The sequence below is a fragment of the Diceros bicornis genome, chromosome 32, assembly GCF_020826845.1.
Source record: "Diceros bicornis minor isolate mBicDic1 chromosome 32, mDicBic1.mat.cur, whole genome shotgun sequence".
Classification (NCBI taxonomy): domain Eukaryota; kingdom Metazoa; phylum Chordata; class Mammalia; order Perissodactyla; family Rhinocerotidae; genus Diceros; species Diceros bicornis.
Window position 1 is genome coordinate 21,525,417 of NC_080771.1, and position 72,089 is coordinate 21,597,505.

Consider the following 72,089-nt stretch of genomic DNA (forward strand, 5'->3'; position numbering starts at 1 on the left):
AATGGCTCTCCCTTCGCTATCCTCTTGTGCATCTTAATAACCTCATTTATATCCATTTTTAACTATCTTTCTCCAGTGAGCATTACTTCCAGTCTTCCCTAATAGTGGAAATCTCAGGATTTCATCATTTCAGTCTTGTCACACAGCTTTTCCATTTTACTTTCTGTAAGGTGGTTCTAAGATGGGTCCCAGAAAATTGGTATGCAAGTAAACAATTTCCTGGTCAGGAGTCCTACATTCCTGTTCTACTCTGAACCACAGGCTAGACACAGTAGCTCACATTTGTTTCACGGAAGCTCAATCATATATCTTTATGTTAACTACATTTCCTACTATGAGGTTTTCTGCATAAATCCATATGTTATTTATTTTTCCCCCAGAGTAAGCACTTCCTTTTTGTCAGGAAACCCCAATCTTATGGCAAGTGAATGTCACAAGACCTCTAATATTATTCTATAAAAATAGTATTTCTTTAATGGTAGAGTTCCTTGTGGTCTCTGCATGAATATGTGATTGCAGCACATTTTTTTTTTTTACTTTAGATCATTTATACTCCATAATAATTGTTGAACAAAATGGATTCCTTTGTTTTGTGGATTAACAATTTCTTTTTCTCCTCCATAATGTTTATTCCAGTGGTTGTCTTTTAATGTCTCATTAGAGATACACCACAACACGTCTCTACACGCTGACCTCTCAGAATCTGAGTGCTTCAGACCTGTAATACAGGAAAATAGGAATTGTGCCTTTCAATATCTCTTATGGCCATTAGCATTTGACCTAAGAGCTGGCAAAGTGCTTTGGGATTTTTGGAGAACAGACACTTCATAATAAATGCGTGGAGTCATTATTGTCATCTCTTGATCTCTGTAATGTTACCTTGAACATCAGTGCTGATTATGTCCACTGCTTTCCCCATCTGTTCTCCACGTTACCTCCTTAAACATTTGCTTGGATGGGCTACATGGGATTTGCCTTCATGACACTGTGTACTGGCTTTTATTTCTCTATCAGCCCATCTTTTTCCAGTTGGATTGTGATCTCGCCACTCGTTAAAGTCTCCAGATTCAGGTTGTTTTTACAGTTAGATTTACTAATGCTTACTGATCTGTAATATTCTTGTTTCCTTGAAGAATGAGAAACAAATTTTGCAACATTGTGCAATTAGTTAAAGACAAAGCATACGTGGTCTAGTGGGAAGGCTTTTTCGTTCTTACATGGGACAATGTATTATATGTATACATAATTTGGATACTTTTTAGAAAACATGCTGGTGACCTATTAAAAATGAAAATGAAGGATGGGGTCAGGAATAGAGGAACTTATTTTTTAGAAAACAGATTGCTGAAATTTGCTTCCGCTGCTACAGATAGGAATGTAGATACTCCTATGTAGTTCTTTCTATAGAATTCTATAAACACATTTTCTTTTGGTAGAAAAAGATTCCCACTGGCTCTCTAAGACTTTAATTGTGTTGCTATCCTATGGACGCACTTGGTATATTTTCATGAAATTTTGTGATCGAAGGATGTTATATTAACCTTTTACTATAAAACGGGATATTAGACTTTTTTTAGTTGCAAGCAACAGAAAAAACAACTTAAACTGACTTAACGCAAAAAAGGAATGTATGACTCAACTACCTGAAAAGTCTGAGTAGGCTTCAGACACAATTGGATCCAGAAGTTCAAATTGCGTCACCAAGACAGCAAACGCTCTCTGCCTCTTTGCTTTGCTTTCCTGTGTTTGTCTATTCTCAAGCAAACTCCCACCTGTGTTGGCAAGGTGTTGTCCCAGGAGCTCCAGCCTGACATGCCTTTCCCAGGGGAAAGGGAGCATCTTTATCTGGGGCTCTCCAGCAACAAATTGGAGATTAACTCCAATTAGACTTGGGTTATGTGCCCATCACTTGTTATTAGGAGGATGGAATAGGCTGATTGACAAGACGTGGATCATGTACCTGCTCCTGGATCTGGAGGTAGAGTGCATAGATATGCCAGTGCATATCCACATACATACAGGATTGAACTGGAGTGATTTCTAAAGGTAAACCTAGATGCAGGGTGCTGGGCAGGCAAAAACAGCAACTACCTACTACAAATGGTGACTTAGAAGAGTCAGGTGATTTTCCCAGAGCACAGAAAAGCTGATCTACATATAAAGGAAAGCAAAGTATAGAAGAAATACTTGATCTTTTTGTCATAGAATTGCCTTGTGGGGTAGCCAGAACTGATTCTTTAATTAACGATGTATTTTATTCTTGATAATTTAATATATTACAAATAATAGCTCTTTACATTCAAATATTTAGTTTTTGCTCCAGAATACTAAAATAAATCTAATTTATTTAGTACTCATGGAGAAATGATTAGCTACATGCCAAATCTTGAAATGTGACTTACTGCCTTAATTGTGATAGGCCACTGAATCTTTTATTTTTCAATAGAGAAGTCTCTAAGGCAGAGAACTTTACTCCCCAGACATAAATAGTTTGGGCTTCTTAGAAGCAAATTTTGTGTTTGCTGCTATTTGACTTTGAACTGAGGAAGGTGAGGCCAATCTGGGGAGGGTAAGAACTCACATTTGCAAATTGAGCTGCTGAGAGCTGAACTTAAAGTTCATCTGTGAATGCAATTTCCTCATAATGGTGTCTCAATACACCAATGTTGTTGAGATTGACTCTCTCCTGGATTTGGAGGCTGATATCATTTGGTGAGAAGGAGATAAAAGGGAGCGAAATATCATCAATTAGTACTGACCCGGGTTAGAGTCCTCCCCTCAGCACCAGGGGGAGGTTGGTTTGCTTTCTCTGGTGTTTCGTGGGCGTGGGCAAGAATCTGACTTCTTGATAGAAGGAAGCATTTCTGATCGATAGGTAGCAACTACTGTATGGCTTATGGAGGAGGAAATTTCCAGGGGCAGAGGGCTGCCAGAATGAGGAGGACAGTTCCTACCAATATAATAGAATCACGGAATCACAGAGTGTTAGAGGTGAGAGGGATTTTTGAGATCATCTGGTCCTGCCTGTCATGTCATACAAGAAGAAAATGAGATGTTTAGAGGTGATGTGACTTACGCAGGGTAGTTTTTGGTCAGTGTGAGTGGCAGGTGGCAAAATGGGGAAAGTAAGACCTTCAGAGGCAGACAGACCAGTGTATAGTGTCCATTCTTCTGCTAAGTGTGCAGACTTGAGCCAGTTACTTAACATCCAAGTGCTCTGACATTGAATTGTTTAGCAGGGCATTAACAGTGACAATGTAGGTAAAGCAGCTGCTCCAGTGCCTTGCAGAGTGTGTGCTCAGGAACTGCTAATAGGCTTTTCCCCGTGCTGGGGAATATTTAATTAAGGAATCTAAATTCTTTTAGTTGAAATTATTTCATCTCTGTCTTGAAGTGCCTTTGTGAGCCTTCACTTTATAAAACCTAGCACAACGTCATGAGTTAGTGCCCACGATGGACTCATATTTTGTTGATTTTATTTCTTTGAAACCAACCCTTCTTCCTGAAGCAGGGGGACAGGTCCGAGTTCATACTTACTTGGTAATATTAGGTGATTTGTGTATTAAACAAATCTATCCCTGTGAGCATTTCACATTCCAACATGGAAGTCAACACACATATAAATACAGACAAATATAGCCACATGTAACACAAAGAGATTCCAGAGCTTGATCTGGCCTGCCCACCTTGTAACACTGTCTACCCCTTCACCCTCATTACCAGGTTCCTGCCACAGTGGCCTTCAGGACATTCCTCCAAAAGGTCAAATTAGTTCCTGCTCTACGACCTTGGCACTGGATGTTCCCTTTGCCTGGAATACTCTTTCCCCATCTTGCTTGGCTCCATCTTGTCATTCAGATTTTCCAGAGTCCTTTGCTGATCAGCCAATCTGAGATGGCCCTAATCTTTCTCGGTCACAGCAAGCTGTTACATTTTCATTAGAGTACTTGTAATTTATTTATTTGCTCATTTATTTATTTTATATTGTCTGTTTTCTCCCACTGGATATTAACTACATAGTGACTACACAGTTAACATAGTTAACTGTTATATAAAGAACAACTTAGTGACTGCGTAGTTCTCTCTCTTGTTCCCCACTGCATAATCAGTACCTAAAGCAGTGCCCAGCACAGGTAGGCATTCAATATTCATTGGATGAATGAAGGGTAAATTTGAACAACCCATAGAGATAGCATTGTGCATTATGGAAAGATGTCTGGGCCAGTATTCTAAGCTATTTTTAGTCTAGACTATGTGATCTTGGGAGAGAATTCTACCTTTTGGATCTTGATTGCTTTTCCAATAAGATAAGGAGGTTAAACTAGATTCCATGAGCTTTCTTTCAGCTCTTCCATTCTGTGATTCTGTGTCTGTTTTCTTCCATGCTGGACAATCGATGGGGTTCAAGACACATTACCCCAAAATACGGCATCTTGGCATATTGGATATTTAAGCTGAAGGAATTTGAGAAACAGCAGGTGTGAGAAGGACTTCCTAGCCTCCTCCTTCTTCCCTGAAGCAGGTCATAGACCCTCATATGAGAGGTGCCATTCCCATACCCAGAGGAAATGAGCACCCTTATCTCTGAGGATGGAGCAGCCCAAACGAACAGGCCTTGTAAGTTTCCCCCAGCTGACTACCTTTAGCTCATAGCCTTTTGTCCTATCATGTTTTTCCATGATTTTCCACTTTTTTCAAACCTCGTATAAAAACACTCAGGCTTAATCACTTCTTCAGCTCTTCATTTCCTTTGAAGGCTCCAGTGTGATGCAAAACTTACATGAAATAAATTTGTGTGCTTTTATTCTCTGAATTTGTCTTTGTCAGTTTAATTTTCAGGCCCAGGAGGAAAAGTTTTCCTCTCCTACACAATCTAATAAGAATTTACTCTTATAAGTAAAGGAGATCTTTTAGGTGGCTTGTGTGTATCAAAGCACAAACCACATGCCGGGTAGTAGCTGATGGTTCAGATAATAGATGAGAAAGAGGTCTTATCCAAGAAGGAAAGACTAGCTTTATAAAGGGTGAAGTATTCCACTATTAGTGAAAGATATGTCCATAAATACTAAAGAATCTTTCTGATAAATGGAAGAAAGGTAATAGCAATTAAAACATAATTACCCATCCAAATTATTCCTTCCTATGTAATTTTAAGGAGAGTTATATAAAATTAACTTTTGTGATTTCCTTTATGAACAAACACTAACAATTTGGAGAATTCTTTTCCTTTATCCACACCATTTGTCTTTCAGAATAGAGAGTATTATTTAAATATTCTGTATTAGTTTCCTATTGTTGCTTTAATCGGTTGCCACAAACTTGAGAGTTTAAAATAACACAAATTTATTATCTTACAGCTCTGGATGTCAGAAGTCTGAAATGGGTCTCATTGGACTGAGATCAAGGTGTCAGCAGGGCTGTGTTCCTTCTGGAGGCTCTAAGGGAGAATTTGTTTTCTTGACTTTTCCATCTTCTAGAGTCTGCCTATATTTCTTGGCTCATAGCCCCTTCCTCCATCTTCAAAGCCAGTAATAGCTGGTTAAATCTTCCTCACATGATATCCCTTTGTTACTCACTCTTCTGCCTGCCTTTTTCACATTTGAAGACCTCTGTGATTACATTGGACCTACCTGGATAACCCAGGATAATTTCTCTATTTTAAGGTCAGTTGATTAGCAGCCTTAATTCCATCTGCAACCTTAATTTCCCTTTTCCTGGTGTGAGGGATCAGAATTGGCCACCCCAAAATGTGTCTCTGGCATGAGAATTATTTTGGGGGTTACTTTTAAAAACTGCAGACATAGGAAAAGCTCTGAAAACCAAGTAAAAGTAGAAGTTATCCTTTGTGAGAGACATTTACATTTGTAAGGGAAATCTCCATCTGTAAAGGTATCTCCCTCTCTGTACCAGGAAGAAGGGGGTTGACCTTATCTCTAGAAACTCTTATCAATGTGGAAGGCAAGGACTTAAATCTGCATGATAACCTTACTCTTGTTTACTGTGCTTTCTGGTAATCTCCCATAACTGACTCTCACTGCCGCCAACACCCTCCTTTGTCTTTAGCTGAAGATGGTATTTAAGATGAGAACCTCTGCTATTTTGGCGAGTTGCCCAATTTTTCCTGGGTCTCTCCCATGTATACATGTTATAAAGCTTTGTTTGATTTTCTCCTGTTATTCAGTCTCATCTCAATTTAATTCGTAGCCCAGAAGGACCTAGAGTGGATAGAGGAATATCACTTCCTTCCTTGCAGTGGTAATGTAATGTAGGGGAGGAAGAAATTTTCCTCTACCCCTCTAGGTCTACTGGTCTAAGAATTAAACTGACATGAGACAGATTAAGAGGAGAAAATCAAATTTAATTAATTTCATACATATGGGAACCCCACATACATGAGTGGGTCAGAGACCCCATATACATGAGAGGTTCAGAGACAGAAAGGTAAATGAGGTGTTTATGCCATCTTGAGCTAAGGAATGGGATAGAGGCCTGAGGCTTCAGAGGGGAGGAGGGTAATTCACAGGATGATAAGAAGAGCAGATGTTCGGTAATCAGAAGTTTGCCCTGCCATAGAGGTAGGTCGTAAAAAGTTATTTCTGCTAATAAGTCTTATAATGGGCAAGGCCCCCAATTTAAATTCTTTAAGAGAGAGTAAAAGTTTGAGCCTGTAGGGTCTGGATTGCCTTTAGCTCAAAATATTCCACATGCCGAAGTGGCACATCTTGGGGAGGCCTGTTCTGAACTCCTTCAGTTACATATTCACAGGTTCTGGGAAATAGGACACAGATGTCTTTGGGGGGCCATTATTCTGCCTACCACACACTAATGAGAAAGAGAGCAATCTCTAAAGAAAAATTCCAAGGCTTCTGTTGAAATGAAAACAATATATGTATTAATATCTGAGGACAACCACATTTTTGTTTTGAGTGTTTAAGAAGAAAAGTGAAAAGAGCTACTCTTTTGGTTTATTGAAAAACAGCTACCATGTCAGAAAAGCAATGTCCCCAATAGCTGGCTAGAAATACCAACAGCTGGGGATTTGCATCCCTGATTTCAGGAAACCATTGACCCTGGAACTCTTTCCTTAGTCCACTAGCACTATCTTTTATGCACTGAGTTGGTGGAAAGTTGATGGTCCCATTTACATAGATATGTTGCCCATAGAAAATGTTCACAAATATAATTTGGTTGAAACCCGTTTGCCCTGCAATGCTGGCCTCAAATGACTCATGCAAGAATCTACAAACACGAGCTACCACACAATAGAAACCTATAATATTCCCCTGTGAAACATCAAATGTAAATTTCTGCTTTGCTTACCTGGTAGCAAGATATACAGAGGAAGGAAAAGTTAACTTCTGGCCCTGATTCATCACTTTTATTGAAGTTAAATTCTTTTGTTTTAATGCACACTTGATTGAGCAAGCATTTATTGAAGCAGTTATGGTTTGTAGGAGAAAGAGACAGTTGAAGAAAGAACAAATGAATGTAATGTAAATCAAATACTTAGGCCCTTTATAGGAACTACAAAGACTTAAATGTGTGTTCTTAATGGTAATTTTTACAAAACTCCAATAGGAGTCTTTGACAGTGATTGTTTCGGTGGGGAGATGGGTTTTTCCTTTCACATGCTAATCACCTGCTCCTGGTGATATTTCTCTCCTTGACTGCAGTCACAGAATTGAATAATTTATGGAATGAATTTTGTTGTAAATTTATTGTGTCACAAGCAGGTTGTAATTTCACTAACAGTTCACTTAAGTTATTAAGTTAAAAAAAATGTGGTTGATAGGATAGTGCATTTGGAGGGTTTTTTTTTTCCTCACAGCAAGTTCACATCTTATATATTTTCAAAACAGAGTACTTGCCTAATTTTTATTCAGAATCTGATATGCGAGAAGGAAGCACGCATTAACATAAGTGGAATTGCATTTGCACACTATTGTTGAATTTTGGAAGTCGTAAACAAATGATTGAAGATTTTATAGAGACAGAAATAGCATTAAACCCCCAGTGCTGTGGCGCTGCCACCATTGTTTCCTGAATAACTGTCCCTAGCTTGCTGATGACGAATGAAGACTTGGCGGCATAAAGGTGAAGATGCTCCTGGAAGGGGAAAAAGCCATACTAATCCCTTTCAATTTTGCTTCAATTCTGAGGTTAAGATAATGGCAGATTATCACTCACCCACATCTTATCCAATCCAAATGGACTACAGGAGAATAGAAAAAAAAAATCTTTAAAAATCTCTTGCAGGGGTCTCTGATTGGCCTCCATCTGCATTCAGGTCATTCTCAGGACTTCTCTTTTAATGGCCATTCTGCTGTGATAAGAGGCAACATTTGGCCACTGCAGAAACCTCTGCTTCGTTTCTGCCTCCAATGCTTCAGCATTCAGCAAACACACATTTAAGGTCTCCTGTTATTTACATTGAAATTTTTCTATTGACCCTGCCAGTGTGAATGAATTTCAAACAAGTCGTTTCTTTCTCTGTATAGATGATTTCCCTAGGTTCCTGGTGGGGGTTACTTTTAATTCCTCTAGGAGTTCCCTCTATTCTTGTTAGCACCCTGAGGATTTGCTTTCTGTTTTCCATCCTGTCACCTGATGTGTGGCCCCCTCTCCCCACACCCTGCCCTGGGTATTCCAACCCTTGCGTGGGGGACGCTGGATAATAGCCACTATTCTTGAACAGGAATACTTTGTAGGCCTTCAGAATAGACATTTTCACCATCTGTTACATAGAATCTGGAAATGTGATGGGGAAACAGGTTGTAATTAACTAAAAAAGGGGTAAGACTCTGTGTGTCCTAATGGTTTTAGAGTTGAGGAAATAGCCTCTCAAATTTCCATGAAAAGAAATACAGCATGTACTTTTTTTTTTTTAATTAATAGGCTTTATTTTTTGGAGCAGTTTGGGGTTTACAAAAAATTGAGGGGAAAGTACAGAGAGTTCCCGTATGCTCCCTCCTCCCCACTGCCCTTCCCTCTTGCCCAGTTTCCCCTGTTAATATCTTGCCTTAGTGTGGTACATTTATTACAATTGATGAGCCAATGTTGCTACATCATTATTAACTTTAGTCCATCATTTACATTAGGGTTCACTCTTGCTGTTGTATATTCTGTGGATTTTGACAAATGTATAATGACATGTATCCCCTATTGCAGTATATCATGTTGAAGAGTTTCACTGCCCTCTGCTCCATCTTTTCATCCCTACCCACTTCCTCCACCCCCAAACCCCTGGCAATCACTGATCTTTTTACTATCTCCATAGTTTGGCCTTTTCCAGAATGTCATATAGTTGGAATCATACAGTAGGTATCCTTTTCAGATTGGCGTCTTTCACTTAGGAATATGCATTTAAGATTCGTCCATGTCTTTTTGTGGCTTGATAGTTCATTTCTTTTTAATTGCTGAATAATCAGCTTGTACTTTTTATTGGATAACATTGAGTAGGAACTCAGATTTTCTGATATGGAAGAAAAGGTAAAGAGACTCACCTTTTGTTCTCTTGGGTCCAGCCTGGAGTCTTGTATTTTCTTTTCTACCATTGATAACCTCATAGAGTTAAGTCACTAGTGTAATGTATGGCCACAAAATAATGAGACTGATTTAACAATTCATGTGGGAAAATCAGACTCATTAATTTGATCGTTTCATATATTCCGTTTAGCGTTTTCCCTTGGTTAATTATAAGTGGCATACAATGTCTAGTCTCTTGCTCGCTAAGAAAAAGAGACTTGTTCTTAATGCTGGAGGTATGCACTTGATCTGAAACCAGCTCAGAGAAGTTATAATTCTGTGTCTATACCTGTCTAATATCAGGCACATATTCAATCCACAAATACTTTTGAACGCATGCTGGATATTAGGTACCAATCTGTATACTGGGAAAAGATTGGCGAATGAGGTGGAGTTTATAACATTCTATTGTAAACAACAGAGAGGCAATAAGCAAACACATAATTAACATAATTGAGGTCCTAAAAAGTTCTATGAAGAAAACAGGGTAGTGTGGTGGAGTGTGTATGTGAGCATGTAGTGTGTGTATAGTCTGTGCATGCATGTATGCATGTGTGTGTGTAGTGTGTGCACATGTGTGTAGTGTTGTGGTACGTGTGTGTAGTGTGTGTGTGTATGTGGATGTGTGTGTATGTGGATGTCAGGAGGCTGGTTGCAGCCACTTTTGCTAGGGTGTTTAGGGAAGGCCTCTCTGAGGAGGCAGCATTTAATTTAGTGAGCAGCAGGCAACTGTGTGAAGATCTGGGGAGGGTTGTCTGGGCAGAAGGAATAGCAAAGCAATAGTCCTGAGTTGGAACTGGGTGTGTCCCAGGAACTGAAGGAAGGCTGTTATGATTGGAGCAGATCAAGTGATGGGGAAATGGAGATGTAGGCAAGGCAGATAGGTGCCAGATTTTATCTGGCCTTGCAGGCCAGGAGTTTTTGTTCCAAACGTATTGGAAACAATTAACCTCATCCAAAAAGAGGTCTGGCTTTGCCCTGGGCTCCTGGGAGCTCCTTGGAATGCCTGCCTGGTGAGTGTCTTTGTTTACCTGGAGGTCTTGAGCCACACTGGATAGTCTAACAATGTGATTTATGGTGGTGGCTTTGGACCATGCAGTAGCAGCTCAACCTCCAGAGGGACTAGAGACTAAAGATCAGCCATGTGTAGGTGAATGAACCCCAATAAAAACTCTGAATACCAAGGCTCGGGTGAGCTTCTCTGGTTGACAGTAATCCAGGAGTACTGTCACACATTATTGGTGGGAAAAGTTAGTGCTGTACATGACTCCACTGGGAAAGGACAATGGAAGCTCTGTGCATGGAACTCTCCTGGACCCTGCCCCATGTCCTCTTCCCTTGGCTGATTTCAATATATCCTTTCTCTGTAATAAACCAGAACGATGAGTATAACGGCTTTCAGTGAGTTTAGTGAATCTTTCTAGCAAATTATTTTACCTGAGGGTGGTCTTGGGGACCCCCAAACTTGCAATTGGTGTCACAAGTGAGGGTGGTCTTGGAGACCCCTGAACTTTGTAGTTGGTGTCAGAAGTGTGAGTGATCTTAAGGGCTCCCTAAATCGGCAGAAGCCATTGGAGTTTAACCAAGGGAGCGTCAGGGTTTGATTTCTACTTTAGGAAGATGACTTTGCTCTGTTAGGAGGCTATTACTATAGTCTGGAAAGAGATGATGGAGGCTTAAGCAAGATGACAGGTTAAGATGAGTGGAGATGGTGAGAAGTGGTTAGATAAGGCACGTGTTTTGTCAATAAAGCTGACAGTACTTATTGATGAATTGACTATCATATTTTCTGTCGCAGACAAGTGTCTGTGACTGGCAGGTAACTCCACTGTTAAATACCAACAGTTATGCATAACAGGAAGACTTGCTGAGAAATCTAGAAAACACTTCTTAAGTTTTTCACGCAAGCCCTTTGGGCTCATTCTCTCTTTAGGGCTGTATCTTAAAACATGTTTAATACCATACTATTAGTGTTCACAAACCTTTCGGTAACAATTCTGTTTGTAATGCAAAGATTTATAGTGTAGGGAAATTGGAGACTACATGGGTTTTATGTATTGGGTGTGCATTTGGAAGTGGGTACATTCTTCAAGGTTGTTATGCTATTGTGTATGCCTTATGTCCCAGGGCATCCAAGAATTTCATGAAACTTTCTTTTTTTCTTTTGCATTAGATGTAAAATGAATGTTAACTTTGAAGAAATGTACTCAATGTCTAGTGCTGGGTCTGGCATATTAAAGGTACTAGATAGGAATTGGCAGAATAAAGGATTGAATGAATGGCAACTGAGCCTTGACCATCATCCTAATAACAAACACACGGAGGATTCACAGATCTTCAAGTGTTTAGGTTTGGGGGCAAACAGGTGTCCTCACTACTATAGTCTATCCTCTGGGTAAGAGTCTGAAGTTTGGCTCAATTGAAAAGGATATTACGTAAATAACACCAACTCTACTATTAGTCCAAATCCATTGCCTTTTTTAGATGAAAACATTATTTTGCTTGCTCACTATGTCTTCATTGAATTCCTACTGGGTACCAAGCAGTAGGCTGGCCCTGGGGATTATAAAAGCAATCAAGACATCATCCTTACCCTCAGTGATTTCATGTTCTCAGTGAGCAACACTTCCTTACGGGGTAGGAACATGGAGAGAATGGGAATCATTTTCTGTAGGACAAGACATTTCCTTGGGTGTTGAGGCCCAGAAGGCATGCTTTGAGGACAAAACAGAAAAGAAAACAGGAGGCAAATATGCTGGGTTACCTTTCATCTCTTACGTGACTCATTTCTACATTGGGTAGATAAGCAGGATTAAACATTGAAGGGAACAGGCTGTTGAAGTTCTTTTCTAGTAAAAGACATAAATTTCCTACCATTTCTTCTGAGCAGCTAAAAACTCTTCGTGAACATTCTCTGTGAATCTTTGTTTTTCTGCTCCATCTTGCTCTGGGAAGTTGATGTTTCAGAACTCCATCATCCAGACCCCTTTGCTCAAATTCTGTAGGGGCTTTAACAAGGAATAAAACAATGAACCTACTCTCACATAGTTTTTTAATTTGTAGGGAGACAAAGCAAATTCTTAAAGAAATATATGAGGAGGAGAATAATGCAAGTTAAATACAAAGTGCTCTAAGGGGAGAGGAGGTTCCAGGGGGGCCCAAATCATATCTGCTTGGTGGGAGACAGAGCTGGGACCCAGCAGATATGGAGAGGGGAGGGTTAGGAAAGGTGACATACTTATGTTGCCTCTCTGCAAGCTATTGTTACATTTTCAGGAATTTTGTCTGCTGGTTGATATCACCTTAATAGCGTGAAATCAGCCACAATGCTCTGGAGTATTTACACCACAGAAATTGGCAAACACTACAACTCAGGGCTCCCTCCACCCAGAGCTGATTGTTAAATACTTACAAGCACCCCACTGGATGTGAGGACACCATGGATCTGAGATGAATCTGGGTTGCAACAGTGAAAACTCTGTAGGTAGAGGACCTAGCTCAAGTTTAGGCAGGGAGGTAAGAAGGGATAGGTTGTGTGTGTGTGTGTGTGTGTGTGTAGAACAATGCAGAGGTCAGCATGATTGAGGGGTAGGAGAACCATGTGGGAGCATTAAGAATGAGGCTGGAAAGTAGGTTAAAGTCTTGAATATCACAATATTCAGCTATAGGATTTTGTACTTCATTTGATAGACAGTAGAGATCCATGGAAGGTTTTGGATCGTGAGAGTGAGGTGATCAGAGATGATGTTGTAGAAGTTGTTTAATCTGTCATACAAGATCAGGGTCACAGAATCCTCTGAAACTCCTTATCTCAGGTTCTCCATGTGCAGTCGGTTTCTAAATCTTATAGCTCCTACTCACAATTTCTGTTCGTTCCATCCCCTCATTTCTATTGCCAATGGGAAGCTGGGGAGATGACCTTGGAGTGTAGGAAAGAAGTTTCTGTCTTTGGAAGGACTTTTCCATATCAAAATGACATTTTTGGCATTGGTAGAGGTGTGAGGCAAGAGATCTAATTTAATTGCCCCCTCAGAGGGTCAGCTAGTTGTTCCAGTTTATTGGCTAGTTCATCCTTTCCTCACAGATTTTAAAGACTAGGCTACACACAGATGATAAAGTTTAGGATCCAAACTGATGTCATCAGACTGGTGCTTTTCCCAACAAGTTCTAATTATACTCACATCCGTGTGATCTAAAACCCTTTCCTTTACTGTGGGGTTTTCTAAGATGTCATCTCAATTGGCTTTTTTTTTTTTTTTTTTTTTTTGTGAGGAGGTCAGCCCTGTGCTAACATCTGCCAATCCTCCTCTTTTTTTTGCTGAGGAAGACTGGCCCTGGGCTAACATCCGTGCCTATCTTCCTCTACTTTATATGGGACGCTGCCACAGCATGGCTTACCAAGCAGTGCGTCAGTGCGCACCCGGGATCCAAACCGGCAAACCCCGGGCCAAGGCAACGGAGCACTGCGCACTTAACTGCTTGCGCCACCAGGCCGGCCCCTCAATTGGCTTGTTTTAATTTGGGTTCCCCCAGAAGCAGACTCTGAGGCAGAGGAGGGCATTGGGGAAGTGAAACAGAGAGGGGAAGGTGGTCAATAAACGTGCCTTTATGATGCATGTTACCATCGTGGGCAATCAGTTTTGGTCTTAATCTGTGTAATGAAAACTGTAATAACTAACACTTACATAGTACTTATGGTGTACTAAGCACTGTCCTAAATCCTTTACAAATCTTACTGAAACTGGCAGTTAGCCATTGATGATTAAGTAGCTAGTAACTAAAGTTTTTTCCCTTTTGCAATTACTGATTATAACTTTTAGTTGTTTACCCACCCATTGTTAACTGTGCTGTTTAGGCAATATGCTATCTGACTCCCACTAGGTTCCTAGAGATGACATCTCCCTGGAGCCTGGGTCACCATAGTATTGGGTGTTTGAGCTGTTTTTCAGGAATTAGAAGCCCTTGTCCACATCAGGCAGGTTGAGACCACCAACCCATCAACTGGGCCCGCGCAGATGTCTGATAAGCAACCTTTTGACATCAAGAGGCTAAAAACTCCACCCTCAGGTCCTGCTAACGCCACCATTTTGTGAACATGCGTCCTATGAAGAGGTATGAAGTCTGACTACGCTTGCGCAGATCATCAATTACCTCACCTCTCCTCACCTCCAATCATCTATCTCCACACTTCAGACCACCCTGCCCCCCTATGCCATAAATATCCCTGAGTCCCCATTATTGGGGAGGTGGATTTCAGACTCGTTCTCCCATTTTCCTCACTTGGCTGCCTTGTGATTAAACCTTCTCTCTGCTGTAATCTCGTTGTCTCGGTGTTGGGCTTTCCAGGCGATGGGCAAAAACGAACCTAGTTTGGTAACATTAACTCATTTATTTCTTATAACAACTTCATACTTTCTCCATTTTACAGATGAGGATATAGGCAGGGAGAGATGGAGTCTGTGTCCAAGGTCACATAGTTTGTAAGTGGCAGACCCAGGAATCTGCAGGACTTTCATAGACGACAGGACTGATTATCCAGGGAAAATATTCTTTATAGTGAAACGGTTGAAAAGCTAGGGCTTCTGAAATTACGTCCTGGTGAAAATTGGTGCGAAGTATTGCTTTTGCCCTGTAGTAGTAAAATGTTTGTGAAAACCCGGGCATGGCCCTTAGATATGCCATTCTAATTTGAAACAGAGTAGGCAATAATTTCCCGAAGAAAGCCATTTAAAAAAATACTGATTAAAGGAGAGTGTCCACTTGAATGATATTTAAAATGGATTTATTATAAAGCTATGTGTTGAATAAGGAATGAGGGAAAACATAAAACCAAAAACCTTTTGTTTTTGCTGGCATTGGTTTATGTATCCAGCTGCTTCCTCCATCACTGTGTATCAAAAATTAAATTGGAGAAAACATTTTTACTTTTCAATTTTTTATTAAAAATATTCTTAGGACTCTAATATTGTCAGAATATGTTTAATTTTTAATTTGCATTTCATTTATCTATCCATTGATGTAATTGGTACTCTCTCACCCCGGGATACAGGTTAATAACCTCCTAACCTGAGAAAAAAGAATGATAAAAAGAATACCCCATGGCTTAGGTAACCATTTAAGTCACTGTCTCTCTTTTTAAAATAACCTATTTCTTGCCTTTTCTGCCCACGGCATTTTGTGGTTTCCAAAGCCCTCCTGGACATTAAAAACATTACTTCAAGGCGTTATTTTCAAAAGAATTATAAATAAATTACTTTAAAAATTAGACCTTGGTTTTGCACCACAATGGCAAGAAGATAAAGTATTTCTGTTTCATGTACCTATATTCAAATTAGAGTATTGTTATTTGTGATTTGAAATAAACACTAAGATATTTTTCTTAATCATATTTTAAGAGTGGTGTTAGTTAATGTGCTCCTTAAGCACAATGGTTAATTAGTCTTGTGGAAGGTTATATAAAGACAATAACAGTTTTAAGAAATATGCAAATGTTGTATGCCAAACCAATGTAGATCCCATCATTATGTGTTATAAATAAAAACATTAGTGTCACAGCTAGCATTTCTGTGTCAACAGCTCTGAGCACAGCGCTTTGTACATTGTAGCACTGAGTAAAAGCTTGTCGAAGAAACAGATGGATAGATGAATATGTGATAGTTAATTTTACGTATCAACTTAGCTAGGCCACAGTACCCAGACATTTGGTCAAACATTATTCTAGGTGTTTCTGTGAAGGTATTTTTTAGATGAGATTAGCATTTAAATCAGTGGACTGAGTAAAGCAGATTACCCTCCATAATGTGGGGGGGCCTCATCCAGTCAGTTGAAGGCTTTAATAGAAAAAAGACTGACTTCGCCTGAGAAGAGGAAATTCTGCCTTTAGACTTGAGATGAAATATCAACTTCCTTGTCACCAGACTGCTAGCCTAACCTCTAGATTTGGGATTTGCCAGCCTCCACAATCATATGAGCCAATTCCTTAAAATCTCTCTCTCTCTGTTACATTGAAATTTTTTTGAAACTAATTTGCCTCATGGTGAAATCTTTTCCTTCTTTCTTTTTTTTTCATTTCTTTACCAAAGCCTTCTCATATCCTTCCTCCTTCCTTCTTTCCCTCTCCAGACACCTTTTGGGTTTATACTGACTTGTCTCTTTAAAGGTGTCAGTTTCCATCCCCCTGTCAGAATTTGATGTGAATCTAAGGGTATAGGAATTTCTCTCAGCATTGGGCACATTCTTTTCCTGGGTTTTCCATTGAGTAGCATCAGTGACCTTGGGCAAATCATTTGACCTCTCTGTCTTGTCTGATAAATGGCAATCTCTAAACTGTTACAGCTTTAAAAGTTGACAATGCCGCTAATTTATTGAATTATCTTTAAAGACGAATCAGTAGGTGTTTGTGGAATGTAGCTTAATAGCTAATTTTCCTGTGAAAACAATGATAACAGTAATTCTTTTGGTATTTGTTACTTTGTGTTCTAGCTCTCTAGGTGAGATTATAAATTAGAGAAAATAAAACAAACTTCGTGTCCATTTTAAGGGTATCCAGGATTATAGAATAAGGGAATGTGGATGGTACAGTAACAGAACTGTGCTCACCGGAGGACAGAAACACAGAGCAGTCATACGGGAATTGTAGAACAACATTCGGGAGAGGCCACTTCACTGTTATTTCTTGTGCCGTTGGCCCAGCCGTTGGCCCAAGCCCATTGTGAGGCCACGACAAGGATGTGGGTGCAAGTGAGGGTGAAGATTTAGGGCCAATCATTCAGTCTATACTCTATATGGTATATATTGTGCTGTACCATTTTTTGTTTTAATTTTTAAAAACTTTATGGTATATCTGGCAAATCAAAAGGAATCTTTATTTAGAGGATTTTCTTTTAGTCTAGCAAAAGTTGATCTGTAGAGATTAGCATTCCTTTGGATGAATAATTAATAAAGATATTAATTAAAGGATTGGGTGAAAAGCTCCTTTTCCACATAAGCTACTGTGATTTCTGATGCCTAATTTGATTAAATGTTTCATGGCGGTGAAACCTTCCCATTGGGAGTTACACACATTACCTTAATTCTTTGAGCCAGTTGTTTCTTCTGATGTAAACATCTTTACAGTGTTCTTGCCGTTGAGGGAGTATTGATCAGTTTGCCAGCATTATAGATTTTCATTAAGCAACAGTGCTCCTGAAACCAGTGCAGCATTGTCTCTAAGAGAAACTCCTGTCCCATAAAAATTTTAAGAACTGGAGCAATGACTATCTGTTTTGATTATTTTAAGTGTAGCCCTTTTTGGCAGTCTGGTACAGGAGATGACCTTTTTGAATCCTTTTCAGTAGTGTGATTTTAAGATTCTTTGCCGGAAAAACTAACTGAATCTCTTGCAGAAATAGATCAACAAGGGACTCATAAGTGTTCATTGTTTTACGTTTGAGAGTATTTTGCTGCTCTGAGGATAAAGATTGGCTCATCGCTGGGGATTAAAGGGTTTCAAGGCAGGCCAAATGATAACCAGCTGGCCTAAAGTAAAGTTTATATTCTAAGCCTTTCTTTTATATCCCCTGAAGATTTTATGTTTACAAAAGAATTCAGAATGAATTTGCCATTAGTGCGTATTGGTATCCTCTAAGTCTAATCATAGAGGAAACCGGAGAGGAAGTTTAGGAAGACAAAGGAAGGAGGTATTACAGCAAATGTGAGTGAGAACCAAAGGAATTTTACAGGCCTGAGAAACAGCTGTAGTCCTAATGATGTTTTTGGAAACGCTGAAGGCTAGACTGGTGAAAATTCTATATTTTCACCAACTTAAACAAAAATCCAGAATTAGGAAAACGGACCTTGAAAGTGTGACTCTCCTATACTCTTTTTTTTTTCCGGTAGTAATTCTTTAATAAAAATGATGGGCTTCAGAGGGAGAAACATAACCTGAACAAGAGGGCTCATGCACAGTCCTTTAGACAAGGTGTTCTGTGACTTTAGCTGAGGATTAACATTGCCACAGTCGAGAAACCACCAATGACTCTCTCTTTCTAGCCAAAGGCAAGATGTTGGTATTTTTTAGGAGGGATATATCCACTAAGATACAAGGTCAATCCCATTTTCAGGAGGAAGTTTCACTTTGATCTTTACTTTCTGCCCCATCAGGCTTCTGAACAACAGCGTGCCTGGGCAAACCTTGCTTCGTTGTGAACGTTTCGCTGTAGTCTTCTCTGCAGCAAACATGAATACATGAAATAGACAGTGGGGCTTTGAGGCAGGGGCAGATCCAGGATTTGTGGGGCCTAAAACTTCAACAATTTTAGAGCCTTCTTTAAGAAAACACAAAATGATGGGTACAAAATTAAGTATGAAAGTAAATATTTAGATTGAAAAAAGAGAACAAAATTATAAAGCTTAAAAAGCAATTACAACAAAAACCACATGATCCAGGAAAATGATATAATATTTTTATTAAGTAATTGTCCAACACACCTCAATGATACTTTTTTCCTTACAGTTTTTGGCTGCATAGTCTTGACAATGATTTTTAAATTATATTTTAATTTTTTGCCAGCTTTATTGAGATATAATTGATATATAACTTTGTATAAGTTTAAAGTGTACAATGTGATGATTTGATACATGAATTTGACAATGATTTTTTAATTTTGCTTTCTATTGAGAGGATGGAAAGATAATTCAATCTTTTTTCTAGCATGGTTGATTGGCATTTATTTTTTTTATTGTTGATACTTAGAAAAATTTATTTTAGTGTCCTGACTCCTTATTGGTAATGCTATGTAAATTTTTAAGATTGTTTAGGATTCAAATTTAGGAAAATTGCCCCCAAGTTTCTTTTCTGTAGGGACTATGAGATTTCAAGGCATTTCAAGTTTTCTCAGACTTGAATTGTCTTGGTCTTTGAATTGACAACACTTGTTGTTGTCAACGTCCTTGTACATTGTAAGTTTTATGTTATTTTCATCAATATCAGAACTCCCTGTCAGATCGGGCAGAAATTTTTTTTCCAATGTGTTTATTTGAGTTCCTCCTCTTTATTAATTTAGTGATCAAACAATCCATGAGTGTATTCATTATGCTAGTCAACATTTATCTCTTCCTTTAATGAATTACTGCTTTGGTATGATTTAAACGTTTTTGATACAATCCTTTTCTTGATGTCAGAGTAATTTCTATGGATTTCAACTCTCATCTTTATCTCTTTTGTTACATATTTCATTATTTTTTATCTGAACTTTCAGTTCTTTAATAAATAAATTTAAAGAAGCCAAAAGAAGATACCCTTTATATGCATCCAAATCAGGAGTCTGTAATTTCTTCCTTATTTTATTAAAACCCTATGACATCTTTCTAAATTATGGTGAAAATGGTATGTTTAAACTTTCCTCTTGAAAAAGGAAAAAAGAAAATGTATGATGTGTTTCAATTGTACACACTGTAGCATTTCTGACAGGAGAGAGCTTCTATTTTGACTATGCATTGATGAGAACTGAATCCTCTGCTTGCAATTTTATACATCTGATGATTGGAAGAATTTTCTTTACAGACGCTTCTGGCTTGATACCTTTCAGACCTTGTCATATCATGATAAAACTCCTGACCCCGCTCCTTCATGTCATGTAGCTGGGTGAGTGGGCACAGTAGGAAGTAGGCAGTATTGCTGGGAGCCATTCCTCTGGGAAGACGAGCAATATTTTAACTATACGTGGAAGGGACGGCAAAACACATCACCAGAAAACCCAAATCATTGTATTCCCAACTCAACTTCCCCTTTACCAAACATCAAAAATGCCTGCAGTTACTCTAATGCCACCTGACACAAGGGGACATGTGACAGAGAAGGCAGAGTGGAAAGAGACAGTGTCTAAACTAATTATGGTTAAAAACATCTTGACTATGAAAATTTTATAAAACATGTTGCTGGGGCCTCTACAGGGCTTTGAGAGGGCTGTGCAAATGAAGGCCCTAAAGCCAAAACTTCATTAGCTTCACAGTAAGATGCCTTAGCTATAAAGATAACACACTCATTTGTGTGTTGTACTGAGGTCTTCTCTTGGTCATCAATATGAGTCTGTCTCTGGGGCATACATTTTTCCTATGTTACCTAAGTTAATTTTTGCATCTAAATGTTTTCTAGAACACTTTACTTGTTATCTCCTCTTTCTGTTTTTTTTCTCTTTCAGTTCCCTCTATCCGTATGTTTATCATGAAGGAAGCATCTCTCTGGGCATATGTAGCCTCACATATTTATGCAATTTTAACTTGAGTGTGAAGCCAAGAATTTTCCGTGTCCTTTATAGTTGTGCTTGAAAATGATTCATTTGTACCTTGGCTTTGGTTGAGTGTCAGAGGCTCCCTTAAAACTACCTTAAGCATCATATACATATTGTTTTTTGCTGATTTTCTTGTTTGGTTTAAAGATACTTCTTCAAGTTTAATTTTGCATTGAATTTTTGATTATAGCTATTAACAAGTTAGGTATATAAATGGCTTGCCCCCATTGTGTATGAGGATGTGACAACTGGGATGATGGTCCCTCATCAAAGATTTGCCATATGTCTTCCTGCACCGTGTCTAGGGGTGATATGAGGGCATCAGGAGAGGCTATAAAAGGACCAATGATAGAGACGTATGATTCTACCTAGTGAGTGAGAGCCACAAACTCCAGAGAGCCGTTGGCTGCTTATTCCTTGGCCTTTTGTTCTATAATTTTGTGAGATGAATCCACCAGCTTTAACACTTACCTAGATGGTGGCTGGGTGTTATTTCCCAGTAAAGAAAGTATTTTTTTCAATGTAGCAGAGTTACTCTTTGCAGAGATAATTTTCTCATGTCTGTTTGTCCAGGGAAATAATTTTTTCTAAAGCTAAAATAATTTTTTCTAAAGCTAAAGATTTTTAACAGATAACTCATAACCTGCAATATCTGACAATTATGATTTTTTTCAAGGTTACCTTCTTAATTGAAAAACTAAAATTCCCTTATTTTCTAGGAAGTTCCATGTAGTTCAGACGTGAGAAGCCAAGTGAACAGTATATATTTTCTCACTGTATTCCTCTAATCTCTTTCTTTAGGTCAAGGTTAAGTGGGTCTAGAAAAACAGACATCTGTGTTTGTAATGCAATAAAGTGTAATGAGTGTGGTGACTTTTTCTAATTTACCTCAGCTGGATATGCAAATGAAACAATTAAACTTATAACCCATAACTCTACGGGGTAACTGATGGGTAACGAAAGTGCGGAGTATTTACTGTAGCTAATGGGAAAGTTGTTAGATGATAGGAATGTAATATGTTCTATTTGCAAATGTACTAAAGAGGTAGTTAGCAGTGTAAATGAGGATTTGGTTACTTAGGAATAACCTTCAAATTGGCAAAATTAGTCCCAACAGCACAATTTAAATTAAAAAAAAAATCCATCATTTATTTTACGGTGTTTGCATTTGCTAACTACGGTTTGTTATGTGTATTTAGAGATCTAGTTTTAGAAATTGGAAGTTAGTAGTCTCAACATAGACATACTGCATCAATGCAGTATACTAGTTCTTTATTTTTATGTAATATTATTCTTCAAGAAACTCAAATTCTTCACAATGATCAACTAATTAATCCCACAACATACTTGTCAGGAAGACAAGGGTCAGGGTTATAATAATAACTTTATAGATATAAAAATTATAGATTCAGTCATTTGCTCCAATTCTACTATTGAAGACACTTGGAGTAAAGCTTAGATATTTGGTCTCAGGCAATATTTAGACAAAATAATGATTTTCTTCCTACAGCCAGTTATAAAGTTTTCCATTTTGTAACCTGTGTATGTACAAATTCTCCAGCCGTCGGGGTTTACCGTCCCCCTTTATGCCCAAATGACCTGCCCTGAAGTATTCTATAGGCACAGGGATAAATGAGTAAACAGTTGCAAAACAGTGTGAAAGAGGTAAATCCATCATGTTAAGGAAGGAAAGAGAAGTGACTTTTCGGACTCAGCCTGAAAGAGGATTGTGCATAAACCATTTGCGAAAACACGGACTCTTGGGATTAGAAGGGGCATTAAGGTCGATTTACTCCACCTTCCTCGTAATGCTGCCTGGATTGCTTTACTTGTGACCTCCTCCTTGACCGGGGATCATCTGACTTGAGCACTTGCAATCGCAGGAAGCTAGCAGGTATGTGGAATTGCTGATATGCAACCATTTTTGACCCATAAAATGGCAATTTCATGTGGTTCATCCTAATCATATGCCAAAATTTAACTCTCCATCCCATTGCTACGTAGGAATATTCTAAAAACTGTTCAGGAGAAGAGATTTAAACTCCATCTTTGGTACACTATTCTGACATTTCACATTTCCTCTGTTTTTTGCCCTTTGTAAGAAAGTTTTTTACCCTTTGAAAAGCAACTTGAACCTATATTATTTAAAAATTGTTTTTTAAAAATGATCTATATATCCTAAATAGAGTTGATTTTTGCTCCATTTGCTCCAGTTTTCTGTGTACTCCATTCGTCTATATACTCTATTATGCTCTATTGGAGATAAAATGAGGTAGAAGAATAGGATTCTACCATCAAACCTTTCCCTGAATTTTCCTAAATAAGAATCATGTTCCCTCAATAAAGCCTGAAAAAAAAGGAGTCATGTTCCTCCCTGTGTCTCTGTATTTCTTAAAACAGTATCTCAGAAACGATAAGACAGCACTGTAAAATAAAGAAAGCTCAATGGATATGATATGGAAAACAAGCCTCACTGCTAGAATGAAGTAGGATCTGCTGAAATCTTTCTTGAAAATGTTTTACACTCATCCCAGTTATAACTCATTTAAGAATCATCAGTGGATGCTGACACTATTAGGTGAAAGTTTGATAAGGAGCAGGATATTTACGTTGTCTTAAACTCTCACCCTACAAATTATAAAGGGAGAAAGTGTTACTTTAGAGTCAAGAAACCTGACAGACACCACCTTAACCAAGTCATCAAAGTTAATATTACCACTAATGGGACAAAATGACAGTGTGTGGCTCCTGATATAATATGATTCACTAAGGACACAGTATTGCTCCAGTGGTATTCCTGCCCAAAATGTATTCAGTATAACCTGAATCTAATCGTGAGGAAGCATCATCAAATCCAAACTGAGGGACATTTTGCAAACCAATTATTCTATCTTCAAAGATGTCAATGTCACGAAAGCAAAGATGGGTCTCCAGATTAATGGAGACTGAAGAGTCATGGCAACTACATGTAATGTATGAGGCTGGATTGCATCTCATTGTAAATGCTATACAGGATAGTATTGGGACAGTTGAAGAAATATGAATATGGACTGCTTAGTGGATAATGATATTAATATTAAATTCCTGACTTTGGTAACTGCGCTATAGTTATATAAGAGAATATCTGTGTTCTTAGGGACTATACTCTGAAGTATTTAAGTGCTAAAGGGGCATGATGCCTGCAACTTACTCTCAAATGAGTAAGAAAAAAATGTTATGGAAATTCTTTACACCAGTCTTGCAAATTTAAACTTAAAATTATTTCAGAATAAAAAGTTTTAAAATGTTCTCCATAAAACGTATCCATAGATTTGCTGGAATTTCTCCCTTTGATTTCATATAGGCCTATATAAGCATTAAAACAATCAGCATGTTAGCTGCTATAAGGAAGCACGATAGCACACGAAGAAATGGTCCCAAATGTTACCAAGGCCAGGGTACATTTTTTAATACTGGGTTTTATTGATTCTAAGGTCATATTTAAACATTTTGGAAATCAAGATGAGTCTTACAATTGATGGTGTGTACCATAGTTTAATTGTAGCATTTTTTTTTTCTTTCTTGGTGCTACATAAAATTGTGATTTGATGAATGTCAGATTTGATAAAATATGGTAGTTGTTGGTCCTGTAGGTCCTGGGTTAATTTAAAAGAAGACAATAACTTGGCAGATTTTATTTTGTTCATGAAATCCTCGGGAAGATCCTAGCCTCTGTGTGGCAACTCAGACCCCTCTAAGTTGTATATTTTGGGCCAAGAATGATATATGAAACAAAGAAGGTCCTATCTAAGCACAACAGGGTCTTCTGCCAGTTTCAGCCCCTCCAACACAGCTTCCTACATAACATGTTGGGGGGGGGGGTGACAACATTATCAGAAGAGATGAGAACAGTCAGCTTGTCACTGCACTCTTCATTTTGAAATTGGGAAGGTTTGTACATTTTCTCAGTGAGCTCCTGGCCTCTCGTGACTTACGGAACATAACCCTCAAAGATTCTAGATTTACTAAAAATTTTGATGCTTGGCTCCCTCCTGCAAGTCCAGGTTCAATAGATCAGAGACCCTACATAATCTTTTAGGCAGTGGTTCTCAAAGTGTGTTCCCAGACCGGCAGCATCACCAATACTTGGCAACTCATCAGATTTGCAAGTTCTTGAGACCTACTGAATCAAACTCTGGGGCTGGGACCGAATCATTTGTATTTTCACAAGTCCTCCTGGGGATTCTGAAGCACTCTAGATGAAGCTTGAGAACCAGTGATCTGGGGGAAATGTGAAACAATCTGTTTAAGAGAGAAGGAAATATGAACATCAGAAAGATCATAAGATTGCTTACTTCTAAGCAGCTATGACCCCAGAACCCCCATGCTTAATTGGTGGCCCAGGACGCATATGTTCTCTAGAAGGAGGGACAATCCGTGCGTGTTTGCTTGAGTTGATAGCACACTTCAGGTGCTTCCCTCAGGTGAGAAGAGTGGCAGGTGTCTCAGGAAACACTTGCCGTTGCGAGCCATCCCAGCGTGTGCTGGTCAGCAGTGTGGTGAAGCAGCTCTTCTGAGTTTTGCCCTTTTGATCTTAGCTGTCCCTTTCTTTGTGGTTTGTTCTTTTTATTAATTTTCTATGGTGTAGGGATGGTGTGCATTATATAAGGTTGGTAGATTTGATCTATTAGTAGTTTTTAGCTTTTTTTCAAAAAGAGAAAATTCTAGGCTACACAAATGAGTTGGTTGCAGGCGCTCTCATGAGAGTTTAGTCTGACTTCAGTCCCTCAGTCGTTTCTGCTGCCACACAGAGAGCATTTCTTATTGATTTTAGTTCTGGGTTAGTTGCAACTGATTGATTTTTCTCTTCGTTATGGGTCCTGTTTTCCTGCTCTTTTGCAGCATGCTTGTTAATTTTTTTTTGTTTGGATGCAGACATTGTCAATTTTGCTTTGTTGAGTACTGGATATTTTTGTATTTCTATATACTGAGGTTTTGGGAAGTTTGTTAACTGGGTTTTGGGATATAGTTAAGTTACAGGGAAATTGTTCAATGTGTGGGGTCTTGCTTTTAAGATTTGTTAGGCAGGGGGCCGGCCCTGTGGCGTAGCGGTTAAGTGCGTGTGCTCCACTGCTGGTGGCCCGGGTTTGGATCCCAGAAGGGCACTGACGCACCGCTTGTCAGGCCATGCTGTGGCAGCATCCCATATAAAGTGGAGGAAGATAGGCACAGATGTTAGCCCAGGGCCAGTCTTCCTCAACAAAAAGAGGAGGATTGGCATGGACATTAGCTCAGGGCTGATCTTCCTCACCAAAAAAAAAAAAATGTGTTAGGCAGGACCAGAGTCACATTTAGTCTAGGCCTAACTATTCTCTGCTGCCGAGGCAAGACCCTCTGAGTACTCTGTCCAAAGCCCTTGAATTATGGGTTTCCCGGCTGATGGGAACAGGCATCATTTTTGGCCCTGTGTGAGCTCCAAGTTTTGTTCCTTTTAATCCTTCAGGTGGTTCTTTCCCCAGCGATGGTATGACGGTAGTTTCCTCACACCTTTCACTGGCCAGTTCTCTACTGAAAGCTTGAGGGGGGCCCGCGGAGATCTCTGGAATTCTTTCTCTGGGCAGCTCTCTCCTTTCTAGTACTCTGCCCTGAGAAGTCGAGCCGCTTGGCTTTCCCTGATTCTCACCTCCATCTCTTCAACTCATGGAGTCACTGGGCTGTGCCTGGGTTCCCCGCTTCATGCTCTGTGGCCTGGAAACTGTCCAGGTGCCAAGTGGGGCAATTGTAGGGCTCACCTGGTTTGTTTCCCATTTCTCAGGGATCACTATCTTTTGTTGTCTGATGTCCAGTGTCTTGGACACAGTTGTTTCACACATTGTGTCCCTTTATAGTTGTTTCAGGTGGGAGGGTAAATCCCATCCCTGTTACTCTATCTTGGCTGGAAGTAGAAACATTTAGTGATTTTAAATAGAGTCATAGCAGTTAAAACAATGCATAATTTTTAAAATATGGTGTCTGTTTCTGTTTCCATTTACAAAATATCTAAAATGCTGGTTCAAGCTTAGAGGATATATGGCAGTTAAAACACTGTAAATTAGTGAGTAGTCAAACAAGTGTGTATATGTGTGTACACACACGCATAAACTTCATTGTTACAAATGCTAATACTCTGGATCGTGTACTCATTGTAGCAGAATCATCTGTGGAGACACATCCCCCCTCAGGGTTCACTTGAGCTTTTGATTTAGTGATGCTTTCTCCAGGTGATATTGGACATACAGGTGCGTCAGATTCCTAAAGATAGAGCAGAATGAGAACCACAAACCTTTCATAATTCTCTTTTCTTTGGTTGTACCATCATTCTTTATAATCAATCTTCAAATTGCAAAATTTCCCAAGAGACCACACTCCAAACTATTAGTGAGACAATCCTTGAATCTAAATGAAGGTCATGCAATGAGCTGGAAAAGTCAGATGAAGGCTTAGAAAACACCTGAGACAGGTAAAAAGTGAGAAAGAGATGAGGAGGATACAAAGAAATTTTTAGTTTAGATGGGCTGAACTCTTAAATAATAAGAATGTACAGTTTCTACTTAGAAGTGGATTTTGCTCTTCATCTTTATTTTAATTGGGAATTATGTTACTTACAAGTGAAAATAAACATGATTCAAAACACACTGTTAAGCTAGTAAAATGGTTTGTTTTTACTGAAAAATGCCTGGTGAGTTGATGGGGTGTTTCATGTATTTCTGCTATGTTCAGTTATTCATATCTGAAGTACAGCTAACCACTGAACTTATGTTACGGTAAATTGTCACTAAAATTCGCCTGCAGGCAGTTTCTTAAATACAGACATAGTGGTTGGAGAAAGTTAATTTACTTCTCGAAAGACTTGATATGAATACTAATTCAAGATGTAAATGTCACAGTTTTCGAGCTTCAAGAGTTACAGTGATTATTCCACAAGTACAATATATATTTTTTTTTTGTGAGGAAGATCAGCCCTGAGCTAACATCCATGCTAATCCTCCTCTTTTTGCTGAGGAAGACCAGCTCTGAGCTAACATCTATTGCCAATCCTCCTCCTTTTTTTTTTTTTCCCCCCAAAGCCCCAGTAGATAGTTGTATGTCATAGTTGCACATCCTTCTAGTTGCTGTATGTGGGACGCGGCCTCAGCATGGCGGGACAAGCGGTGTGTCTGTGCGCACCCGGGATGTGAACCTCGGGCCGCCAGTAGCCGAGCACACGCATGTAACCGCTAAGCCACCGGGTGGGCCCCACAAGTACAATGTTTGAATAATCATAACATTTTTTTTCATTATGGAAGAGAACACATGACCATTCAGCCAGCCATAAGTACCAGCAGCTATACTCCTATTCTCAAACATAATCTGAGTTCATTGTTTTTGTTATAATAAATATGCAATTTATAATTAGATGTTAATTACTAAATAACATGGTTTTCCAGTTTTGATCTCTGATATTTGACTACATGCATTTGCAGAGATGTGTGCTAAATGATGACTCACCTTCTTAAAATAATTCCAAAAAATAAGCCCTTGAAAATAAGAATTTTAAACTATATGCAACTTAAGACATATTGATTATTTTGTCAGTGTTTCTTATGCTAATGAAAGTTTGTCTGAATTGTCTTATAAAAGATATTAAAGTAAATCAGTTCTGTGACTTACTTAGAAAGCTCATTTTACTAGATTAAAATTGTTTACCTTAGGTGTAGATCGAAAATGATGTTTCTCAAAGTGTTGTTCTCCAGATCAGCTATATCAGTATTACCTGGGATTGCCTGTTCGAAATGCAAATTCTCCTGCCCCACCTCAGACCTACCAAATCAGAAACTCTGAGGATGGGGCCCCACCACGTGTGTTTTAACAAGCCCAAGGTGATTCTGATACGTGCTCAAGTTGGAGCACCTGTGATCTGAAAGAATGCTTCTCCGATTGCAAACAGATGCCAGAAAACCTGCCTTTCACGAGAATTTTCCCCAATGTTCATTTGCATCTCTGAAACTCCCGTCATAAATCTGGTTTTGAACTGTTAGTTGAGGCTAATTAGGATTTGAACCTATTGAGAGTGAGTAAGTACAGCCTCTTCAAACCATTTTTTCAATTTAATGCCTAGATGATCATTTCATTGCTCCGGATGAAAGTAACTAATTTGTCTTATGATATCCAAACTGTAACTAACTCAAGCTAACCAGGAGAGTTTCATCTAATGGATTAATTCTTGATGGATAAACTCACCAGAACTAATCAGAATGCCGAGATTTACTTTTTCATTTGTCTGTCTTTACCCGCAAAAGGGGGGAAAGGAACTAACTGCTGATAGTTACTGCTTTCATCTGTGCCATTTCCAGCTTGCATTCACTGTCACGAAACTCACTTCGATTTGCTTCGATGTAGATTTGCTTCCGACGTCTTTGAATAATTGTTGCAAGCTAGAGCACTGGGAGTGGGCTGTTACCTCTAGGAGAACCTAAGGTGATAGGCTATTTCAAAGACAGGAAGAGGAAAAAAACTAGGTTACCCTTGTCTGCCAGGGGAAAAGAAAGACCTTTGAAAGGTGAGTTTGAGAATTTTTTCCTTCTTGTAGGATAGAAGTTTCTCAAATTAGATGCTGTATCATCTTAAAGGGTTGATAGTATTATGAAAATTTACGGCGGTGCACAGTGATAGAAAATCATTGCTCGTGATGAGAAATTTCGCCTGTGAGTTGCAATGAAGGATATCTGCTCTCTTTGAAACCTGCAATGAGTATTGGGTATTAATATTATGAAATTTAATCTGACATTTAGGCAGTTGTCAAGTTCTTTAATTTATTCTTATTTGGATGGGCTCATGAGATTCATGCTCTGAAAAGCAGTGAAAGTTAGTGGTGACTAAATCTTAGCATGAATTTCAGCAATATCCACGATTCTTACTTGTACTCAGATGTAGCTGATGTGTGCAGGTAACTTCTGAAAAATAAGTTAATTTTGATAGTCCTGTGCCTTCTGGATTTAACATCCCAAAGCCACTGTAAAGCAACAAGGTTGGGAACGCAAATCCCTGGGAGATACATAGGGGAAAATGGTTAGGTAATTTTTTTTTCCTGATTTTGTGTGTGATCATCACTGGATGCTTTGCTTTTATTTTTGCAATTAAATGCTAATGAAGTCATCAGTTATGGCTTCTAGTAGGATTCCCAATGTCTAATGAATACAGATTTAGTATATAATGAATACAGATTTAGGATTATAAATTTGTACAGCTATGTAGCTCTCCATTCCTCAATTCCACCTCTCAAAAGCAGCTGCTGCCAAGTCTTTGAGCTATTTTATTCAGGATTTCTCTCCTAAATGATCTTTGTTACTACTTGTACATTGTACATTGTTACTACATTGTGACATTGTTACTACTTGTTTTTCTCCCCCTACTATTAGACATTATCCTTGACTTATTAGTAGGAAGATGAGGAATTTTTAGCCTTTTTACACTACTTGCCTCCCCATCCCATACCCACACACTTCCCTTTTCTTTATTCTCCAAATATAGTTTATGACATAAATTTTGGTCAGGTTAAATTCTAATGTTTCTGTTATGTTGACTATGTATATATTGTTCTTAACTGAGCCGTATAAATTGTTCTACAATTTGATTTCTTTTCTGGGACCACAGTTTTATTTTTCCTAGAGATAATAATTGTCCTTTTTTGTTTGTTTGCTTAGTTTTCTGGGTATGTCATTAAATATTTCCTTAAAGTTTCTGTTTCAGTCACCTGTTTTGATCACCTTGTTTTCTTTTTTTTTAAAGAAAAACAGCTTTATTGAGATATAGTTCACATACCATACAATTCACACATTTAAAGTGCACAATTCAATGATTTTTAGTATATTCACAGATATGTGAATCACAGATATGTGATCACAGTTGATTTGAAAACGTTTTTATCACCTCAAAAAGAAACTCCAGAGCCAGCCCTGATGACCTAGTGGTTAAAGTTCAGCGTGCTCTGCTTTGGCAGCCCGAGTTCGGTTCCTGGGCGCCACTTGTCTGTCAGTAGCCATGCTGTGGTGGCAGCTCACATAGAAGAACCAGAAGGACTTACAACTAGAATATACAACTGTGTACTGGGGCTTTGGGGAGGAAAAAGAAAAAGAGAGGAAGATTGGGAACAGATGTTAGCTCAGGGTGACTATTTCCTGGCAAAAAAAAAAAAGAAAGAAACTCGGTACTGTTTAGCTGTTACCTCCCTGCCATTCCCCCATCTTCCTACCACTCCAGCCATAAGCGACTACTACTTTCTGTCTCTTTAGATTTGCCTATTCTGGATATTGCATATAAATGGAATCATGCAATATGTGGTCTTTTGCGATTGGCTTCTTTCACTTAGCATGTTTTCGAGATTTATTCATGTTGTAGCATGTATCCGTATTTTATTCGTTTCTATGGCTGGGTAATATTCCACTGTATGAATATACACATTTCATTTATCCATTCGGAGTTGATAGACATTTGTGTTGTTTCCACTTTTTGGCTATTATGAAAATGCTACTGTGAATATTTCCGTCCATGTTTTTGTGTAGACATATGTTTTCAGTTCTCTTGGGTATATACCTAGGAGTGGAATTGCTGGGTCATCTGGTAACTCTTTGTTTAACCTTCTGAGGAACTGCAGACTGTTTTCCACAACAGATGCACCTTTTTACATTCCCACCAGCAGTGTAGAAAGGTTCTGATTTCTCTGCAACTGCGCCAACACTTATTATCTGACTTTTTGATCTTAGCTAACCTAGTGAGTATGAAGTGGCATCTCATTGGGTCACCCTGTTGTCTAGATCCTGTCTCTCCCTCCATCTTGGTTTACTTTCTAGTTTTGTTGGAAAGTAACCTCCAGTAGCTTTCTGAGCAATAGTGAACAGGAGGGCTTGTTAAACAGCAGAGCTGGGTCTCACCCTTGGAGTTTCTGACTCAGCAGGTTTGAGGTGGAGCCTGAGAACTACATTTCAAACAAGTTCCTAGGTGATGCTGATGCGGTGGCGTGGGAATCCCACCTGGAGAACCGCCGCTCTAGCCTCTCGCCCAACCTACTGCTGCAGGTATTCGTTTTCTAAAAGAAATCTGCTTGTGTCAATGTCCCGTATAAGCATTTCAGTGATCCCAGGTCATAGTTGGGATGACATCCAAACTCCTTGGCATGTCCTGGGTGGTCATATAATTAGAACAATCAATTTAGCTTTGGTTGGCTCAGACCTCTTCTCTGCATCCTGGGTGGGGGTGCTCGGGGGGGTGGGGTGGTAGCCAGACTTCTCTGTTTTCCTTTGCCTCAGGGGAGGTTGGGGTTGTGCGCAGAAAGCAAAAGTTATACATGCTAATAATTTCCTTCCTGGTTTTGTTTTCCTGAAATGGTTGTACTAGAGGAATGTGCCAGGGGAAGAGAGAGGAGGAGGAAAAGGGAGAAAGACTCCCTGTAGCCTGGGAAGATGCTGGATGGAGGCAGAACCTAGGCTTAGGGACCTTACCAGAGGTTTCCAAATGTTCACTATGGCTCAGAAACAGCCTGAGGAGATGTTGGATGGAGGCTCATCCTTTAGTCTGATGACCATTAAGCTTATTTTGACGCTGGTTGAAAGATGCATTGTAATTAGAAGAACATGCAATGTGAAACAATAGGCAGTTCAGAGTCAAATATAGTGTTTACTAGTATTTTTGGCTGTCTTACTATTTCCAGGGACTGGGGTAAGGGCTTTCTATGTATTAACTCCTAATGGATTCTCTCTGCTTCTCAGAAGAGAAAACAGGAGCACAGAGAGGCCTCACGGCCAAAGTTACACATTGATATGATTCCTTTCACCCTTGTCACGAAACCTTCCTGAAAGAGTCCTACCCCCTTCTCCCTGCACGTTGAGCAGCTTTTCCTCTTTGCTCTTAAAGCAGCCCATGCCTATATCCCTCCCCATTTCCCTTAGGAAAATTCTAGTATATGAGTTATACTTCTGTATCACTCTTGGCAACTGTGAGAATTTTACTTCCAGTATATGTGAACTGTGAGTCATTCCTGTGACTGGCATTTGAAACAGTGGAAACTGGGGGTTGGGGATAGAACTTGGTGCAATAAAATTTAGAAGACATAAGAGAAGCTGACAAGAGAATTCCCTGGGTCTTAGGGCAGCATCCGTGATGCTGTGAGAGGAGGGACGGGGGGTTAGCCTGGGCCCACAATACCTGAGGGCTGGGGAGGGATGTTCACACATTCTTACTCAGCCATGCTGAGTAGGTTACATAAGCGTTACCCAAACTGGTGGTTGTCACTGCTGCTGCTGCTGCTGTTGTTACTGTTTCTTATTCTTCTTCCTCTCCTCCTTCTCATATCTATTGCTACTTCCCTTCATATTCTTAATCCAGTTACTCTGCAACTCAGTTATTTTGTGGGGACTGGGAAGAAAGGATTTATTCTGAGTTATAAAATCAGAAGGGGATTGAGCATTTGGATGAATGACTGACACAATACAGTTCCTCTTAGTTTATGCATCTGCAGCAAAGCAGAATGAATTTAAAAGTATAGATTTTTCTGTAGAAATTGTGGGTAGTCATTAAGAATATGGGCTCTGTAGTTGGACTACCTGAGTTTAAATTTTGACCCATTTGCTAGCTGCCTGACTTTTTATAAGTCACCAACCTCTCTGGGCTCAGTTTCCTTATCAGTAAAATGGGGTGTTGGGAGGAATAAAGGAGAATGCATGAAAGGCAATTCATATTGTTCCTGACATATAGTAGGTGCTCACTAAACATGAGCAGTTAGAAGTAGCATGCAGTATTTCTAAAGGTGCTCGTAGGTTAACTCAGTACTCGGCCACTATTTTTTCATACACTTCTATAAGGTTCCTTAAATGTCGATTCTACTGTGAAATGGGTTTTCAGGAATAGACTTCAGGGTTGGTGAAGGACTCGGTCTTCATTAGCATTCATCACATTTTTTGTTTGTGCAGCTCTTTCTCTCCACGGGCCGTGGTTCCCCAGGGCAGAGACTGGGAATAGCTGTATTATCAGTATCTAGCATGGTTTCTGGCGCGCCGCAGAGTAGACAGTAAGTGTCATTGAATAAGTGGAGTCAGCAGGAGGTATGTGGAAGCTCCAGAACTCCACTTGCTTTTGGCAAGACCCCTCCCCTCCCAACACTCACCACCTTAGTGGCTGGGGCCTCTACCTTGGGGCCATCAGGATCACTCTCAGCATCGCTCTCATTGAGCCTTTATCCCTGTTTATGATGGTCATAAAGCCTAAGCCATAGAAGGCATTTGAGTTTGTGATCCCTGACCTGAACTCCATCAAACATGAAAGCTCAGTCACATCTCTAAGCCTCCTTGTACCTTATGGTAAAAGCCATCATCATATTCCATTTGGAGAAAGGCATCTAAGATAGAGGGGTGTAAAGTGATGTGAATCTGAAACCAATCAAGAGGCACTGATAGGACCATGAGTAGAAACTAGGTTTCTGGAGCTGCTGGCCTGACTGTGGTGGTGAAGATAGATGAACTAATGCATGTGGCCAATGCAGCCGACGCCCTGTCCTGTGTCCCCATGGCTTACAGCCAAGCCCATTTGCAGGTACTGTGGCTGGTTCCTGTGCAGAGTGGCAGCCTCCACTTCCAGTCCTGTGTCTCTGCTCCTCTGCCTGGGAGGTTTCTCTGGCTCTGTGCTGGACTGTCTAGAGCTGGGGATTTAAATGTCCCAGGAGAAACCGAAAGCTCCTGAGAGATTGGAGTCAGTGAATATATTCTTCTGCTTTCCCATCCTTTGGAGGAACATTTCTGATCTACATGGCAGCTCAGAGAATTTCTATTGGGACTGAGCCCCATTTGCTTATGGCAATAGCTGCTCATTAACACAGCTTTTTTTTGTTTTTTCTCTCTCCCTGTCTCATTTTTCCTATTCCCTCAATTGTGCTTCCTGAGATCACTTCCCAAATAAACTACCTGTGCTCAACTCCTTGCCTGCTCAGGACCTGCTTCCCACACCAGGACAGTGCCTGCCAGCCATTTCCCAAAAAGCATTTAGGTCAGAAGTAAGAGTACTATATTCTTCCATATTAGAGCATTCAAAAGATTGGTTTTGCTCACAACAGAAAAATAAGGAGAGTAGCTGGCAGTATTATGGACCAATGATTTCCACAACATTTCATGGATTTCAAAAATCTCGGGAGAAATCCTGGGATGGCAGACGGGTTCATTTGTTTCTGGATCCTTATCCTGCCCATATGAAAAAATAAGCTAAAAAAATACTGCAGTGTAGCAGAGCTGAGAAATCTTTCATATTGAAAGTGACTGCTATTAAGTGTCAAGTAATGTGCCACCTACCTAGGGAGAAATCTCTGTCCTTACATTATGCCTTGAACCCAGTGGGTACTTAATATATATTTGTTGAATTATGCTCGAGGATCTTACACTCTAATTAAGGAGGCAAGACATGCACTCAGTGGTTAAGCGCTTCTTAAAGGTGTTATTTAATTAAGGACAATAGTTAACAGAATACGTAATAAGTGCTTAGAGTCATTCCTCTGGGGTCTGGAGTGAGTAGAAGAAAATTATAGAACTGGTTAAAAATGATCTAGTCCCTTGATTTTACAAATGTTGAATCCAAGAACAATCTTTAGAGTCCCTTCTCTTAGTTAAACATACTTATGTGATTAAATTTAGTTAGAATCAGTATTTAGTGCTGTAGTTAGAGTATAAACCTCAGTCAAAGGGTGGGTTATTACTAGGATTAGTAGCCTAACCCTCTCTATTTTCAGCTATTGTTTTTTTTTTAGCTACTACTAATTCTTGTACTTGATGTGGGGTCCCCTAACAAGTCAGGGATATGTCAGAACTGGCTGTTAGTGTCTTAACTCTTTTCTCCTACTATTGATTCATCAGCAAAAAATAAATAAAAAATAAAAAGGCATCTTTCCCCTCCTATGCTCTTATTCCAACAAGATAGTAAGCCTGAATGTCCTGAAATGTCCAAGCATTTCAGGGGCAAAGAAGGAAAGAAATTAGGGAAAAAACCCTGGAATTTGGAAATGTTTGTGAGTTGTTTAGAGGGCAGTATAATAGGATGACTTGTTCCATGCCATATCAGATCAAATCAGGCTGTCTGCTGTCCACAGTTGGTGAAAGGTTCAGGATCAGTTTTCATACAATTTCCCTTGGACTGAGCCCAGGGCTTCTACCATCTAAGACAAGGAGGGAAGAGATCTTTGGCTTGGCGCATCCTCTGCATCACTGAGACCATGCCCTGGGGCCATTCATAGATCAGCTCTCCTGTAGGTGTCCACAGCCCTGAGTGTGGGTCATGGATTTCCACACAGCCACTGCTATCTGAGATCTGTTACCTAACAAGGTGCTGCACTTATGGAACCTGCTGTCTCCTTGTCTGAGAATCACTTCTCACCTGGGGAGAAGATAAGGCTGGACATCAAAGACACTCGGACTGACAGTCCTCCTGGAATGAAGGCAGGAGAGAGGAAGAATGCTTTTTTATTTTTATTTTTTGCTGATGAGTTGATAGTAGGAGAAAAAAGTTACAATATCCATTATTCCATATCTCCAGAATGGCAGCCGCCTTTTTTTTTTTTTTTTTTTTTTTTTGTGAGGAGATCAGCCCTGAGCTAACATCCGCCAATCCTCCTCTTTTTTTTGCTGAGGAAGACGGCCCTGGGCTAACATCGGTGCCCATCTTCCTCCACTTTATATGGGACGCCGCCACAGCATGGCTTACCAAGCAGTGCGTCAGTGCGCGCCCGGGATCCGAACCAGCGAACCCCGGGCCGCCGCAGCGGAGCGCGCGCACTTAACTGCTTGCGCCACCGGGCCAGCCCCGGCAGCCGCCTTTTGCAGAGTAAATTAGGGAATTTGTGATGGGGCCAGATTAGAGAAAAATCTTCATTATCAGATTACAACAAACTTTGATCGCCTCAATAAGGGTGTCTGGACTTTTTCCTAAAAAAGAGTGGTGCATTTTGAATGGGGGATTGATGTAATGAAATCAGTGTTTCAGGCGGTTTAACCTGGTGTTATTTAGGACAAATTAGAGGAAAGAGAGCATGGAGTTGTTTACTACATAGGAAGGGTTATACAGGTCTTGAAATGAGATGCCCAGTTGTTGGTGGTATGATTAGAAAGAAATCAAAGGCTGGCTAGCTGGAATACTATCGACTTGTTACCTAATCTGTCAAAGGCACAGAGTGAATGAGACCCACAAAGTCCCTACTCTCATGGAGCTTACCTTCTGGATAGAAAGACAAACGATAAACAAAATACAAATAAATGAATAAGAATTTAAAATGGTGATACTTGCTCCAATGAAAATAAAAGAAGATGATGCAATAGAAGGTGACTGGGAGTAGGTGAGGATTTCTACTTTATTTTGATTGGTCAGCAAACGTCTTTCTGAGGAGGCAACTTTTGAGCTGTAAGCCACCTTCCCCCGTATCCCTTTCCCTTCCCATCCATGCATGAACTCCTATATACCAATGCAGGCCCATTAGCATCCTTCACCAGAGTACTTATCACACTAAGTTATGAATATGCATTGGCTTTTATATATACCCCAGCATACTATTATGAGGGCAAAGATTTATCTTATTTATTTTTATAACCCCTAGCACCTAGCACTGTACTTGGTACATCAGAGGCATTCAGTAAAGGTTTGTTGAATGAATAAATGAATGAATGATTCAAGTCATCAAGAGAAAGAGTCTAAAGAGAAAAGGACAGTGGGTAAAAGATGAATCCTTGGGAAACTCCCATAGTTGGGGATGGGGACAGAAAGAAGGGGGCCAAGAAGGAGAGTTTGGTGCTTATCTTCTGCCATCCCTGTCCAGAAAGCACATCATTCTGTGCCCGCCTCACCTCCTTCTCCTTGCAGTTCTTTCATCTGTCTGGGCTGAGCTTTTCAGTATGGTAGCCACTAGCCACATGTTGGCTATCGAGCACTTGAAACGTAACCAGTCCTAGTTGACATATGCGGTAAGTATAAAGACTTAGTAGGGAAAAAAAAAGGATGTAAGATATCTAATGAATACTTTTTATGTTGATTGTGTTAAAAAGATATTTTAAATATATTGGGTTAAATAAATATAAGATTAAAGTTAATGTCATTGTTTATTTTTACTTTTTTAATGTGGCTGGTAGAAAATTTAAAATTAATTCTTAGTTCACATAATATTCCCATTGCACATCAGTGTTGTATATCCTATTCTAGGTAGATTAGCTTGATATTCGCTGATCATTTCTGAAATGAGTAGTACAAAGAAGAGTGATAGCTGTCATTTTGTTTCCTTCTTAATAATACAAAAATCTCAACACATTAAAAAAAAAACGGGGACCAGATGTGGGAGGTATAACATACATTTTGTAGCCAAGAAGACACATGCCCATGCAAAACATGTTTGGGGAACAGTCGTTTAAATTTTTAATTCATAAGTAATTTCTATCACTTTTATTGAAAGATAGCTTTCAAGTTTTGGGGGAAAAATACTCATAATTTTATAGTAAAAAGTCCCTTTTCTAATTTCATTTCTGTTTTATTCCTACTCTGATATTTCTGCCAGATGATAACTGTATGACTTAAAGTTTTTTTTTTTTTTTTTTTTTTTTATGATGGATTACAATCCCCAAAGACACACTGAATGATGCCCCAGCAGTGCATCTTTCCTGGTCTCATATAAGTGATAGCAATATGGAGATGCTTTGGAAAGAAAAGCAGATGTTAATTTGGCATTCTGCTTTCATCCATATCAATAACATTTTTAAGATTGAGCTCACAGTGCCCGGATGTTAAAATTCTTTCACAGATCCCGACTTACGAATGCTCCATGTTGCTTTAATCCATCCTGATGCAATGGCTTTATTAGATGAAGCACCCTGTTGAGCATCTGAAGAACAGTGGGATTATCACGTTTCCTTTTGAAAATCCGTTAAAGACAAAATAAATGGTTAACGAAACAGAGCAAATTCAGTTTGCAGGTGTTCATAGGCAGTGCAACCCCTGATAGAATCTGTGTCTCTTTTCTTCCTTGCTTTCGAAATGCCTTTTAAGCAGGCTGGAGAAATTCTTGAGGAAAAAGAAATCATGGGGCAAAAGTTGCTTTCCTTCTTTTGATGTGTTGCTAATTGCATTGTGTCGACTGCAGAGACAGTGCGTTGGCAATCTGAAAACTTTATTTTGTTAAGCTTTATTTTTGACTACACCCCGGGTGTGCCAATAACAGTTCTTTATCATCTGTATCTCCTACAGTGTTGACTCTTAACGATTGATTTTTTTTTCTTGGCAAATCTAATTAACTATTTGAAGTATTTCATCAAGCGGTACCCGGTTACTACACACACTTGGTGGGTGGCTCTTTGAGATTCTCTTAAAAACTCGGTTATGTCCCAGCACTCTAGAAATTCTCGTCTGCCAGAGCAATTTGAATTTTGTTGTTAGGGTCTGCTGCGAATCATAATTCAATAAAGACTAACTCATTTAAAAATGTTTCATACTGGGCATGCATTAGGTAACGTGGGTAACTTAGGAGACACAGAAAAACATATAAACCTTCAGGTCTACACAGGAAATTGGAGTGGTAGTGAACAATTTGAAGGAGGCTTTTTGTATTTTTAGAGAAGCTGTAGCCAGATTAGGAGGTGTGTGTGTGTACACTTGCACACACACATTTAAATCAGTGGACACAGTAGTCTTTTTTTTTGCTTTCCTAATATACTAGCATTTTCCATCAACCCCAAATGCAAGCTGGTGGGTATGAAAAGAGCCTCTATCAACATTTAAAATAATAATAAACAAGGGCCCCTGCGTATTTCTCTGTGTAATGCTTGTATGACCCTGGCTTCTCCCCTTGAATGAGATTGTATCCGTCTCCTGTCCTCTCCTCTCTCTTTCTTTCTCTTGTTCCTTTTATGGACATAGGATTATTGCTATAGAAAATATGGTCATGCCATAGGGGAATGTACCTCCTGCTCAGGGTGTTTTTTCCAACTACATCTGCAGACTGCAGCTGCTGCAGCCTTTGGAAAAAAAAGTCTGGGTCCTTATGAAACTGTAATTCTTGAACAATGAATTCTTCCTCACAGGACACTGCACTTTTTCACTGCTGTTGAGCACGGTCTGCCATTAGTCTTCCCTGCAGTTTATTTGCTGCCCAAATTCACCATTTGACATATGTAGGAATATTGAAACAAAAAAATTTTTCCCCCAGAGGGGTTTGTTTCATCTTTGGAACCGCGGGGCTTCCTGCTGACTTTCCAGGACCCCTCATACTCTTCCCGCCTTTTTTCTGTGTGCTGCTTATCTGTGCCCACCCTCACATGTCCCTTTTCTTTGTGACGAGCTTTCTCACACTGTTTTCCGTTTGCCTCCCAAACTGGATTCAGAAAATGCCATCCCTTGTCCATTTTCCCCCTCCCTGTGTATCTCAAACCTTTTCATCTTTTGCAAAATATCAGTAGAGTCAAACTTCCAATTTCTCCTTCCTTTTTTACTGCTTTAGTATGTTTTGTCTTTTCATAGGTTGTAGTTTCCCTTTGCTCTTAAAATTAAATACAGTGCCTAGAGAGATTCTGAAATTTTTTCTATAATTGAGGCAAAATAAAAATACGTGTATTTTTTTGGGTATGTTTCTCTCTTTTGTCCACTAAACGTTATTAGTTATTTGAAACGTAAGAGGAACCCATCCTGATCTGACGAATGGAAGGCTGCAGCCTGCAGATAAATAAAAAGACAGCTAGATTATGGTTGATAATTCATCACATAGAGAGATACATTCTTGTTTCTTGAACTTTTTTGTACATATCAGACAAAATCATCCGTGATGAGTGATTTTGTAGCTCAACTTAACAATTAAAGGTTTGAAAAAAAATGGGTGTTTTTGGAGACCAGTTAGTTCTTTCTCCTTTAAACTTCAAAAGCAAGTAAAACCAAACTATTGATTGCCCCGGAATGATTGTATGGTATTTCTTGTAAATCCTTTAAAAATAAGAATGAAACTGAGAAAGAAACCTAAAGTTGTCATTTTGTGATTAGTACAGATGTCCACGCTAACGTTCAAGCTTCTTGTCAGTTAATATTTTTATGGGGAACTTTTGGTGCCTTTGCTTTTTAAGAATAATATAGAGAAAGAAGTTGGCATGTTGACATTAAGCTGTATTGGGGAAAGTGGGTCCCTACTCTCCACATCTGTTTAATGTTTCTGTTGCCTTTCATTTTCTAAAGTGTTACATATGGAATACATATGTCTTTCTGTTTCAATACCACAGGAAAAAAAGGGGAAGAAATAAAAAAGAGAAAAATCACAAAGAAATCAATAAACACCTGTTATTCCCAGATCTGCAGTTACTTGGGCTCAGAAGTGCCTGCAGGCAAAGTTAGAACAAAAATCCTAGGATGTCTCTATACCTTCATAGATTTTTCTTAGCCTGTATGAGAGTTTTTAAAGTTTTATATTTATTTCATTGTGTTTCATCTCATTTTATCCCACAGTGGACCTTTCACCTTCTGTTATTTTACTGCCCTGGATTTGTTCTCTCCAATGTATATTTCCTCTTGCCCTATACGCCATATCTTGTATTCGGCGAAGTGGAGATTTTTTTCAGACGGCTCCAGAATGCAGTCTTGCTTCAGCTTGCACCACTTCCACAGCAGGTTTCCTACATTAGATTGCCCCCTGCTGCTTCTAGAACATTAAAAATAAAGCTCGAAATGAAATATGTTTAGGGACCTACCATTATAAAAGTATATATTCAGTGAAATATATTGGAACTTAATCATTTGAAAATAGGTTCAAATAAAAGTAATAATTGGTAGATGCTTTGGCGTGTCACATGGAGATTTTAAACTTGAGTGTGCGATGCGTGCATGTGTGTTCACGTGTGCGCTTGTAGCCAGTTCACACATTGCTCCTTTCCACTGGAAGTTAGCTACGAGTTAGAAGGCATTGTTTTAAATAATTATGAATCATATGTGTGCTTCTTCCGTTGTTTATTACAGGCGATGTAGTTCCTATATGTAGGTTCTTACTCAATTGTACAATTAAAAACAAAGAAACAAAAAAGTATACCTTTCCTTAAAGACAGGGGTTGTATCTTGTTTGTTTCTGTGTCTTTAGTTCAGTGCCTGACACATGAAAAATATTTTGTTATTTTTATTGGATTCATTCATTCAACAAAAAGAGAATAAGATCACTCAGGTTTAATTCATCAAAATAATTTTTGTTGGACTTAGGATCCGGAAGATTGAATAATGTAGCTAACATTTTGACAGAAATAACTCCCAGCAAAGGTACGGGAAGTTTTTAGTAATCCCTAATGTCAGGACAGATTCCACATTTGGGGCTTATATTTTTGGCTTTCAGAATTTGCTTCCTTATTGGTGTTTCCTTCTTTCCCAGCTCACAGTTTATATATAGACTTGGCCTTCTCTCCCGGGCACTCCTCCCTTGCCCTACATATATTTCTAGGGCACCCCATTCAGTGCTTTGGTTATTAGAACTTGTCCGCATTCTCTGCTAAACCTGTAAGTGACTTGAGGGCAGGAACTGTATCTGATTAATTTCTGCATCCCCAGCATCTATCCCAGAAACGTCCATTTGCTGTTAAATAGTTGACATTGAAATGGGGTTCAAATATCTTCCAAAGAAAACAAGCATTTAAAATATGAAAAAAATAATAAAGATGAAACTAAAATAGTATTAGACGTGGTCTCTGGTTTTAGGGGTGACCCAACTAAAAACAAAGGACAGCAGTGAGGTATCAAATGACTATGGGGCCAAAAGGCAAGGATCGGATAGTGGAATGAAAACATGAGATTAATCATGATCGGCTGCCCTAATCTCTATCCTCCTCCCCCACCTGTAGTTGTTACTCATCTCTTTGTACACATCCTGACTTTTCTTGCTTCCTTTCCCCCCAACAGTTGAGCCTCACTGGGTCTGGCATTCTGATTGATCAGCACTGTGACTGACAGCAAGCCGATTTCAATAGCCATAGGAATTATGAGACTTGAGGATGGAAATGGGGAATCTTGGCCCCCTCACTTATCAGGATACTATTAGAGAGTGTAACCATACTCTAGAACCGTTTGCTTCTCTCTCACGCCTGCTCTGCAAAATGTGAGTTCCTGGGGTATAAGTATTTATTGGGATAGTATGAAGAGAGGCCAGACCCCTCATGCTGGTGTCTGCTCAACCAAGAAATGTTTACCCTCTGTGACCCCAGAGATGTCCTCTACCACCTGTGGTTTCAAGTATTTGCAAATGAGGTTTATAAAAACCATGCTTGATTTTTAACTTTTGCTGTGTAAATCAAGAAGAGCTTATTTAAAAAAATTCCTTCAGGATTAATTCTCCTTACTTCCCAGCCAGAAGTAGCTAGCATCCTGAAATTTTTTTCCCTCTTATGTTGCCCCTTAAAAAGACACAACAGTTTTACCACTGTGTGATGTGTAGGGATCATATGTATGTGTACCTAAAATTATTCTTTATTTTGAAACTTTATAAAATGGTGTCCTATTCCAGGTATTCTCCTGCAACTTGCTTTTTTCACTGCGATTTATACTTCTAAGGTTTGTCCATGCTGTTGCATTGAGCTGTAATTCATTCCTTTTCACTGTTATAAAATATTTCATTGAATGACTGTAGTCTAGGTTATTTATCAAATTCCCTTTCCTTGATTACTAGTGAGATTGAGAATCTTACCTGAATATTGGCCATTTGTGTTTCCTTTTCTGAAAAATGCCTGTTCATGGTTTTTGCCCATTTATTCCTAACAAGTTCTTTGTCTTTTTCTAGCCAATTTGTAGAATTTTCTTATATATTCTGGATACTAACCCTTTGTTAGTTATGAATGTGCAGATGTCTTTTTCCATTCTGTGGTTTGCCTTTTCATTCCTTTTATGGTTTTATTTATTTATTTATTTATTTTTTTGTGAGGAGATCAGCCCTGAGCTAACATCTGCCAATCCTCCTCTTTTTTGCTGAAGAAGACTGGCCCTGGGCTAACATCCATGCCCATCTTCCTCCACTTTATATGGGACGCCACCACAGCATGGCTTGCCAAGTGGTGAGTCAGTGCGAGCCTGGGATCCGAACCGGCGAACCCCGGGCCGCCGTAGCTGAGCGCGCGCACTTAACCGCTTGCGCCACCGGGCTGGCCCGCTTTTATATCTTTTGATGAAGAGTAGTTTTTCATTTTAATATATTCTTATGTATCAATCTTTCACTTTCTGGTTTGTGTTTTTAGTGTCTTGTTAAAAAAAATCCTTCCCTATACTGAAGTCAAAAAAAGTATTCTCCCATATTTATGGAATTTTAAGAATTCTAAAAATTTTGAAGCTGTACTTTTCATGGTAAAATCCTTAATCTACCTGGGATTGGTTTTTGTGTACGGTGGAAGATAGGGATCCAAACTCATTGTTTCCCTACATGGACAATCAATTAACCCCACACCATTCATTAAGTGCTCTATCCTTTCTCCATTGATCTGCAGAACCAACTCTGTCATCTGTCAAGTTTTCATAAACATTGGGTCTGTTCTAGGCACTCTGTTTGGCTCCAGTGGTCTATTCATCTGTCCTCTGCCTTTATGGATTCTCTTTCTCTTCTGTACTCCAGGACTGAAAAAATAATTGTCCTTGAAAAAACAAAACCATTATTTCCATCACCTTGTGTAAAAGTGCCTTAATGCATAATATGGAAAGAAACAGTTGGAAAACTATCTGTTTGTTTGTGGCAGATCTTTTTAGGCATATTTTCTTGTGTCTAGTGCCAGTATAAGTCGTTTTTGTTATTCAAATCCTTATATTAGCTATCCCATCTCTTGATATTTCAAGCTCTTGTTTGTAAGTCTTGAATGAGTTTTTGTCATCATAATTCACTTTCCTAAGTGGGACTGATAGGACTGTTGGATTTTGCTCTTTTATACCCCTATGCAGAACAGCATATATAAATAATATTGCTTCCACTAATGAAAATTCGGTAGAATCTCATTGTAATGCTGTTATTGGAGAATGAGTGTAACACTTGCTCTGTTGTAGACTTACTGGATTGTGGTGTGAGATGCTGTGCGTATATGGGAAACTTGGTGGCACATGAGTTGATTCATTTGAATTCTTGCAATGGTGAGATCCATTATGATTGTTTTTGTTATTGTTTTTATTATGTATGAAACATCCTAGGAAATAAACTTTCATATTTAATTTTTTTGGTAAAGGATTTCCTAAAAATGGAATCTTCCATTAAAAGATTCATATGGCTGGTTTCAGGAGTGTTTCTCACTTGGGTTTTAACAAAAGGCATATATTTTTATTTCAATTCTGTGGTAACCTGTATATATAAGCTTGTATTCATTTTAATAAACCATAGGAAAATGATGACGAAGGCATCCACACATCTCAGTGGTCTAATGTAATCATAAACTACTCAGTCTTGACTCAGTCTTAACTCCGGATAATATGAACTGGAATTTCGTTGATGTATATAGCACTGTTCTCTTAAATCGTAGCTATGTGTGTACAGGTACAACCATACAGATTTCAACAGATTATGGTCTCCATGTACTCTCTATATTCTATAAAAATTTATGCACCGATTTTTGTGACTTCATGCACCATTTGACCTATGAATTGGATTTAATTATTTTTGCTTGCTGAAGAGAGTGGTTTTTCTTTCAACGTTAGTTTTGTTCCTAATTTTTAAATATAGTATTTGTTATGCTGTTTTATTGCTATCACAACCAGCCTTATTTTAGGCATGATGGTCATTTTAAGAAAGGTACCATTAAATGCATTATCTCTGACTTGGAGGCCATCAAAGTAGAAAAATAACCAATTGCTGGATATCAAGGAATCTGGATTTATAACTTTGCTAGAGGTGCTGCTCTTCTGGTCTACAATCCTTTCTCTCTTAAAGTCTTCCCACTGCAATAAGGAAATCTAGCTGGAGCACTATTTTGAGTTCCTTTTGAAAGTGAAGGACCGGACCAGACACTACTGAAACCATGTCTGAATTACTTGAAACTTAAACTGTTAAATATATTATGTTTCTTCTTAAATGCCCAACTTTTCCAAAAGAAAGAATGTAGGTGGAGGGAAGACAGTCGTGGGAGGCAAAGGGTCTTCCTTTGGCTTTGTGTGAAGGGCAAGGAGCAGGAGCCCAGTCTGGACTGAGATTCCCAGTCTCAGGTTTTGATGTCCTTAGCGTGATTAAGAAAATGGCAGATCCAAACCATTATTCTCAAGGTTTGGTCTCTGAACCAGTAGGACCCGTATTTCTTGGGAACTTATGAGAAATTCAGATTCTGCTGCCTCACCCTAGACCTGCTGGACCAGAATGTCTGGGGTCGGGCCCAGCACTCTGTGCTTTAACAACCCTCTTGTTGAAGCTGATGCACACAAAATTTGAGATCCACTGACCTAAACTATGCCATTAAGTATTAAACCAAATTTTCCTTTGGAAACACAAGTTAAGCACCTCCGTCTACAGTTTATCAAGTACTTTTTGTACCTTCAACATTGGTAAACAGTGGAAGAAAAAATGTTCCTGATTTTTATATCTTTTTTTTCACATTAGCATTTCTCCAGTACTTTTTCTTTTCTGGCTAATTTTGTTGTTGTTCAATCTCCTGTTGCTTTTAGGTATTATAAAATTTTATTTCAATTTGACTCTATCACTTTTGCAACAATTCAATTTTCTGTGTGAAGAATGCCATATTGAGTGCTTTGGAAATAGCAAAGGAGAAAACATGATCTTTTTCCTCAGGGAGAAAGAAGAAAATCTAGTTAGGAGGGCACCAATTCCTTGACTTGAAACTTGTCTACAATTATAAAAAAACAGGATAGACAGGGAAGAGCTATCTGAATTGGGGTGAACAAGCTTTTTGCATGAAATAACAGTTTTTTTGCATTAAAATTTTTTTTAATTGTGGTAAAATACACATAAACATAAAATTTACCATCTTAACCATTTTAAAGTGTACAGTTCAGTAGTGTTAAGTATATCCACATTGTTGTAGAGACTCTATACCCATTAAGCAACAACTCTCCATTCTCCTCTGTCTCCAGCCCCTGGCAACCACCATTCTACTTTCTGTCTCTGTGAATTTGACTTCTCTATGTACCTCATATAAGTAGCATCATATAGTATTTGTCATTTTGTGACTGTCTGGTTTCATTTAACATAATGTCCTCAAGGTTCATCTATGCTGTACCATGTGTCAGAATTTTCTTCCTTTTTAAGGCTGAATAATACTCCCTGTTATGTATATACTGCATTTTGTTTATCCGTTCGTCTGTTGATGGACACTTCTGTTGCTTCTACCTTTTGGCTGTTGTGAATAATGCTGCTATGAACATGGATGTGCAAATATCCCTTTGAGATCTTGCTTTCAATTCTTTCAGGTATATACCCAGAAGTGGAATTACTGGATCAGATGGTAGTTCTATTTTTCATTTTTTGAGGAAACACTGTACTGTTTTTCATAGCAGCTCCACCATTTTACTTTCCCACCAACAGTGCACAAGGGTTCTAATTTCTCCACATTCTCGCCAACACTTGCTATTTTCTGTTTTTTTGGTTTTTTGCCCCAGTGGTAGCCATCCTAATGGGTGTGAGGTGATGCCTCACTGTGGTTTTGACTTGCATTTCCCTAATGATTAGTGATGTTTAGCATCTTTTCATATAGTTGTTGCATGAAATAAGTTTTAAGCTAAGCTCATAAAGGGTTATGTACTTGGGCTGATGAAAGGGGAAGTAAGTGTCCCAAAGTGAGCAAAGAGCCGTGAGAAAAACAGAGAGAATATTAAGTTTAAATTAGTTGAGAAAAAAAGAAACTGTATTGAAAGACAGGGGATAATGGGGTAGGAGGGCTGGGGAGCCAGTGGTGCTGGATGATGAAGGACACTGTTTACCACACTGAAGCATGTGCTGCACTATGATCATAGGAATCTCCTGGAGAGTTTCGAGCACTGAGATTATATGATAGTAGTAGCAGCTATCGAGGTGTGTTATTCTGGCAGTTGTTGATTGAATCTCAGTGGCCAGGGATGGAGCCAAGAGAATGTTTTCCTAATAGCTGTCACTCTCTTCCATCTTTGAGGTTTTGAATGACAAATCACTGATGTAAAGAAGAGTGTTAAGTTATAGTAAATAGTCTTGAGAATGTTGATGTAATTTTTTAAACTATTTAAATGATCTCTAGCTTCATATTGGCTTTTTTAGCTGCCGCATATTGAAGGCTTTCAATTGATTTATTTGCAGTAGCCATATGCCGTTTTTAAAATAAGAGCTGACCCAAACCATTGAAAACTATTACAGCAGAGTAGAGTGGGTGTGGTAGACTGAAGAATGTCCCCTTCCCCCACAAAAAAATATCAGGTCCTAACACCTGAAACTTGTAAATATTACATTATTCGGAAAAAGAGTTTTTGCATATTATGTTAAGGACTTTGAGATGAGGAGATTATCCTGGATTAGCTGAGTGGGCCCTAAATGCAATCCCAAGTGCCCTTATAAGAGAGAGACAGGCAGATTTCTCTTGCTCACTCTGTCTCTCTCACACTCACACACACACACACACACACACACACACACACACACACACAGAGGAGAAGATCATGTGAAGATGGAGCCGAGAGAGATTTGAAGATGCTGGCCTTGAAGACTGAAGTGATGTGGCCAAGGAATGCTGACAGCTACCAGAAGCTGGAAGAGGCAAGGAATGGGTTCTCCCCTAGAGACTCCAGAGAGGGCAGAACTGCTGACACTTTGATTTTGGTCCAATGATACAGATTTCAGACTTCTGGCCTCTAGAACTGTGCGAGAATAAATTTATGTTGTTTTAAGCCATGAAGTTTGTGATAATTTGTTGCAGTGACTACAGGAACCTAATACAGTGGATGAGAGCATTGCAACCAGACTTCCTAGATGAATAGTTTGGTGTTGCCACTTGCTGGCTGGGTGAACTTGTGCATTTAACCTAATTCTCTGTTCCTCATCTGTAAAATGGGAAAAATAAAAATGGAATCTACTTTATAGGGTAGTTGTGAGGACCAAATGAGCTTACCTGACCATGGTAAACTCTATCATCCCATCACAACCAACTTCATCATCATCACTGGGCTCTCTATCACTGTCATCAGCTCCTTTCCCCAGTCAATCCTCTGCTCTTCAAGATCCGATCTTTGTTTATCTTCTAATAACCACAGCTCATATGCTTTACTTTGAAGACTTCTACCCTATTGTTACTCTGTATCTGAGCTCATGATTTGGCCGCTCATTGAAATTTTATCATTTCAGCAAAGTAAGGCCAAGTTCACCTTCAGCAAAAGATTGAAGGACACTGCAGAAAATCTGATTGTGGCCAAGGTCACCCTAAGCAGCTGTGAGGCTTTTCCTCCTCTTTCTTATCCTTCCCATTCTCTCTTCCTCCTCCACCTCTTCCTCTTCCTGCTTTCGTCTACTATTTCTTCTTCCTCTGTCTCACTCTTCCTCCTCCTATCTAAAATGGTTCTGAATCCTTCCCTAGCTAAGCATAAGGTATAGAGTCGGTTCTTGATTATAAGTTCTAAAGGAAGAATACATTGTGATGATAATCCCAAATATTAGACGAAGGTGTACCTCCTTACTTGCAGCCCAACGGCCTGTGGCTTTATAGAGTTATAAAATTAATCAGTCAGCCAGCACATTTGGTCTCTAACTCATTTGAGAATTCAGATTTTGAGTAATTTATCTCTTCTTTCTTGCTTATCTCTACTTCTAGGCCTTGGGTTAGCTATAGACTAACTTCTTTGACCTGCTGAGAAGACCGTGACTGCCAATAGAGTTAAGCTCCCCAAGAGTCACCGCCAGATTCACTGTCCCCTCCCCCACCACCAAATGCCAACTCTACCAACTTATTGATGCCTGAAAAGGATTTGGCTCCATGAGAAAGGAAATTGACCCCAAGGTCCAGAGAGCTTGGGTTTTGTAATTCTTTTAAAACTTACTGGGTTTTAATTTTCTCCATCACCCATTGGGGAAGTATTCATTCATAGAACAAATGTTATTATTGAGCGCCTACTGTATGCTGGGTACATTGTTCCCAATAGTAGCTAAGACACAGTCCATGCCCTCCAATCTAGTAAGATATACAGGCAATTGAAGGGAAAATTAGAATACAGACTGATGATTATTACCACTTGAATAGTTCGGGGCAAACCTATAGCAGGCTCTTTTCAATGGCCATGCTTTCACTGAAATTGAAAATAGGACTCCACTCTTTTCTAAAAAAGCTTATCTACTTTGCACAATGCTGGATGTTGCACAATGCACAGGATGTCTTTGAAAAGGTCATAATGATATGCTTTCTTAGCTACAGAGTGAATTTCCAAGTATTTACTTGGCTAAAAGTAGCTTGGGAACAGATTTTTCTCCTGTCACTTTGTCACACACGGAGGAGAACTCAGAAATTCTGAAGAGGCATGAAAATGGCAAATAATGAGGTCTGGATGAAATGTTTCATTGTGGGTGAATTTTAAAAGCACTTTTGTTTAATGTATTAACAAAGCATAAGTTTTTTCAGATCAACAAACATTTGTCAGTAGGAGGAAAACTATTTTTGTGAAATAGAGCATTTTTCTGGAAGTTATTTTTAAGAGAAAAGGGCTGAATCTCACAAAAGCTACTGCTGATAGCTCATCCAGTGCTCATGGTTCAACCTTGCCCTAACTTGGTTTATTGTAGGAAAAACAAAATTCTGGACCTCTCAGTAATGCTGTTACGGTGGTTGGCAAGGTTGTGAGCAGTCATGGAAATCAGCGAAGACAGTCTAAGGACCTTTCTTTTTGTGGCTGACACATCTCAAACTTGTTATGTGACCAACACTTATTGCCCATCCCATGATTTTGTGAAGCTTGAGTGACCTGAAGATTTAATACCATTGTCAACATGGCAAGATTTCAAAGAGTCACTTGTTCATTTTTCAACAGAAGGAAGAGGGCCCATGCTCTAAGTAGAGCAAGCTTTCAGTTTATAGAATTAAATAAATTCTCTTCTCAGCTTTAAAATCTTTGGGATTAAAAGATTCTCATGTTACATTGAACTGGATTTATGGGATGTTTGAAAGACAGAATGTTAGCACCAAGAAAAATCAGCTGAATATTTGGATAATTTTTAAGTAAGTGGAAGTATCATTCTGGGCTTGTTTTGTTTCTGGTAATTATGGTCTACCCTTTCTGAATTTTCTATCTTGTTGTTCGTTGGGGATTTCATTAATTATCCTTACCCTTTGGACCATTTCTTTTGCTGAACATTCTAGGCTACAGCTTCTTCATAAAGGTGACGCCATTCAAGGTCAATTTATGCACAGCCAGAGGCAGAAGTTCCTAAGTAGAGTCTTCAGGACCCAGAAAACTCCACTCTCCCAAATGACCCTACTTTCCCTAAAACATCTGCTGCTGTTGCCAGAATTTTTTAAATCAGTGAGTCATTCCTTGGCATTAGCAAGCACCATTAGAAAAAATGCAAGTTGCCATCAGTCACATGTACCCTAATGCAAATCATCTCTTTGGCTCTTCCCAGCCAAGAACAGAGCTTCTAGGGAATGGAATGTAAATCTGAATTAAGAGAGAAGGATAATTTGGAGTAGAAGCTCCCTGTAGAGGAGATCAGGCTCAAGTGGAGATAATAGGAGGCTATACTTAGGGGTAGCGTTCGGGAATACAGAAAGGGAAGGTAGGAAGACACATTTCAGTAGCTTCATAATTTCTTAGCTTAACCTCATGTTGGTGACCTACCATGTTGAAACTCGGATGTTGTGATAGTATAGCCTCCCAAGGGAGCAGGAGCTCTGCAGAGATGAGGTCTATTCATTCACTGGTGTTTGTCAAGCAAGTGGTGTGGTGACAGCACATAGTGTGTGCTCAATAAATATATGTGAACAAATGAATAGCCTGGTGTGCAAAAGCTACTTTCAAAATGTTTTGGTCTATACTGCTAAAGCTATTTTTTCAGTTAATTTCTAAAATGCTCCAATTTTTTACTCCAACCCTCAAATGATTTTTAATAAGTTTCACTATACCAGATATAAGTAGTTTCTATCCCTCCTCCCAATACTTAAAAGACTAAGTATCAGATGTTCTAGCAAGTAAACAAGCTTATTACAGGAATCAATCAATCAAGTATTTATTGACTACAGATTCTGTGTCCAGGAATTATATATGTTTTTTCTAGAAGAGGCCAATCTGTTAATCCATATTTTACGTTTATACTTATAAGAACCCAAAACAAGCAACCCAAGGCAAGCAATTAGGGCTTTTACTATTTGGGGATGCAAATATGCATGATAAATAATAGCCATCATTTTAATCTTTCAGATTTCATTTTATGGTTGCATTATGACCATTTGTCTGATGTATTTAATTTTCTAAATTTCTGTTACATGAGAAATGGAAACTGTATTGATTTAACATCAGAAAAATGTACAGCAGTTAATATAAAAAAGGCTGCATCTAATTTTGTTAATAAACTATAAATGGTAAAATGACATACAGTTTAGATTTCAAAGCATTGGGAACCCACATTTTTTCTGTAACATTAATTATGTAGTTTTAGTTTTGGCAGCAGCATAATTCTACAGTGTGATATTTCTACTTTATTGTTTCTCAAAGTAGGCCTAAAATGCTAATATAATGCAGGAAATTTTCCCTTGGTGAGGTGTGCTCTGAGCTAGGGGAAGGTAATGTTTGCATTACAAAGGGGAGTCTTGCAGAGATTTGCAGCCTAGACACTCTGGTCATCATAACTACCCTCAACCCTGACGTTGAAAGATTTTATTAATGACACACATTTGCCATTATCCATCATGAATTTAAATGTAGTTTGATCTTCCTGACTGTCTCTGGAGTCATAGTCAACTTTAGTAGTTAACTCTGGTTTGAATCCTGGTCCTCCACTTAGTAGCTGTGTCATCTTTACTTAATCATTCTGTGTCTCAGTTTCCTCATCTATAAAATGGGGACAATAACTAGATCAACTCATAGGGTTGCTCTGAGGATTACATAAGTTAATACAAAGAAATGTTTAGAACAGTGATACGAACATAGTAGGCGCTTGAGAAATATTAGAATTTCTAGGGATAGATAATGAATATTCTTGTCTTTATTAACTTTAGCTCCAATGAAATAGTAATATAAGAATACTACAAGCAAGGTTCGTTGATGGACAAAATGTAATGAGCTGTAGCCGTCTGGCATGTCACGTCTTGGAAGAGACTTAGTTTAGTTTCGCAAGAGGAGGTTAGACTAAGCACAGAAGAATTCAAGGTGAGAAAGAACGTGGGGCTCTGCATTTGGGAGTGCAGAAGTTATTGAGTTTGTGAAAAATGAGTCTGAGTAAGTAAGTGAGGATTGAATCTGGAACCCATAATAGAGAGCTTGGTGGTTATCTTGAGGGCAATAGGAAGCCCTGAGGGATTTTAAGTTGGAGAATGACCTGCTGCCCTTGTGAGCAACACCACTGTGCCTGCAGGACAGAGAATGGATTGGGGGGACCTTGACTGGTGCAGAAAATGAGTCAAGAGGCTGTTAAGAGGCAAGAGCCATGGTGGCCTGGATAAACCAGGCTGGTGCACCAGTGGGGATAGGGAAATGGGCAGATTTGAAATCTGTGAAGAAGATAGTAGCGTCCATTGATTGTTTTGATGTGGTGGGTGAGAAAGAGTTTAAGAGTTGAGGATAATGTCCAGGTTCCAGGCAGTGGCTGACCAAGACATTGCCCACTACCTGAGTAGGTACCCAGTGTTGAGGTGGGCCAGAGGCTTACAGGAGTAATGTGGTCAGATGGCACTGCTGTCTGGCAGGCGGTGGCATCAAAGGTAAAACTCATTTGGTCACAGGCTGGAAGGTCAGGTGTGGGTATAGAAGCAACAGGTGTACAATGTTAAACATATGAAATGAGGGCAAATCTGGGGCCAGTGTCTAGGACAGCCTGGGACATCAGGCCCCACACTCTCAGGGTTCCAGGCAGCAGTAGGCAGCCATTTAAATTTTTTTTTTTTAATCTAATTTGACTCTTTTCTAGTGAATACTGTCCCCAAAACAGCTCCTCTAGGCTTTAAATGCCCTGGGCAATTCCAAACCTCTGTTGACTCTCTGCTTATCTGCCCTGGAGCTTTGGTACTAGCAGTTAAGTGTTGTGTCTCTACCCCCGAGGCAAATTGGAGGTCACCTTGAATTTGAGATTTTCTTGGGCTGATACCTCCAGGTTCCAAAGATGCTCTTTTCCCTCTGGGACAAAGGACCCTGAGGAGCTAAAGCAGAGAGTTCTTAATTCTTCTTTGTCCATACCCTGTTTGTGACATTTCCATTCCTTAGTCCTTAGGGTTTCTTTTAAACTATTCTGCTGAAACCTGAAACCTGACGCATTTTAGCTAGACTTTTCTGCGAGCTTGGCTCTTGAGATGAATTGGGTTGAATTCAGCTAATTGATAAATTAACTTTCTAATTTCACAAAGTTCAAGTTTTACAAATCATCGCAAAACTTTTATAATAAACTACAAGTCTGAGCACAATGTGAACTGCAGCACCGGTGGGTGGGAATTGAAAAATTAATGTTGTTCAGAAATTAGCAATCTAATCTTTCATCAGCCAGCTAAGAGTGGTGGAATTGTTAATTTGTGTGAATGAAGTGCGAATCTTTTTTCAGTTTGTTTAATGTTAGAAATTCAAGAAGAGGAAGATTCAACGCATTTCAAAATATTGGAAACCTTCTTAAGGTGATCATTAAAGCAAGCCTCAGTGAAAGTAAACAGACCTCTCTTGCTTCTTCAGCAGACAAACTGCGATGGTGAGAATGAAATTAGCACGGAGAGTATTAAAATATTGATAGCAATCATTCCATGTCCAGGCTTTGCCAATTAATAATTAATTTTACCTTGAAGGTAACTGTAAGAGTCAGACTTTTTTTTTTTCATGCTTTCACTTGGCAAGAATGTTTGACTTTTTTTCCTCAAGTTATCAAGTCTCTGGCAAATAATTCACATTTTAATATGGTTAGTGGCTGGAATCTCTTTTCTGTGGCTTCATAAAATGAAAAAAAATTTGCTATGAATGGTTTGGAGAAAGTGTGAGTGTCATCTCTCTGACTGATTTATATGTGGCATCAGTGGATTCTTCTTGTATCATTGCCTGTTATGTACGTCTCACAGTGTACCTGTTGTTTTTAAAAATTTCCAAGGGCTGTATCCAAAAGTAGAGGAAATGATCTTTATCCTCTGCACACTGATGATTACAAAAGTGTTATGGATTGCTACAAAATGGATGTTTTCTCACCAAAATAGGAAACATCCTTTAGTTTTTATGGCTTTTTATTTGGGCAAGATAAGTTTGTCTTGAACTTCTCCCCATATCGCGAGTGAATGGCCCTCTTGCTATGATGATATTTTGGAGTTAAAAGAGGTTACACTGTCTACGTGTGGATCTTACCCTGACAGCTAGCAGCAAAACATTGTCCTAATTTGTTTTGTACATCTGAAAGTTATATCTTGAGAAGTCTGTTGGAATGAATTTTATGTTGTATTTTTTATTTTGATAAATAAAAAGTGGTTAAAATATTTACTCATTCTCTTAACAACTATTTGCTGAATGCCTGGTGTGTGCTGTTCCAGATAAAAGCAGACTTAAAGCCAGTTTATGTCATACTAAAATGGTTATTAAAGAATGGAACTCTATTCTCATTTTCTGAAATGGAACAAGTTATTTATAGTCTTTGGACCTTATACCAAAATGTTTCCGCTTATAAAAATTATCCATCCCTTCCAATTAAAAGCATAGGTTTAATTTTTTTGATTATGTACCTTTAGTTTTAGAGTCATCCTTGACTCCAGGTTTTGGAAATGATTTATTTAAAAATATTTGCTATGTTCAACTACAGGAAAAGTATAATTTTTCTAAGTGACTAATGTTTGAAAACAGCATCTAGCAGAGTGCCTGGCACACGTATGTGTTGATGTTGAGTGTGCTGGAATCCCCGTCTCCAGAATCCAGTAACTCAGCCCCTGCTCTGTCTAGTCATCTGCTTCTCAACAGTGCTTTTCTGCTTTTGTTTCAGTCTTGGTGCCTCAGCTCCAGCTTGACCCAGACCATTCAGTCTGCTTGTTAGACCTAGTTTATAATGAGCAGTTTTCAGATTATTAATTGCAATATTAACATAAGACTTGCAAGCACTGATTATTTTGAATAAAAAGTCAGGAACAGAAGGTAGTATTTATATTTGGGTGACCACTTTTGTGAATGAAAGCCCACTGATAAGGTCTTGTAAGCCAGTTTATTTATTATGAAGAGGATTTGTGTGGCTTATGTTTCTACCAACTCCTACTCTACTGACCCAATGCCATAAGTGGTGAGACACTTGCTAATAAGTTAGACACTTAATGGTCTTCTGTAGTTACACATGAGATTTATGTCAGTACTTTAATTTCTACAATTTTAAGGTCAATAGGCATTGTCACCTATGAAATGTAAGTGAGCCAGAATTTATAATTACCTTCAGATAGATTTTATTTTTCTCTTTATAGTAACTCATGGAAAGAGAGAGAATCTGTGAAAACAAAAAGATGTACCAATACAGTATAGTATTTATCATTTTTCCAGATTAGGTCAAAAGCACAGTTATAGGTTATTTGTATTGGTCATAGTAGAGTTCCCGATGTAAGTTGATAAGAAACGCTATAATATTTTATATTCAACCTTTCAAAACCCTGTTAATTATGCATAAGATAATATTCTTCAATAACATCAGGAGTAGACAAATGAAATCATTAGTTTTATATTCCAGAGGCCCATGCACATCTGTTATAACTATGTGTTTGAATGCCTCCACCCCCATTTCTCAAAATCACTTTTTCATACATAATAATGTGATATCATAAATGAATATGAGCAGTATTATATAGTGGATGAAATTATACAAAAAAGACCTTAGCTTTTGAAAATTATAAACCTGTCACATTACATGGAAGGGACAATTTGCTGACAGCCTATGACGATGGGAGAAGTGTTGATCAGCCATTTACCATTGTCTTTATTTTGTTAAATAGGGCCTCTGACAAATACGCCATCTGCTCCAACATGCTTAACATGCTCCCATGGCCATGTCAGAGTAGACAAAAGTGGATCTTTGTCGTGGTACCTTCTAGGAATATGAAGTCTAGCTGGAGAAAAATACTCTGGCTTCCTGCAAAGACTGGTTATAATGGGATATCCGGGGTGCATCTGCATATTCCTTTAAGTTTGAAGCATTCTAGAGAATTATTTTGAGAGGTAAGAGAAGAAATGCACAGAGTACATTTAAAATGACTATGTAAAATGATATGATTTGCCAAAATGCACATTATTGTAATTTAGCCAAGATAGGTGGCCAATTGAATGTTCCCAGAACTGTAATTGTCTACATGCTATTTGCAAGGCCCTTTCTGATAGAGCTAGCAAAATGCACCTTTTTCTTTCAAGATCCATTTGGTTAGGAATGCATCCATTACTTATAAATGATGACTCTTTTTTTTTTGGCTACTATAAATACAGGTGAAGGCAATTTCTAATAATGTGTTTTTTTTCTATTTTTGTAGTTGCGGAAATTATTTTAAAATATACTATGTGTTATCTTAAAATTCATTTTAAACCGTATATTTGCTAAAAAGAAAAGGGAAATATAATCTGAGAAAGACAACCATATCCAAATAGAGGATAGTTCTAGGCATGTATTTTACAGCCAGAATTTCAAAACATGGTTGGAAATATTCTCTAAGTTTTCATTATTAAAAACTAGTTAAATTTACAAACTTCACTTTGCTGACACCAACCAGAAGCAATTAAAATACAAAAATAGAATCATATCAAAGATAGAATCATATCTGTTACAGAAATGGTACATTTTAACTGGAAAAAGCCATGATTTATATATTGGTAGACGTACTGGTACTTTGGTTCTCTAGTTCTAGAGTGTAAACACGTGAAACAAATTATAGGAATGTTATATGTTATAATGTTATATAAATGTTAAATATATTTTTCATTGAAAATAAATAAAAAAGTAAACTTTGTAAACTCTGAGTTGTATCTTCCATGTTAGACCTGCTGTAGATGTCTGATATCTCCAGTACACACAACTAGTTATGTTCCTAACTAATCCTCTTTCTACTAGCTGTTTGACTTTAGGAAGTTATTTAAATCTCTCTGTGCCTCAGTTTCCTCATCTGCAAAATGAAGTAAAAATACTGTTTTCCTCATTAAGTTGGTATAGGGATTAAATGATTTAATATATATATTTAGTCTAGGGATTCAAATAGTATGCAGTATGGGTTATTCTGAGTTACACTATATTAATAAAGTCCTTAATAATTAAAAATATATGTATTTTTCAAACTCTAAAAATAATATATTTTCATTTAAAAATTTTGTTAAATGGAGAAAGATATAAAGAAGATAAAAAAAATCACTTATTTCTACCCACAGAGATAATGACTATTACATTTAATTATAGGTCATCCCATTCTTAGCAGCCCCACTTTCTTTTGGTTAGTATTGGCCTAGGATGCCTTTTTTTTTTTATCTATTTTCAACCTTTCAGTGCCACTCTATGGGTGTCTCTCTAATAAACAACAAATAGCTGGATTTTTAATTTTGATTCAATTTGAGAATCTCTGTCTTTAAAAAAGGCAATTTAGGGGTCAGCCCAGTGGTGCAGTGGTTAGGGTTGCACTCTCTGCTTTTCAGTGGCCCAGGGTTTGCGGGTTTGGATCCCAGGCACGGACCTACACACTGTTCATCAAGCCATGCTATGGCTGTGTGCCACATACAAAATAGAGGAAGACGGGCACAGATGTTAGCTCAGGGACAATCTTCCTCAGGCAAAAAGAAGATTGGCAGCAGATGTTAGCTCAAGGCCAGTCTTCTTCATACACATACAAAAAGGGCAATCTAAATCATTTGCATTTATTGTGATAATTGATACTTAAACATTTTTAGTATCTTTATGTTTTCTATTTACCATATTGTTTCCTTTCTTTTTTTTCTTCTTTCCTGCCTTTAGTTGAATTATTTGTATTTATCTCCCCTGAACGTTTTCTCCACTTTACTAAATTTGAAGTTTACATTCTATTTCAATTCTTTCAGTATTTACCCTAAAATATTTGGCATACATACTTAACTTTAGATTTTCTTAATGCAGTATGAAGTTGATGAAAATCCTATCCTGCTCTTTTTTTTTTTTATGATTATGGGATATCTTTCCCTTTATTCCTGTCTTATTCAATTTCTTTCATCAATTTTTTATAGTTTTCAATGTACGAAACTTTCAGCTTCTTGGTAAATTTTTTTAAAAATTTTTTGTTTATTGCAGTAACATTGGTTTATAACATTGTATAAATTTCAGGTGTACATCATTATACTTCTATTTCTGCATAGATTACATCATGTTCACCACCCAAATACTAATTACAACCCATCACCACACACATGTGCCGAATTATCCCTTTCACCCTCCTCCCTCCCCCCTTCCCCTCTAGTAACCACCAATCCAATCTCTGTCTCTATTTGTTTGTTTATTGTTGTTATTATCTACTACTTAATGAAGGAAATCATACGGTATTTGGCCTTCTGCCTCTGACTTATTTCACTTTGCATAATACCCTCAGTGTCCATCCATGTTGTCACAAATGGCTGGATTTCATCATTTCTTATGGCTGAGTAGTATTCCATTGTGTATATATACCACAGCTTCTTTATCCATTCGTCCCTTGATGGGCACTTAGGTTGCTTCCAAGTCTTGGCTATTGTGAATAACGCTGCAATGAACACAGGGGTGCATGTATCTTTACGCATTGGTGTTTTCAAGTTCTTTGGATAAATACCCAGCAGTGGAATAGCTGGATCATATGGTAGTTCTATCCTTGATTTTTTGAGGAATCTCCATACTGTTTTCCATAGTGGCTGCACCAGTTTGCACTCCCACCAGCAGTGTATGAGAGTTCCCTTCTCTCCACATCCTCTCCAACACATGTTGTTTCCTGTCTTGTTAATTATAGCCATTCTGATGGGCGTGAGGTGATATCTCATTGTAGTTTTGATTTGCATTTCCCTGATAGTTAATGATTTTGAACATCTTTTCATGTGCCTGTTGGCCATCTGTATATCTTCTTTGGAAAAATGTCTGTTCAGGTCTTTTGCCCATTTTTTAATTTGGTTTTTAGTTTTTTTGTTGTTGAGATGCATCAGTTCTTTGTATATTTTGGACATTAAGCCCTTATCAGATATAGAATAGATTTTTATAAGTCATACATTTCCGGTCCTGGCCAAGATGAAGTGAAAGGGATCACATTTACCCTCCCACCTGAAACAACTTAAAAACCAAATAAAACGTATGAAACAACAGTTTTTAGCCTTTGGAGGACAGGCAGGGCAGTATGGTGACCCCTGAGGGGGAAACAAATGAGGTGAGTGCCACAGTTGCACTGGTTTCACGTCTAGAGAGAATTTCCAGAAGGAAGAGGTGGAAACCAGAATCTCCTTGAGTTAAAGCAACAGATTAAGCCCTTATCAGATGTATGGTTTGCAAATATCTTCTCCCAATTGTTAGGTTGTCTTGTCGTTTTGTTGATGGTTTCCTTTGTTGTGCAGAAGCTTTTTAGTTTGATGTAGTCCCATTTGTTTATTTTTTCTATTGTTTCTCTTGCCCAGTCAGACATGGCGCTTTAAAATACGTTGCTAAGACCGATGTCGAAGAGCGTACTGCCTATGTTTTCTTCTAGAAGTTTCATAGTTTCAGGTCTTACATTCAAGTCTTTAATCCATTTGGAGTTAATTTTTGTGTATGGTGTAAGGTAAGGGTCTACTTTCATTTTTTTGCATATGGCTATCCAGTTTTCCCAACACCATTTGTTGAAGAGACTTTCTTTTCTCCATTGTATGTTCTTGGCTCCTTTGTCAAAGGTTAGCTGTCCATAGATGTGTGGGTTTATTTCTGGGTTTTCGATTCTATTCCATTGATCTGTGTGTCTGTTTTTGTGCCAGTACCATGCTGTTTTGGTTACTATAGCTTTGTAGTATATTTTGAAATCAGGGAGTGTGATACCTCCAGCTTTGTTCTTTTTTCTCAGAATTCCTTTACCTATTCGGGGTCTTTTGTTGTTCCACATAAATTTTAGGATTCTTTGTTCTATTTCTGTGAAAAATGTTGGAACTTTGATAGGGATTGCATTGAATCTATAGATTGCTTTAGGAAGTATGGACATCTTAACTATGTTAATTCTTCCAATCCAAGAGCACGGAATATCTTTCCATTTCTTTGTGTCTTCTTCAATTTCTTTCAGCAATGTTTTATAGTTTTCAGTGTACAGATCTTTCACCTCTTTGGTTAAGTTTATTCCTAGGTATTTTATTCTTTTTGTTGTAACTGTAAATGGGATTGTATTCTTAATTTCTCTTTCTGCTACTTCGTTGTTAGTGTATAGAAATGTGACTGATTTTTGTATGTTGATTTTGTATCCTGCAACTTTACCATATTCGTTTATTACTTCTAAAAGTTTTCTGGTGGACTCTTTAGTGTTTTCTATATATAAAATCATGTCATCTGCAAATAGTGACAGTTTCACTTCTCACTTTCCAATTTGGATCCCTTTTATTTCTTCTTCTTGCCTGATTGCTCTGGCTAGGACTCCAGTTAAATAGGAGTGGTGACAGTGGGCATCCTTGTCTGGTTCCTGTTCTTAGAGGGAGAGCTTTCAGTTTTTCACCATTGAGGATGATATTAGCTGTGGGTTTGTCATATATGACCTTTATTATATTGAGGTACTTTCCTTCTATCCCCATTTTATTCAGAGTTTTTATCATAAATGGATGCTGTATCTTGTCAGATGCTTTCTCAGCATCTATTGAGATAATCATGTGATTTTTATTCTTCATTTTATTAATGTGGTGTATTACGTTGATTGATTTGCTAATGTTGAACCATCCCTGCATACCTGGAATAAATCCCACTTGATCATGGTGTATAATCTTTTTAACGTATTGTTGTATGTGATTTGCTAGTATTTTGTTGAGGATTTTTGCATCGATGTTCATCAGTGATATTGGCCTGTAATTTTCTTTTTTTGTGTTGACCTTGTCTGGTTTTGGTATCAGGGTAATGTCAGCTTCATAGAATGAGTTAGGGAGCTTCCTCCCCTCCTCAATTTTTTGGAAGATTTTGAGAAGGATAGGTATTAAGTCTTCTTTGAATGTTTGGTAGAATTCACCAGGGAAGCCATCTGGTCCTGGACTTTTATTTTTGGGGAGGTTTGTGATTACTGTTTTGATCTCCTTACTGGTGATTGGTCTATTCAAATTCTCTACTTCTTCTTGATCCAGTTTTGGAAGGTTGTATGATTCTAAGAATTTATCCATTTCTTCCAGATTGTCGAATTGGTTGGCATATAGCTTTTCAGAGTATTCTCTTATAATCTTTTGTATTTCTGAGGTGTCTGTTGTAATTTCTCCTCTTTCATTTCTGATTTTACTTATTTGTACCTTCTCTCTTTTTTTCTTGGTGAGTCTAGCTAAAGGTTTGTCAATTTTATTGATCTTTTTAAAGAACCAGCTCTTGGTTTTATTAATTTTTTCTATTTCTTTTTAGTCTCTATTTCATTTATTTCTGCTCTGATTTTTATTATTTCCCTTCTTCTACTGATTTTGGGCTTTGTTTGTTCTTCTTTTTCCACTTCCTTTAGGTGCATTGTTAGATTGTTTATTTGAGATTTTTCTTGTTTGTTGAGATAGGCCTGTATTGCTATAAACTTCCCTCTTAGAACCGCTTTTGCTGTATCCCATAAATTCTGGCATGTCGTATTTTCATTTTCATTTGTCTCCAGGTATTTTTTGATTTCTTCTTTGATTTCTTCATTGACCCAGTCGTTGTTCAGTAGCATTTTGTTTAATTTCCACGTATTTGTGGCTTTTCTGATTTTCTTCCTATAGTTGATTTCCAGTTTCATACTGTTGTGGTCAGAAAAGATGCTTATTTCAATCTTCTTAAATTTATGGAGACTCGTTTTGTGGCCTAATATGTGATCAATCCTGGAGAATGTTCCATGTGCATTTGAAAAGAATGTGTATTCTTTGGTTTTTGGATGGAATGCTCTGTATATATCTACTAGGTCCATCTGTTCTAGTGTGTCATTTAAGGCCAATGTTTCCTTATTGATCTTCTGTTTGGATGATCTATCCATTGGTGTAAGAGGAGTGTTAAAGTCCCCTACTATTATTGTGTTACTGTCTATTTCTCTTTTTATGTCTGTTAATAATTGCTTTATGTATTTAGGTGCACCTACATTGGGTGCGTAGATATTTACAAGTGTTATGTCCTCTTGTTGGATTGTTCCCTTGATCATTATGTAATGCCCTTCTTTGTCTCTTTTTACAGTTTTTGTTTTAAAGTCTATTTTGTCTGATATGAGTACTGCTACCCAGCTTTCTTTTCGTTGCCATTTGCATGGAGTATCTTTTTCCATCCCTTCGCTTTCAGTTTGTGAGTGTCTTTAGGTCTGAAATGTGTCTCTTGTATGCAGCATGTATATGGGTCTTGGTATTTTATCCAATCAGCCACCCTATGCCTTTTAATTGGGGCATTTACGCCATTGACGTTTAAAGTAGCTATTGATAAGTATGTACTTACTGCCATTTTTTAACTTTTTTTCTCAGTGTTTTAGTAGTCCTTCTCTGTTCCTTTCTCCTTCTATACAGAATTGATGGTCTCTTTAGTTTGACCTCTGTCTGAAAGCTCTGCTCTTTAACTCCCCTCCTCCCTCATTTTATGTTTTTGATATCATATCTAACCTCTTTTTTGTGCATTTGTATCCGTTGCCCTCTTATCATGGAAATAGATAATTTTTCCTATTTGTGGTCTTCTCTTTTCCCCTTAAATCAGTCCCTTTAACATTTCTTGTAGCACTGATTTCTTGGTGACAAAGTCCTTTCATTTTTGCTTGTCTGGGAAATTTTTGATCTCTCCTTCCATTTTGAATGATAATCTTGCTGGGTAGAGTATTCTTGGCTATAAGTTTTTTCCTTTTAGCACTTTAAATATATCATGCCACTCTCTTCTAGCCTGTAAGGTTTCTGCTGAGAAGTCAGCTGATAGCCTTATGGGGTTTCCTTTGTATGTAACTTGTCTTTCTCTGGCAGCTTTTAGGATTCTCGCTTTATCTTTAATTCTAGACATTTTGATTATGATATGTCTTGGTGTGGGCCTCTTTGGGTTCATCTTGTTTGGGGCTCTCTGTGCTTCCTGTACCTGGATGTCTGCTTCCTTCCTTAGGTTAGGGAAGTTTTCATCTATTATTTCTTGAAATAGATTCTCTGCCCCTTTGTCTCGGTCTTCTCCTTCTGGGACACCTATAACAAGGATGTTAGTGCACTTGATGTTGTCCCAGAGGTCCCTTAGACTGTCCTCACTCTTTTTAATTCTTTTCTCTTTTACCTGTTCAGCTTGGGTAGTTTCTTCTAGTCTTTCATCCAGCTTGCAGATCCGTTCTTCTGTATCCTCTACTCTGCTTTTGAGTCCCTCTAGCGAATTTTTCATTTCCAGTGTCATATTCTTCATTTCTGATTGGTTCTTTTTTATATCTTCCATTTCTTTGTTGACATTCTCACTGAGTTCATCTATTCTTCTGCCCACATCAGTGAGCATCCTTAACACTCTTAGTTTGAACTCTCTGTCAGGTAGGTTGCTCATCTCTGTTTCACTTAGTTCATTTTCTGGAGTTTTGTCCTGTTCCCTTACTTGGAATGTATTCCTTTGCCTCCTCATTTTGCCTCTTTCCCTGTGCTTGTGTCTACGTATTAGGTAGGTCAGCTATGTCTCCTGCTCTTGGATAGGTGACCTTATACAAGTGATGCCTTAGGAGTCCTGCAGTGTGCTTCCCTCAGTTCTCAATGTTCCAGGGGTGACCCCTATGTGGGCTACATGTGTCCTTCTGTTGTGGCCTGTTTGCTCTCCCTGTATGCACCCAGGTAGGCCGAGTTATGCTCCTGGTCAGCTGTTGTAATGCTCAGCTGTTTGTAGTTGTTGTGGGCCCTTCAGTCTCTTTATTAGGTGTGGGGAGCCCCAGCACAGTTGGCTGCAAGTTCTAATACCACATTTGTGTTGCAGTATTTCTTTTAAGTGAGTAGGCCTCCAGCGTGGCAGGTTCTTAGGCTCAGGGGCTTACAATTGCTATAAGCTTCCAGCCTTTAGGTCTCTTGTCAGCTCCCTGAGGATTGCAGCTGGGTGGGGCTGGCCTCAGGCACAGGAGCACCCAATTGTTTCAGACTTTGGAAGGTGGGGCAAACCCCCATGTGTGTCTTTGAGAAGCACAAGTCTTCTGCAGCTGACAAGCCCTGCTGCCCACAGGTCCACACACACAGTCAACACAGTCCTGCCCCGTGTGTGCGCCCCGACCTCCCGAAGTGGACCCAGTCTCTCTGCGGCTGGAGCCGCACACGCTCTACCACCTCCCCACACTCTCCACCTGCTCCTTGTGCACGCCCTGCCCCACTGAAGTCGGCTCAGTTGCCAGGCTGCAGAGAATCCAGTCACCAATCTACACAGGCCCACAAGTTGCCTGAGGGCTTGTTGTTGGGTGGGGCCAGTCTCTAGGGTGGGCTGCCCGCCCTGGCTGAGCTAGATTAAATTGGTGTTCTAGTGGGTGGGGCAGACCTGAGCTAGCAGGCCCCAGGGAGAACTCCAATGGCATCTGTGTCAGCACGCCCACACCAGGCCACAGCAATGGCCGCCGCCAATGTCCCAGTCCCTGGAGAGGTCTCACCTCTCACCGAGATGCACTCAGGGCCTATCAGGTGAGTCTCTTTTCACCAAAGCACTATGCACCTTTCTTTCTGGTGATTTTAGGATGCTTTCTGAAACGGGTGAGTTTGCGCGTGGGCCCTTTAAGAGCTGGTTTTAATTTCTTTGTGAACCAAGTTTTCTAGGGGTGCTCCCCAATGTTTTAGTAGCAGGCAAAGTCAGATGTTATGCCACTCATCTCGATTGTGCTGGGTCCACAAAATGCCCACAGCGGGGGTGCTCCCCGGCTCAGGGCCCCACGCCTCCAGGGAGGGCTGCATACCTGTGGGCTGCTCCTGGGCAGCCGTGAAGCTGGCGGCTTGTGAAGGCGGCATTTTTTCTCTCCAGAAGGGAGTTTCTGCCTCTTCCACCTCAGTTAGGATTGTCCTCTGTTGCAGGAGTTCCTCTTATCCAGTTTTCAGTTCTGTCTCAGGGGTAATTTTTCCACGAGTAGTTGTAAATTGGCTGTGTCTGCGGGAGGAGGTGAGTTCAGAGTCTGCCTACGCCGCCATCTTGACTTCTCTCCCCTATCCTGCTCTTAAATAAAGCAGGAATCCTAGAACCTAAACACCTTCCCATGTTTCATGTTATTATTGTCAATAATTCCATTATGATTTGAAACCCTTCAAAATTAGTTATTATTGGCTTAGATTAACAACATATGTTACCAATTTCTTTGCTTGCTATTATTTCTTATAGCCTGCTCCTTCCTGTGAAATTCATTGTCCTTTGGGTTGAATACATCCTTTAGCAGTTCTTTCAGAGGAGTCTGTGCTTAGCAAGCTCCTAGGCTTTATATCTTTTAAAGTCTCCTTTTGTTTAAACTTTTAGGTGATTGTTTAGCTAGGTATGGAATTCTAAGTTATGTTACTTAGTGTTACTTAGTGTTTTGAAGTTACTATTGTCTTTGTGCATCTATTGTTGCTGATGATAGGACTCCTGTTGGTCTGATTGTTGTTCCTTTGGAGGTAATTTACCTTTACTTTCTTGTAGCTTTCACAATTTGTTCTCCTTTTTCTTGATGTTCTGTAGTTTCACTACAGTACTTTAGTTGTGGCTTTGTCTTTATTTAGTATGGGAGTTGATGAACTCTTTTAAATCTGAGGATTTATATAATTCTTTAGTTTTGGGGAATTTTTATATATTATCCCTCTTTTCATTCTCTGTTCTCTCTTTTTCTTGGATGACTATCATATGCTAGAGTTTTCTTTCTCTTCTAAGTTTCTATTTCATATTTTCCATATTGTTAACTTCCTGTCATATATTTTAGGTGATTTCCTTAGATCTGTCTTCCAGTGGACTAAATTTCTCTTTCTTTTTGACTTGTGTGCTCTTTAAAATATCATTGTTTTGTTTTCCAGTGAGAGTCTTTTAATTCCAGAATTCTTTTTCAAATTTTCTACTTTTCATAATACCCTGTTCCTATCATGTGGAATCCATTATCTTTTTATCTCCTTGGTGGTTATAAACAATTTATTTTAAAGTTCTTTATGGATTGCTTTATTATTCCAAGTTATTTGGATATGACCTTTTGTTGCATTTGCGAACTTCCACAGCACTGCATTTCTTTGTGTTGTTTGCAGTCTTCTCATTTGGGTTCATCAGTAGTAATAGGTTGGATGGTGAATTGTGGAAGCATCCTTATGGAGTAGTTTTGTGTTTTACTCTGCCGTGGATGTGTAGGTTCCTTGGCTTTGGACCAATTTTTATATAAATTTCTGAGTTTGGAGTTTCCATATGGCTCAAAGAATTTTGCCCTGTGCTGGCATGTCTTGCAGGGTAGGGAGTTCCAAATTGTCATGGTTGACTCTGCTTTCTGCCCATGACTTGAAGCAAACCTTGTCTTCAGGCTTTTGGGAGTTTTTCTAGTTCCATTTCACCCCCTGGTTTTGCTTCATGGAGGAAGCTCATGACTTACCCTCTTGACTTTCTGTGTCATTGCCAAATCTATATCCACTTCTTTCCGAGGGATGTAATGGCTTACTTTTCTGGCCCCTAGAAATGTATTTTTCTTATTTTCAAGCCAGCTGTGTACTTTGAAAATTTTTTTCAAATTTTATCTAGAATTTCTAGATGTGTTTGAAGTGGGAGGAGAGACTTCACACCTCAGCTCAATCTGCTATCTTGCCTGGAATGGCCTTCCATTTTTTATTTTTTTATAAAATTGGGATTCTACTGTATATATCATTTTATTAATTGTTTTTTTACCTCTAAGAATTTATCATGAGTCTTATACCATTACTAATCTTCTAAACTATGATTCTTCAATAGTTATTTTCCACAGAATGGGTGTATCATTTATCTAGGCAATCCCTGTTGTTGTATATTAAGTGGGTTCTAACTTTTTTTTGCAATTATAAATAATGCTTCTGTGAACATTTTTAAGTATATATATTTGTGAGCATCTCTGCCAAGGCTACGTTCTTAGAAGTGGAAGAATTATTGTATAACAGGATAAGATCTTAACAATTTGAATCACTGATGAAACAGTAGTAATGGAAAGCATAATGGACGTATTGCAAAAGTTCTGAGCATTAAGAAAGAATGGGATATAGTGGTAAGAGGAGGATAGAAATGCAAGGGCTTAGAACTTTATACTATTATAAACTTCAAACCTCTGTTCATTTAGTTTATTCATACAATGGATATTTGAGACATTATATTGAGTATTGTAACTATTGGGGAAGGATAAGAGATGAATAAGCCATGGTTTCTGTTCTTCAGAAGGATATAGGTGAACTCTCAATGAAGGTAAATAGAACTAGAAGGAACTCTAATAAAAAGGCAGACATAAATAAGTAATATACTAAAGGTAACCGTGAGATTTCTGAAGAAGGATCTACTCAATCTAGTTGGAGGATAGGCCATATCTACCTAATAATTTATCACCCTTAAATTGACAAGAAACAAGTGTGAGCAACAAATGAACACATGGTTATAGGAGGAATAGTTGCCTCAGTTAATAATTTTGTGAGTATAATTATCTCAATATACATTTCCTTGCATGAGTGAATTGCCTCTTCACAAGGCTCACTCCTAGTTCAAATGGTTTGCCACCATGCTACCAGCCAGAACAACACTGCCAAGCCTGTTGTTTCGCTTCCTTACAGTATAGTCATCTCAACTTCCTCCTTGCCAATAGGAACTTCAATTGGTCTGGTTTTCTACCATCCTCATACATGGCTGTGTGCTTCAGAGGAAGCTAGGCCTGTCCCCTGCTATAGGGTTCCAGTTAATGCAAGTCAATCATAGAGCATTCTCCTTACCAATGACTGGTATAGGCATTGATATGTTGTGCAATTTCAGCAGAAGGAAAATTTTGCTGGGGGCTTTCCTGAAAAGGTTTATTCACTGTTACAGGGGCAAAAAGATGACATGATCCTTCTTTCACTGGCCATTGTTGGGTCTGGATGTTGTGCTTGGAACTGCTGCAGTCATCTTGCCATCAGCCTTTAGATGAAGTTAACACATGGGAGAAGACACAGCTAAGAAGAGGGTGAAAGGGCACCTGGAGGCTGCCCTAACTTAATGTTGTGTTAATAAATACCCATATGGTTTGAGTTGTGTTTTTTATTACCTGAAGCCAAAATCTTCCTAAGTGATGCAAGAGGTGAGGTGGGAAGACTTCAGAGCTGTCCCTCGGGACTCTTGCCACCTCGGGACAATCCTTGCAGTCTACTGAAGTGTCTCATGCAGGGATTCAGACACGGTTCCAGGTGACTTGGGCTGACTTCCTGTTTGTCGCCTTTGGACAGTTACGGGAATAAATGGATATTTGCATTTCCATTTCACAATGTCTCTTTCAACCCTTCTTTTTCCAGGCTAAACGTAAGATCTTCCAGTTGATGTTTGAATGACCTAAAACCGGGAGAACTATCGATGCTGCACAATACTGACCCGTGTATCTCCAATTCAGTTCATGAAAATTAGGAAAAAAATACCTAGTGGAGATTATTTTTGGCCAAATGTAATGAAAAGCAACAATTTCTGATTTTCAAATGTGTTGAGATAGCTTGTATTCATTTCCTCCTTTGTGCCTTTACTCTGTCTTGACCATGCTTTGTCACTTTCTTTCAGATGCTTTTCCAAGCATCGAAACTTCAAAAGAAGTTTCCAAATGCTCAACACCACCTCTCCTGCCAAAAAAAAGTTATAATATATTAGATTAAATTGACTTCATAAATTCAAATTTATAATTGGAGATTATGGATGGATGGATGACAGTTGCAGTTAGAGGTTACCTTGAGCGAGTGACTTGTTTCTTTCGTTTATTTTAGATTCCTGTGTTGAGAGAATTCTGATTCACACCAATAAGTAGTTCCAAATTTAAAGATTTTGTTTGCTCAAGCAGCTTGCTTTGCCATCTCTAGGTTCTGAAATAAGGATGGTAAGAAATGCTTAATTCAAAGTTCACAGAAGAGCAAGTTAACCTGGTTGCACAACTTAATGTTTTGCAAGTTTCATCTATGTTAAGGTTAGTATATAATATTCTCATGTGTGCCTGTTTTTAAATACCCATCTTAGAAGTAAATGCTATTTAAATGAAGAAATTAAAATGACAGTTTTTGTAACCCCTGAAGTACCCCAGCCCAGCTTGAATTTGAAGACCACTGCTTTTTAAAATTGTCTTTTTACAATACTTCTCACACCATGTAGCCATTATTTGATGAACTTTCAGTCCTCCTTGAGCTGCTCGAAGGGCTTGTGTCTCATTTATGTCTTTATTCCTGAATTTAGGCACGCAGTTTTATTTTTACATGGTGACCCCCTCCTTAGACCAACTGAGATCTTCCCAAGGTGATATTCCTCATCCACATAGCACAGTGCCGGCTGCATGGTAGATCTATGGGATGAATCGTATGACACCCCAGCAAACATTGTCTATTCTGATCTGTTCAGTTTAGAAAAGACTAACTTAGGGGTTGATCTCTTATTGAAGCTTTTCTGATGGTATATGTATGCATATCCATTTATGGTTACTTTTGTTGCTCTCTTCATGTATAAGATGAATAGACGCTCATTGTAGAAATTTAGAGAGTGTAGAAAATTACAAAGAAAATAATCACTGTGAGGTATTTCAGTTTCCTTCTAGTCTTTCTTCTCTGTATATATTAGTTATATCCTGCTTTTTTTACTCACATATTGTGGGCATTTCTCCATGCCATTAAAAAATTTTCATAAACCTAGTTTTAATTGCTTTGTGAACTATTCCATTTTATAAAAGTACCATGGTTTATGTAACCCGTTACTTATTGTTAGACATATAGTTTCCAGTCTGCTTTTATAAATTATGCATTATACAATGCTATGATATTCTTGCATAAAATGTGTCAACTGTGCAAAGATTTATTTGTTTAGGATAAATTCCTCAAGAAAAAAGAAAAGAATTACTGGGTCAAAGGTACGACATTTTCAAGGCTTTTGCTATATTTTTGCTTTAGATAAATTTGTGAATGTACCTATGATCTTGGAGAAGAAGTTGTATCTATTTGGTTGCAGTTGGATAATTGTTGATGCCTCAGAAAATGAACTCTTCTGTTAAGAATTTTAGAATTTAGATGACAGTAAAAGCAACAGCTAAGTTAGATTTATCAAATCGAGCAGATAGCAGAACCAGGCCACCATGCTACTTAAGAGAATTGGCTTTCAGACACTGTGCCTTGAGTCTCAGTTCCTTGAAGATTCCTCCCTCCTGGGCTTTTTGTATTCTTGGTTCTTGATGGATTTACATTTCCTGAGTTTTGTTTGCATCTGACCTTTCCCTAAAGAGCAAAGGACGAGAACCTGGGTAGGAGTGCACTCCACTTAAGAACCAGCACCCATTTACTTCCTCAGTCGACCTTGGGTTCTGGCCAGAGGAATACAGTCCTGATTTCTCCTCTCAATTTTGCATTAACAAAGCTTTTTTAAGCTCACACGTGTGGAAAGACTTGATATAGTGGGAACATCATTTTGTTTCAGGGAAGGGATAATATGTACAAGGGGAAACGTTGAAACTGAATTCTTGCTTATTTAAAAAATTTAACCTATTTACCCTGAGGCAGAAATAATTTAGGGCTTAGAAAAAAAAATCACAGATAATTTTAAATTCATGCATTATTATTTGATTTAAAACCATATCTTTCTTCATCTAGATTATATCAGTCTCATACTAAGAGAGACATCTAAGAGGTTTGAATGGAATTTTTTTTTTAAATGTAAAGAAATGGCACATTTTTTTAACCAAATCGGCTTTCACAGTGGCAGACTTACAGCTGTTAACTAATCCCATAACGAGCGGTATTTACCCACACATTTTCCAAATTAAATATGGATATATGCAGGCCTGGCTTAAGATCCTATAATACAGACACTTTACCTGCTAAGGAAAAAAAATTAAAACCAAAATCGCCCCAAGGATTATGAGCACTGAGGGAGAGATGAGGATAAAAAAGCCCGAGAAAGGGGATGTATGTGACTTTGTA